Below are 72,089 nucleotides of genomic sequence, written 5' to 3' on the forward strand. Positions count from 1 at the left end.
AACAATGGACTGGTTCCAAATTGGAAAGGAGTATACCAAGGCTGTATATTGTCACCCTGCTTATTTAACTTGTATGCAGAGTACATCATACAAAATGCTGGGCTGGATGAAGCACAAGCTAGAATTAAGATTGCCAGGAGAAATATTAATAACCTCAGATATGCAGATGACACCACTCTTATGGCAGGAAGCAAAGAGGAACTAAAGAGCCTCTTGATGAGAGTGAAAGAGGAGAATGAAAAAGCTGGCTTAAAATTCAACATTCAAAAATAAAGATCATGGTATCCGGTTCCATAACTTCATGGTAAATAGATGGGGAAACAATGGAAACAGTGACAGACTTAATTTTCCTGGGCTCCAAAATCACTGCAGATGGTAACTGCAGCCATGAAATTAAGACTTGAAAGAAATTATGCTCCTTGAAAGAAAAGGAGCGTATTACCAACCTAGATCATATTACCATATGACCAACCTAGACAGCGTATTAAAAAGCAGGGACATTTCTTTGCCAACAAAGGTCCATCTAGTCAAAGCTACGGTTTTTCCAGCAGTCATGTATGGATCTGAGAGTTGGACCATAACGAACGCTGAGCGCCGAAGAACTGATGCTTTTGAACTGTGGTGTTGGAGAATATTCTTGAGAGTCCCTTGGACTGCAAGGAGATCAAATCAGTCAATCCTAAATGAAATCAACTCTGAATATTCATTGGAAGGACTGATTCTGAAGCTGAAGTTACAATACTTTGGCCACCTGATGGGAATAACTGACTCACTGGAGAAGAGTCAACTCACTTGATGCTGGGAAAGATTTAAGGCAGGAGGAGAAGGGGACGACAGGGGATGAAATGGTTGAATGGAATCACCAACTCAATGCACATGAGTCTGAGCAATCTCTGGGTGTCAGTGATGGACAAGGAAGCCTGGCTTGCTGCAGTCTATGGGGTTGCAAAGAGACACAACTGAGCTATTAAACTGATATACCATATTAACAAACTGAAGAATAAAAATCATGATAATTTCAACGGATGCAGAGTAAAACAGCATTTTATGATAAAAATCTCTCCAGAAAGTTGGCACAGAGGGAGCCAACTTCAGCATAATAAAAGTCATATATGACAAACCCACAGCAAACATCATTCTCAAGGGTGAAAAAGTGAAAGCATTTCCTCTGAGATCAAGAACAAGACAAGGATGTCCACTCCTGGTACTTTTATTCAACATAGTTTTGGAAGTCCTAGCCATGGCAATCAGAGAAGAAAAAGAAAAAGAATCCACATTGAAAAGAAGTAAAACTGTCATTGTTTGCAGTGGATGAGATGGTTGGATGGCATCACTGACTTGAAGATGAACTTGAGCAAGCTCCAGATTTGGTGATGGACTGGGAGGCCTGGCGTGCTGCAGTCCATGGGGTCGCAGAGTCAGACAGGACTGAGTGACTGAACTGAGTGATTAGCAAGGTCACAAGTAAGAATTTAAGAACTTTCATGAGGTATTGCCCAGTATATCCCATGACGTCTGACTTAGTCCATTAAATGACTATAGCCTGGTGTTAATCTCCTGGTTGTAGATCATGGAGCATCTGATATTTATCCAAAGATTGATTATGAAGTTAGGCTTCAGAAACAAACTTAGAATATCCTTTTAATACTTTTGTAATGCTATGACATAATGACAAGGAATTATCTGGCAAGGGAGTCTTAGTAGACGTAGACATTAATTGACAAAATTAGAATTTGATATTTAGTGAAATGTAATTTTTTTCTAAAGTTACCTCCACTTTTTAAAAAAATACAGCCAAGACTAATTTGTTTTGAGAATAAGTTTAGACCATTAACTACATAGGCTTTTACATTGACTGGTGTATTTCCTTAGAAGAAGTCTTGGATTGAATTCCCAAAGGCATCTCAAGGCCAAGAAAGTCACGCCAAAGACCTGCCGTCATATTTTGCCCAGATGGATTTTTCTTCTAGAGGTCCTCAAAATATTTGGAGACTCTTGTATATGTCAGGAGACAGTTTATTTACCTATTAAGGCTGTTCAGAACTAAAATGTCTCACATTTCTGGAGGGACAAGGCAGAGAGAAAAGAAAAATGTTTTAATTTTATCTACTTGCTTAAATTACCAAGTTGATTTAAACCATAAATAGTTTGGGAAGAGTTTCTTTACATCTCAAAACAAAGATTAGAAACCAGTAATATGTCAGATAAAAAGTCATGAAAATTATAATCATGTTAGCAGTTTATTTAATTCAATGTAATTAATCTTCGTTCTGTCTGACCTTGTCCAATAATTGAGGATGATAGTGACAGTGATAGTTTTAAGATGTTTGATAAGTTTTGGTTAAGGCTTGTATGATTTATCCAGTGAGGTGGGTGCCTTGATCACTGGAGATTGAAGAAAGTATACCCCAGGTGGGAAACACATTTTTAACTATTTTTTTCCCACTGTGAGGACATTTACCCTGAAACTAGAGAAGGCTTTATTCCATCAAATAAAAATGAGGTTTTTTTCAGGGAGCCAGGAAAAGCCAAGTGGCCATCTTGGATTTCCCATAGCCCTGTTTGATTTATAGTCATTGCTTATCTACTTTAAATCCCTGATTTAGAAGTAGATAAGGGGTTAATTTTTGTACAAGCAGAACGAGCTTTATCTGTGTGTGCCATAAATTTCATAGATCGTTGTGAAATAATGCTTAGTCATCTTATCAACGTAACAAATGATTTTAAAAATTAAATCACTTAAAGGCAAAGAAATTCATACAGTCTATTATCAAAAGCAACATTTCAAGAAAATTTTTTTCTGTTACTAGAGAGAGGAAGTCAAATTCCAGTGTGGTACCTGTTTATATTTGTTGTGAAACAATAGTTAATCACTAGCTAAAGTAAAAGTAAAAGACTTCAAAAGCAACTCAATGTCTTAAGAAAACTTGCCTTATATATAAAACTCTTCTCTCGGGGTTCATTTTCCACAAACCTTTTTTTCCCCCAAATCTTTCTGTATTCATGACTCTATTTGTCCATTCAGAGAACAGTCAACTGTAAGTCAGACTTATTTCCTTTGCCCTTCAGTTCAGTTCATTTCAGTTGCTCAGTCGTATCAGACTCTTTGTGACCCTATGAACTGCAGCATGGCAGGCCTCCCTGTTCATCATCAACTCCCGGAGTCCACCCAAACCCGTGTCCATTGAGTCAGTGATGCCATGCAACCATCTCATCCTCTGCCGTTCTCTTCTCCTCCTGCCCTCAATCTTTCCCAGCATCAGGGTCTTTTCCAATGAGTCAGCTCTTCGCATCAGGTGGCCAAAGTATTGGATTTTCAGCTTCAACATCAGTCCTTCCAATGAACACCCAGGACTGATCTCCTTTAGGATGGACTGGTTGGATCTCCTTGCAGTCCAAGGGACTCTCAAGAGTCTTCTCCAACACCACAGTTCAAAAGCATCAATTCTTCGGCGCTCAGCCTTCTTCACAGTCCAACTCTCACATCCATACATGACCACAGGAAAAACCATAGCCTTGACTAGACGGACCTTAGTCACCAAAGTAATGTCTCTGCTTTTGAATATGCTATCTAGGTTGGTCATAACTTTTCTTCCAAGGAGTAAGCGTCTTTTAATTTCATGGCTGCGGTCACCATCTGCAGTGATTTTGGAGCCCCCCAAAATAAAGTCTGATACTGTTTCCACTGTTTCCCCATCTATTTCCCATGAAGTGATGGGACCGGATGCCATGATCTTCGTTTTCTGAATGTTGAGCTTTAAGCCAACATTTTCGCTCTCCTCTTTCACTTTCATCAAGAGGCTTTTTAGCTCCTCTTCACTTTCTGCCATAAGGGTGGTGTCATCTGCATATCTGAGGTTATTGATATTTCTCCCAGCAATCTTGATTCTAGCTTGTGCTTCACCCAGCCCAGCGTTTCTCATGATGTACTCTGCATATACGTGAAATAAGCAGGGTGACAATATACAGCTTTAATGTACTTTCCCCTTAATAAAATGTAATTCCATCCCTCATACTTTCTTATTAAAAACACATATCCTACTTTCCTTAAGCAACCATGAACTGTCTTTTATATCAGCACTCTGTAGACTGGTAAACATAAATCACTTAAAAGTCTTACTTCATTTGCATTTCTTTCCTTAAAAGTTTCTTCACATTGCTGTTAGATTTGCAATAGATATAATAATATCTTATTAAACCTAGGCACAGTAATAGTATTACACTTAATGTTGATGGACCTTTAAACATATCTATATTAGTTAGATTAACAAATAAACATTAATACCAGGTATTAATTTAATATTGAATATTTCCCAATTCATGTAAACCTGAAATTCATTTAATTTCTCTTGCATTTAGAATTGTTTGATTTCTAAGCACTTACTTTTATTCAGGCCAATTAAATAAGAGCTTGTTTACAAAGTAACTCCAGCAATATTATCCAAATACAAAGACACACATTAAGACACACATAAAGCCAGACAGACAAAGATCTTATAGTTTTCCACTTGAGATTTAAAATGTCTCTTTGCCCCCTTTTCATCCTTGGCTTGAAGTTCTGTTAATCTGCCCAAGACTGAAGTCTCCAGCAGAGTGGGAGATTTCCAGGACGTGGTAAGAATTAACTTCAGGGTTTTTCGTAGGCCTGTTTCTGTTTTCTCAGGGTTGGTGCTCCAAAAAAAAGTAGTGTAAGAAGCCAGCTTTTTCTAATGGTACATGCAAAAAAAGCTTGTTTCATAATTTCAAAAAGATTTCATTTTAATCAATTTTCTCTGGAGTCTAAAGAATATCATGGCCATCCAGTGTCAAAAATGTCATCTCTCTTCTATGTGGTCATAGTTTCGTGCTAAAATATAGACCAAATAGTGCCCAAATTGGCTCTGATGACAGGGGCTGATAAGATTGTCCTAGCGAGGATTGTTCCTCTGGAGACATAGGGTCTTAGTTTGATCAGAAGAACTTGAAGGAGTAGGAGAACTTTGCAGGAGTTGGGGAAGCTTCATTTTCTTCCCTCCATCCCTCTACCCCTTCCAGCCCCCCATACTGAGAGATAGGAGGAATTACAAGGGGATTCTTTAGAATGTTAGGAGAGTTTTTTTTTTTTCTTCAGGATTTTGATTATAGGAGAAAGTTCTGGGCTAGGAGATTTGATGGAGAGGGAGACAAGGGGGATGGGGGGACAGTGGAAACAGAAAGATATATGTGGTATGAGTCCCTTAGATCTGGATTTTGACTGACTGTCATAAAGATTTGAGCATAAGAAACTGCAAAATAGCTCAACTTGGAGGATTGCATTATAATTTAGTGTGCCATTAACAGGCCCTTTTTCTTGGTTCCCTAATTTGTACCAGCTCCAAGTTTTGTTGCAAAAGAATCTCAGTCTCTTCTTTTTAAGATTTTCAGGGTCAAATTTTTTTCCAGTTCTTGAGAATAGAGCCTAGAGGTAAGTCTGAGGGAGCATCTTGAGATGGACCCAAGCCCATTCTTAGGCAAAAGGCCATAGAATGGAGGTCCTGAGACTTCACCAGCCCCAGAAGGCGTTCCAGCCACCCCGGTGAACTTTCTGAGTGCAGCTGAAGCACTGTGTGGCTGATGGCACGAATGTCCAACTGTCCTAACAATCACATCTGACAGAGGTGATCCCTGCTGTGTGACAGAGAGTGTCATAAACTGTGCAACTTGGCACAAACCATGTGAAAATGTACCTGGCAGCTAGGGCAGGAAAGAGGTTCTGAGAAGACGCTCTCAGAACCAGCCGAGTGACTCACCTTTTGAGATTCTCTGCAATGTGGAAGGCATAATTTGGGATGACTCAGAGGTGGCTTCTGTAAATTAATCTGGATTGAGGAAGGAAAAGAAATGCAAAAAGGCAAAATGGTTGTCTGAGGAGGCCTTACAAATAGCTGAGAAAAGAAAAGACATGAAAGGCAAAGGAGAAACGGAAAGATATACCCATTTGAATGCAGAGTTCCAAAAAATAGCAAGGAGAGATAAGAAAGCCTTCCTCAGTAATCAATGCAAAGAAATAAAGGAAAACAATAGAATGGGAAAGACTAGAGATCTCTTCAAGAAAATTAGAGATACTAAGGGAACATTTCATGTAAAGATGGGCACAATAAAGGACAGAAATAGTATGGACCTAACAGAAGCAGATGATATTAAGAAGAGGTGGCAAGAATACACAGAAGAACTGTACAAAAAAGATCTTCACGACTCAGATAACCACAATGGTGTGATCACTCACCGAGAGCCAGACATCTTGGAGTTCTAAGTCAAGTGGGCCTTAGGAAGCATCACTATGAACAAAGCTAATGGAGGTGATGGAATTTCAGCTAAGCTATTTCAACCTAAAAGATGATGCTGTGAAACTGCTGCACTCAATATGCCAGCAAATCTGGAAAACACAGCAGTGGCCACAGGACTGGAAAAGGTCAGTTTTCATTCCAGCCCCAAAGAAAGGCAATGCCAAATAATGCTCAAACTACTACACAATCGGACTCATCTCACATGCTAGCAAAGTAATGCTCAAAATTCTCCAAGTGAGGCTTTAGTAATACATGAACCATGAACTTCAAGATATTCAAACTGGATTTAGAAAAGGCAGAGGGACCAGAGATCAAATTGCCAATATCTGTTGGATCATCAAAAAAGCAAGAGAGTTCCAGAAAAACATGTGCTTCATTAACTACGCCAAAGCCTTGGCCTGTGTGGATCACAGCAAACTGTGAAAAATTCTTAAAGAGATGGGAATACCAGACCACTTTACCTGCCTCCTGAGAAATCTGTATGCAGGTCAAAAAGCAACAGATAGAACTGGACATGGAACACAGACTGGTTCCAAATCAGGAAAGGAGTATGTCAAGGCTGTATATTGTCACCCTGCTTATTTAACTTATATGCAGAATACATCATGAGAAATGCTGGGCTGGATGAAGCACAAGCTGGAATCAAGATTGTTAGGAGAAATATCAGTAACCTCAAATATGCAGATGATACCACTCTTCTGGCATAAAGCAAAGAGGAACTAAAGAGCCTCTTGATGAAAGTGAAAGAGGAGACTGAAAAAGTTGGCTTAAAACTCAACATTCAGAAAACTAAGATCATGGCATCTGGTTCCATCACTTCATGGCAAATAGATGGGGAAACAATGGAAACAGTAAGAAACTTTTTTGGGCTCCAAAATCACTGCAGATGGTGACTGCAGCCATGAAATTAAAAGACACTTGCTTCTTGGAAGAAAAACTATGACCAATCTAGTCAGCATATTAAAAAGCAGAGACATTACTTTGCCAACAAAGGTCCATCTAGTCAAAGCTATGGTTTTTCCAGTAATCATGTATGGATGTGAGAGTTGGACCATAAAGAAAGCTGACCACTGAAGAACTGATGCCTTTGAACTGTGGTGTTGAGAGTCCCTTGGACTGCAAGGAGATCCAACCAGTCCATCCTAAAGGAAATCAGTCCTGAATATTCATTGGAAGGACTGATGTTGAAGCTGAAACTCCAGTACTTTGGCCACCTGATGTGAAGAACTGACTCATTGGAAAAGACCCTGATGCTGGGAAAGATTTCAGGTAGGAGGAAAAGGGGACGACAGAGGATGAGATGGTTGGATGGCATCACCAACTCAATGGACATGAGTTTGAGTAAACTCTGGGAGTTGGTGATGGACAGGCAACCCTGGTATGCTGCATTCTATGGGATTACAAAGAGTCGGACACGACTGAGTGACTAAACTGACTGACTAGCTTCTGTTCTGACACCAAATTAATTTTCCAAGACAGTTCTGGGTGAAGTAGAAAAGAATAGCTTTATTGTTTTGCCTGGCAAAGGGGGCCACAGTGGGCTTATGCCCTCAAAACTGTGTCTCTCTACTGGGAGGGGATTGTGAGGAGTTTTATAGGAATGGTCCAAAGAGGATGTGTTCAGTGTGTGGACATTCTTCTGACTGGTTGATGGTGAGGCAAGTGGGAGTCAGCATCAGATCCCATCTGGGACCTACTTGTGGGCACTATGCGGTTACCTTCAGCCTGGTGAGGGTTTCAGTATCTTCAGAACAGCATAGAGATGGTTGTGTCACTTGAGGAGAAAACAAAACCTTGCCCTAAAGTTGCACTATTGTTTCTTTTGACTGTTCCTCCCTTGTCTCCCCATCCCCTCCCTTCCCTGATTAGCAATTGTTTCAGCCTACTCGTTTGAACTCAGGGAAAGTCATGAAGGCTGAATGAAGCCAAGAAGTGGGGGACACAGAAAAGCCTTCGTGCCCGTGAGCCCTGCAGGTCCTGCTCCATATCAGTCCCTGGGAAGGCCTCGTGTTTGAGGCAAGGCCGTTTCAAAGAGAACTGCACATTGCTTCCTTCAGTTTGGACTAACACAGCCTGTTGACTGGTAGGGAGAATCCAGAGCTACCGCAGATGCTGTCGGCTGCCAGCCTGACATCCACCCCCAGCGTCTCCCACACATTCTTCTGGGGTTCCCAAATATGTACCTCCTAATGTTCATACATTCTGGGTTTCAGAGGAGGCTAGCCCACTTGTCCCCAGGGGTGGGTTTGAATGATATAATTAGAAAACTCCTTTTTCCTTGAAGGTAATAGGATTAGGCAAAGGTAGAGTGACACAGTGAAGGTGAGAAATTGGAGGCTGGAGTCTTTCTTAAAAGTTCCTTCTTTCTTTCTTTTGTATAGAAGTATAGTTGACTTACAATGTTGTGTTAATTTCTGCTGTACAACAAAGTGACTCAGTTATACAATATATATATACACATTCTTTTTTATATTCTTTTCCATTATGATTTATCGTAGAACACTGAGTATAGTTCTCTGTGCTATACAGTAGGACCTTGTTGTTTATCCATTCTTTCTCTCTCTCTATAGCTTACATATGCTAACCCCAACTTCCTATTTTCCAATCCCCAACCCCCTTCCCCTTGGCAACCAGTCTATGTCCGTGGTTCTCTTACTGCCAAAATCTTGGCTTTCTCTGCACACTGGAGCCAAATAAAAAAATATGGAGATAGAGTTTGGAGGAGATAGAAAGATAACTTTAATCCTCAGACAGCTGAGGGAGGAACACAGCAGACTAGTGCCCCAAGGACTGTGCCCTCCTCTTGCATGGGGAACTGATGGGGTTCACAGTCTGGGGTATGTAATAAGGAAAAAGAACCTTGCATTCTTCTATTTCTTGCAATGTTTCAAAACAGTCATATCTGGGGTCAGGTGATCCGGTGATTGGGTCTTAAACAGTCTGATAGTCCAGTAAATGGGTCCGTTTGTCTCTGGTTTATTGCACTGCGGCCTTCTTCCTGAAATGTGGAAAGCTACAGGAGTGGTCTGTAAAGGGAGTGTGGTGAAGGTAAGCACCATGTACAGGATGTAATTAGCACAGAGTTAAAGTGTAATAGCAGGATAGAGCTCATGCAGAGTAAGGGAGCGATAGGTACAGGATGTAAATTACATATTGTCAGGTTTGTTTTGGGAAAAGAAAATTTATGGACTATAGGAACAGTTAAAGTAAAACTAATAGAGATTAGCTCTTTCGGACCCATTTATGTCTCTTCTCTGGCCTATTCACTGTTCTGTTTTTTTTGTTGTTGTTGTTTCAGGAAAGGGAAAAAAAGAGAAACATTCCTCTTTTTTCCTTTTCACTGCAACAGTTCTGTTTCACAGATTGGTTCATTTGTCATATTTTAGATTCCACATCGAAGTGATTATATGGTATTTATCTATCTCTTTCTGACTTACTTCACTTATTATGATCATCTCTAGTTGCATCCAGATTGCTGCAAATGGTATTATTTCATTCTTTTTTATGACTAAGTAATGTTATATATCTGGATCACATCTTCTTTATCCGTTCATCACTTGATGGACATTTAGGTTGTTTCCTTGTCTTGGCTGTTGTGAATGGTGAAAGACTCATTCTTCAGTTATGAGAAAGAGGCAAAACCTCTTCTGACTCTGGCTGTTTACCAGCTTGTGATCCCTGGAATGGTGATAGCAACTGCAGGATGAGAATTAGCGTTAAACTGAATGAGATGGAGTCATCAAAAGGGCAGACCATGATCCCATCATTTTGAACCTATCCAGGAGCTCCCCTTCCCATTTAAATTTGTTTATGTGAAATAATTTTCTCGTAGTTGCAGCCAAAGTTAGTTTTCTGTTACCCATAGCTTAGGTATTCTACTTGGGAGTATGGGTGAAGGTGAATCTCTGGTCTTTTGGAAGGGCTTTGGGGCAACCTCAAAGTTTTAAAATGCCTAGTCCAATTGAAAAACACTCCTGGACAAAACTGATGCATTTCCATAGCTGATGGCTCCTCCTTTATTTCACAGCTGATTTCCAAGTGGCCTTGGGACCTCGCAGATCAGTTCAGTGGTGCTATTTTTTTTTTTGTTTGTTTGTTTCTAAAAGTGCTTTCAATTCTGAGAGAACACTATCTTCCAACCACTATTTATTGGTAGTTTGTGTTTTCTGATTGCACAAGTTTTAGGTGTTAATGGTAGAAAACAACAAAAAGGATGTAAACAAAAATCCCTGTAATCTTAGCTTTTAACTATTTGGCCTATGTGTTGGGTATGTGTGTGTGTGTTTCTGATTCATTTTTTTCCCCCTTTCAAAAATGTGCTCATTATATTATGTATATAGTTTTACATCTCAACTCGAAACTGTTCATGAGATTATTTTTCATACATCATTAAATGTATTTTAGACCTTACACATTAATTTATTGCATGAATATGTAATAAATTATAAACTGGCTATACTTTACATGAAGGATGCATTCATGACAGTCTTACATAATTTAAACTCTGCATAATTCAGGACTCTTTTTCATAAATAGGAATACTCAAGCAGTTTCTCTATGTATTAATAACAAACACCACTGACATTTAGCTTTGGACCATGATTCCTGAAGCACTTAACATCTGAAGGTCATTTACGTTATTTCTGAAGACATCAACAAATGTTGGAACACTTATTGTGATCTGGCCACCTGTTTAGGCTTTGGGGTTGGATAGGAGTTGACATTATAGTGGGAGACAAAAAAGAAATATCATCAGATTTATCTATTTATCATGTTTATTACATTAAAAGGTATGGTAATAGGCAAGGGGAAAAAGAAAAAACTTGTACAGGACAGGCAAGATCAAAATTGCCAGAGTCTAAGCAGTGATGTGGTCATGAGTCACTGGCTTTACAGACCATTGAGAACCTACTTAGTCTTTCCTATCAGCAAAATGCTTTTCTTTATGACTGATGAAGCCATTGACTTGTGAGGATTAACTTATCGTAGTGGTTGGTCAAAGAGTCGGGCAGGAGATACTCAAATGATGTCTCCTTAGCTGGGATCAGTGCTGCCTGTCCCAGGAAATACTGTGCTTCGTCACTCCCAACACACCAAATCTCACCACATGAGTAAATGAGGAAACGGTTTCATTGTCTGACCTTCTCCCATCTAGCACTTTGCTAAAGAAGAGGTATACTAGTGCTCTCATCAAAACTTTCCACTCCCTCCCCACCACCGCCTTTTTTCCCCCAGTGAGTTAACTGAAGTATGAAGAAATGCAATGATTTTCTGAAGTCATTGGATATCCTTCCTGGTCTTTGTGGGCTCTTCCTTCTACACACAGTCTATAAACAACTGCAGTCTAGGGCTCAGCCCTTAAGATGGGTCCTCTTCTGGCCTCTCATCTGCTCTCTTTCCTGGATTTCAATGCAATCAATTGCAGACTGTTCCCAGTACCTCTACCTTTGACTTCTTCTCTCAAGCTGTGTCCTCAAATCTCTAATCACCCACTCAACAGCAGGCAGAACCCCTTCTGCCTTAGTCTCCTGTAGTCTTTCCAATTTCAGCAAATGGCTCCACTCTCCACCCACATCCTATATCCAAAAATCAGTTGTCCCCTACAATCCATTTATTAAGAAGTGGAATATTTTTAAAAAGATTTAAAAGGCACACAGATTGGAAATGAAATAAAATTGTCCTGGTTTGCAGATGAAACGCTTTACTATGTTTAAAAAATAATCTCAAGGTGTAGGTGATTTCAGCAAGGCTTCATGGTACAAGAGAAATATACAAAAATCAATTACAATTTTATTTACTGACCACAAATACGTGCCAGCTAAAATTTAAAACATTTATAATCACTCCAAAGAAAATGAAATACCTCGGTGTTAGTCTGACAAAACACACAGCATCTGTATGCTGAAAATTATAAAATGCTGATGCAAGGAATCAGAAGATGTAAATAAATGGAGACATACTGTGTTTTTGGATTAAAAGACTCAACATAATAAAGATATCAGTTCTGCCCAAATTGACCAACAGTTTTAGTGCGATTCCAATCAAAATCCCAGGAAGGTTTTCTTGTTAATATTTGTAGTCATACATCGTGTAGTCGTGGTATTGTGTGTGCCTAGTCATGTCCGACTCTCTGTGACCCTTTGCACTGCAGCCCGAGGCTCCTCTGTCTATGGGAATTTTCAGGCAAGAATATTGGTGTGGATTGTCATTTCCTCCTCCAGGGGAGGTTGCCAACACAGGGATCGAACCCACATCCCCTTTGTCTCCTACACTGCGGGTGGATTCTTTACCAGTGAGCCATCAGGGAAGCCTGTAGTCATGCATTTGTTGTTCAGTTGCTCAGTCATGTCTGACTGTGAACCCATGGACTGCAGCACACCAGGCCTCCCTGTCCTTCACCATCTCCTGGAGCTTGCTCAAACTCATGTCCATTGAGTCAGTGATGCCATCCAACCATCTCGTCCTCTATCATCCTCTTCTCCTCCTGCCTTCAATCTTTCCTACAATCAGGGTCTTTTCTAATAAGTAACCTCTTTGCATTAGGTGACCAAAGTATTGGAGCTTCAGTCTTCCAACGAATATTCAGGATTGATTTCCTTCAGAATTGACTAGTTTGACCTCCTTGCAGTCCAAGGGACTCCCAAGAGTCTTCTCCAACACCACAGTTCAAAAGCATCAATTCTTCAGCACTCAGCCTTCTTTAGGATCCAACTCTCACATCCATACATGACTACTGGAAAAACCATAGCCTTGACTAGATGGACCTTTGTTGGCAAAGTAATGTCTCTAAATTTTTAATATGCTGTCTAAATTTGTCATAGTTTTTCTTCCAAGGAGCAGGCATCTTTTAATTTCATGGCTGCAGTCACCATCTGCAGTGATTTTGGAGCCTAAGAAAATTAACTCTGTCACTGTTTCCATTGTTTCCCCATCTGTTTGCCGTGAAGTGATGGAACCAGATGCCATGATCTTAGCTTTTTGAATGTTGAGTTTTAAGCCAGCTTTTTCACTCTCCTCTTTGACTTTCATCAAGAGGCTCTTTAGTTCCTCTTTGCTTTCTGCCATAAGGGTGGTATTATTTGCATATCTGAGGTTATTGATATTTCTCCCAACAATCTTGATTCCAGCTTGTGCTTCATCCAGCCCAGCATTTTGCATGATGTACTCTGCATATATAAGTAGGGTGACAATATACAGCCTCGACGTCCAGTTTTTTGTTTCATGTCCTATTCTAATTGTTGCTTCTTGACCTGCATACAAGTTTCTCAGGTGAGGTGATCTGGCATTCCCATCTCTTGAAGAATTTTCCACAGTTTGTTGTGATCCACACAGTCCAAGGCTTTAGCATAGTCAATGAAGCAGAAGTAGATGTTTTTGTGGAATTCTCCTGCTTTTCCTATGATCCAATGTATGTTGGCAATTGGATCTCTGGTTCTTCTGCCTTTTCTAAATCCAGCTTGAACATCTGGAAGTTCTTGGTTCACGTACTGTTGAAGCCTCACTTGAAGAATTTTGAGTGTTACTTTTCTAGCATGTGAAATGAGTGCAGTTGTGTGGTAGCTTCAACATTCTTTGGCATTGCCTCTCTTTGGAACTGGAATAAACTTTTCCAGTCCTGTGGCCACTGCAGTGTTTTCCAAATTTGTTGGCATACTGAGTAGAGCACTTTCACAGCATCATCTTTTAGGATTTGAAGTAGCTCAGCTGGAATTCCATCACCTCCACTAGGTTTGTTTGTAGTAATGCTTCCTAATATCATGCAAGTGTATGTTCCTCGGTTCTTTGTCTCGTCACAACAAAGATTTGGAGTGACGGACATTAAAGCCCCCTTGGTGTGTCACAGCTCTCAGGTCTTGGATAGACCGTGCTATAGCTCTCAGGTCTCAAATGGACCATGTTATAGCTCTTAGACAAATCAGTGTTACAGCTCATTGTTACAGCTCTATCTTATTTAGAAGATAGCAGGAAAATCCATCTTCAAAGTGTGAGGGCACGTCGATCCAAAGACACGAGGAGAAGAGCGCCCCAGCGCTCAGGACAGCGAGAGAGAGAGCTAGCTTTGGCTCCTCTGTTTATATGTTTCTCTCTCCCTGGGCCTGTCCTATGTAAATTGGGCCAGCCAGGAGCGTTGTTTGTTTTACCTGAGGTCCCCACTCCAGTCTTCAGACCTTCTTTTGTTCTATTTTCGCGGGCTTTTCCCTTCCTTGTCTTTTAGCCACTGCCATTTTGGACTCCTTTTCCCTATTCTACCTACCTAACTCCAGTACTCTTGCCTGGAAAATCCCATGGACGGAGGAGCCTGGTAGGCTGCAGTCCATGGGGTCGCTGAGAGTTGGACACGACTCAGTGACTTCACCTTCACTTTTCACTTTCATGCATTGGAGAAGGAAATGGCAACCCACTCTGGTGTTCTTGCCTGGAGAATCCCAGGGACGGGGGAGCCTGATGGGCTGCCGTCTATGGGGTTGCACGAAGTTGGACACGACTGAAGTGACTTAGCAGCAGCAGCAGCAGGAACACTAAGGCCTACTTGACTTCACACTCTAGGATGTCTGGCTCTAGATGAGTGATCACACCATCATGGAAATCCGGGTCATTTGGACCTTTTTTATATAGTTCTGTGTATTCTTGCCACCTCCTCTTAATATCTTCTGCTTCTGTTAGGTCCTTATCATTTCTGTTCTTCATCTTTGCATGAAATATCCCCTTGGTATGTTAATTTTCTTGAAGAGATCTCTAGTCTTTCCCACTCTGTTGTTTTCTTCTATTTCTTTGCATTATTCTCTTAAGAAGTCTTTCTTATCTCTCCTTGCTATTCTTTAGATCTCTGCATTCAGTTGGGCATATCTTTCGTTTTTTTCCTTTGCCTTCCACTTCTCTTCTCTTCTCAGCTATTTGTAAGGCCTCCTTAAACAACCATTTTGCCTTTTTGCTTTTCTTTTCTTTTTCTTGGGGATGGTTTCAATCACCACCTCCTGTGCAATGTTACAAACCTCCGTCCATAGTTCTTCACATACTCTATCAGATCTAATCCTGTGAATCTATTTGTCGCTTTCACTGTAGTCATGTACACATGAGCTTATTCTAAAAATTTACATGGAAAGATGAAGGAACTAAGATAGCTAAAACAGTTATGAAAAAGAAGAGTAACTATATTTGAATAAATTTATTATTAAAAAAAAGAAAAAGAAGAGAAAAGGGGGAAGAATCAGACTGAAGACTTAAAGACTTATTATATAACTATAGTAATTATATAATATAGTATATTGCAGAGTGATGGACAGACAGATCAATGGAACAGAATATTGAACACAGAAAGAGACCCACAGAATTATGCCTAACTGATTTTTGACAAAGGTGCAAAAGCAACTTAGTGCAGGGGTGGAGTGAGCACCAACAGATGGTGCTGGAACAAATGGACCTCTTAAAGCAAAAAGAAAAAAAGAAAAAAAATCCTCAAACCCTAAATCAACCTTGATTTGTCAGCTTACTTGAAAAATTATTCAAAATGTATCACAAACATAAATGTAAAACATAAAATTAGAAAACTTTTAGAAAAAAATAGAACATCTTTTAGAAAAAAATAGACCACCAAGGGCTAAAGAATTGATTTCACACCAGAAACCCAACTTACGAAACATTGATAAATCAGATCTCATAAAAATTAAAACCTTTTGCTCTGTGAAAGACTTTAAGAGGGTGAAAATACAAACCACAGAGTAGAAGAAAACATTTTCAAAGCATAAAGGTAATGAAATGTTTGTTGATGGAATATGTAAAGCACTTTCAAAAGTTGCATAAGAAAACAATCCAAGGACTTTCCTGGTGTTAAGACTTCGCTTTCCAATGCAGGGGGTGTGGGTTAGATCTCTGGTCAAGGAGCTAAGATAGCTAAGATAGCACATCTTGTGGCTAAAAAACCAAAACTGAAAAAAGAAACAATATTGTAACAAATTCAATTAAGACTTTGAAAATGGTCCACATTAAAAAAAAATCTTAAAAAAAGGAAATAATCCAATTAGAGAATGGGCTTTAATGACAGGAACAAGCTGATAAGCCCATGAGAGGTGTTCATCATTAGCCCTTCAGTTCGGTTCAGTCGCTCAGTCATGTCTGACTCTTTGTGAATCCATGGACTGCAGGACGCCAGGCTTCCCTGTCCATCACTGACTCCCAGAGCTTGCTCAAACTCATGTCCATGGAGTTGGTGATGCCATCCAACCATCTCATCCTCTGTTGTCCCCTTCTCTTCGTACCTTAAATCTTTCCCAGCATCAGGGTCTTTTCCGATGAGTCAGTTCTTCACAATGGGTGGCCAAAGTATTGGAGCTTCAGCTTCAGCATCAGTCCTTCCAATGAATATTCAGGACTGATTTCCTTTAGGATTGACTGGTTGGATCTCCTTGCAGTCCTAGAGACTCTCAAGAGTCTTCTCCAACACCACAGTTCAAATTCATCAATTCTTTGGTGCTCAGTTTTCTTTATGGTCCAACTCACAGCCATACATGACTACTGGAAAAACCATAGCCTTGACTAGACAGACCTTTGTTGGCAAAGTAATGTCTCTGCTTTTTAATATGCTGTCTAGGTAGCCCTTTAGGGAAATGCAAATTAAATCCACAATGATCCACCTACGAGAATAACTAAAATAAAAATTGTCATAATACTAAATGCTGGCAAAGATATGGAGACACTGGATCCATTTATACATTGCTGGTGGGAATATAAAATGGTACAGCGACTCTGGGAAACAGTTTGTTATAAAACTACTTCTGAAATGAAACAAATGGCTACATTACAGCCCAGCAGTTGCACTTTTGATTGTTTATCCCAGAGAAATGAAGACTTATATTCACATACTAACTTGTTTGCAAATGTTCATAGTAGCTTTATTTGTAAGAACTAAAAACTAGGAATGACCCAGATGTCATTAAATAAGTGAATGGTTAATCAAATTGTACCATGGGATACTATTTGGCAATAAAAGGGGGCATACTATTGATAGCAGCAACAACTTGGATGGTTTTTAATGGTGTTATGCTCAGTGAAAAAAGTCAGTCTCAAAAGTTGCTTACTGTATGTTTCCATTTATATAATGTTCTTTTAAAAAAATTTATTTTATTCAAGTATAATTGATTTACAATGTGTTAATTTCTGCTCTACAGCATAATAATTCAGTAATACATATATATGCATTCTTTTTCATATTCTTTCCCATAATGGTTTATCTTAGAAAACTGAATTGTGCTATACAATAGAACTTGTTGCTTATCCATCCTATATATACTAGTTTGCATTTTGCATCTGCTAATCTCAAACTCCCAATCCATCCTTCCCTCCCCTTCCCTCTTGGCAACTACAGGTCTGTTCTCTATGTCTGTGAGTCTTTTTCTGTTTCACAGATAGGTTCATTTGCGTCATATTTTAGATTCCACATAGACATGATATCATATGCTATTTGTCCTTTTTCTGACTCACTTCACTCAGTGTGATAATCTCTGGGTCCATCCATGTTGCTGCAGATGGCATTGTTTCATTCTGTTTTATGGCTGAGTAGTATTCCATTGTATATATGTACCACCTCTTTATGCATTCATCTATCGATGGACATTTAGGCTGTTTCCCTTTCTTGGCTATTGTACATAGTGCTGCAAGGAACATAGGGGTGCATGTGTCTTTTTGAATTGTAGTTTTGACTGGATATATACCCAGGAGTGGGACTGCTAGATCATATGGCAACTCTATTTTTAGTTTTTTGAGGAACCTCCATACTGTTCTCCATAGTAGCTGCACCTGTTAATATTCCCACCAACTTTGTAGGAGGGTTCCCTTTCTTAGATATCCTCTCCAGCATTTGTTATTTGTAGATTTTTAAAATGATGGCTATTCTGACCAGTGGGAGGTGGTACCTCATTGTTTATATAACATTTTTTAAATAATAATAATATAAAGATGGAAAAGAGATTGATTATAGGTTGCCAGAGGTTAGGTGGGAAAGGAAGATATAGTTATATGTAGTTATAAGGAGACCCACTCCAGTCTTTTTGCCTGGAGAATCTCAGGGATGGGGGAGCCTGGTGGGCTGCTGTCTATGGGGTCGCACAGAGTCGGACACGACTGAAGCGACTTGGCAGCAGCAGTTATAAGGAGAGTATCATGGAGCCCTGTGTCAACGGAGCAGTTTTGTCTGTTGATTGTGGTTGTGGTTACATGAATTTGTCCATGTGGCAAAAACATAAAATGGTACATACACAAAAATAAGTACACATGTACTTAAACTGGTGAAATCTGAATAAATTCTGTAGTTTGTACTAATATCAGTATCCTAGTTTTCAAATTGCGCTACAGTTAGGTCATATTTTTCCACTGGAAGAAACTGGTTGAAGGGTACTTGGGACTTCTGGTATGTTTTTCTGCAATTTTCTAGGAATCTGTAATTGTTTCTAAATAAAAAGGTAAACAGTAACGTGAAATATTATAGATGGCCATGGCATGCTTTTGTTTATAACTCCTAGTGTTTGTACATTAGTCCCAAGAAAAATTTCTCACCTGTGACTTGTAATGCCTTTGTAATCTAGCCCAGGACTACCCCCTCCCTGTTGCTTGCCGTTCTCTTGTCATACAAGTCATTTGTCAAATCCTAGACCATGCCAACCACTTTTTCCAGGCACACGACCTTGTTTCTTCTGTCCGCTTTGCCTATATCCTTCACATGGTTTTCTCTTTTTGTAGATTGCAACTTAAATATTATCTTCTCAGAGACCCCTTCCCTGACCATTATGTTTCTTACCACACCATGTTAATTTTATTCCAAAGAATTTGGATTATCTATCTTTTATTGACTTTTTATTGGCTTTCTAATTAGACTGCAAGTTCCCCAAGACCTTGAAACTTCTTTGTCTTATTCTCTGTTACATTTCAGTGTGACACTCTGCCCCACACATAGTTCCAGCTGAATGAATAAGCAGTCCATGAATTAACTGCAGAGTTGGCACAAACACTCTGGTCTGCTCTCTTTTACTACAACATATCTTCTGCAGTCCCCTCTACCTGACTCTTCCCCAGTTAGAATCATCGGCAGCAATTCCCCTAAACTTAGTGACTTAGAACAACACAAATTTATTATTTTATGGTTGTTGAGGTCAGCAGTCCCAAGTGAATGTCACTGGACTAAAACCAAGGTATCAGCATGGCTGTGTTCCTTCCTCAAGGCTCTAGGGGAGAATCCATGTTATCATCTTTTTCAGCTTCTAGAGGCTGCCTGCATTACTTGCTCATGGCCTCTGGTATCCTCCAAGTCAGCAATGACTGGTCAAGTCTTTCTCACTTCAATCATGTGGATACTCATTCTTTTGCCTCACTCTTCCACATTTAGGAACCCTTGTGATTACATTGGTCCAGGATAAATTCCCTATTTTAAGGTCATCCTTCCGCTCCCTTAATTCCTCTCTGCCACCTAACATATTCACAGGTTCTGTGGATGAGGATGTAGACACAGGGGGAGGCCATTATTTCTGTCTATCAAACCTTAAGACTTCAACTTCCATAAAGAACGTGACTCCTCTGTTCATAATTGGATCTCCAGGGTCCGGTGTCTGGTATCACCCAATGAATTGTTGAAACACACTTAACTAAAATAGCCCAAAGGTAGCATCAGTATGTAGCATAAGGCAGACACTCTTACCTATTAAAGGCCTTTCTTCCCAGCTCAATTCCACCCAACTAAGTCGGCACATTCTTCAAGGAGTTGCACAAAGCCACTTCTTAACATGAAGCTTCCACTAAGTGTGAAGCAAAGTCTTCCTCATTTTGGGGCACAATTACGGATCAACATAATTTTTTTCATAATTAATTTTTTTGTTGAAGGATAATTGCTTTACAGAATTTTATTGTTTTCTGTCAAACCTCAACATGAATCAGCTTTAGGTATGCATATATCCCCTCCATTTTGAACCTCCCTCCCATCTCACTCCCCATCCCACCCCTCTAGGTTGATGCAGAGCCCCTGTTTGAGTTTCCTGAGCCATACAGCAAATTCCCCTGGGCTACCTATTTTGCATATGGTAATTTAAGTTTCCATGTTACTCTTTCCATGTATCTCACCCTTTCCTCCCTTCTTCCCATGTCAGTAAGTCTATTCTCTATGTCTGTTTCTCCATTGCTGCCCTGTAAATAAATTCTTCAGTACCATTTTTCTAGATTCCATATATATGCATTAGAATACGATATTTATCTTTCTTTTCTGACTTACTTCACTCTGTATAATAAGTTCTAGGTTCATCTACCTCATTAGAACTGACTCAAATGCATTCCTTTTTATGACTGAGTAATATTCCATTGTGTATATATACCACAACTTCTTTACCCATTCATCTGTTGATGGACATCTAGGTTGCTTCCATGTCCTAGTTATTCTAAATAGTGCTGCAGTGAACAATGGGATACATGTGTCTTTTTCAATTTTGGTTTCCTCAGGGTATATGCCTAGGAGTGGGATTGCTAGGTCATATGGTGGTTTTATTCCTAGTTTTTTTAAGGAATCATATTGTCTTCCATAGTGGCTGTATCAATTTATGTTCCCACTAATAGTGCAAGAGCATGCCCTTTTCTCCACACCCTCTCCAGCATTTATTGTTTTTCGGTTTTTGATGATGGCCATTCTGACCCATGTGAGGTGATATCTCATTGTAGTTTTGATTTGCATTTCTCTAATAATGAACGATGTTGAGCATCTTTTCTTGTGTTTGCTAGTCATGTGTATGTCTTCTTTGGAGAAATGTCTGTTTAGGTCTTTTCCTCACATTTTGATTGGGTGTTTGTTTTTCTGGTATTGAGTTGTGTATGTTGCTTGTATATTTTGGAAATTAATCCTTTGTCAGTTGTTTCATTTGCTATTATTTTCTCCCATTCTGAGGGTTGTCTTTTCACCTTGCTTATAGTTTCCTTTGCTGTGCAAAAGCTTTTAAGTTTAACCAGGCCCACTTGTTTACTTTTGTTTTTATTTCTGTTACTCTAGGAGGTGGGTCATAGCGGACCTTGCTTTAATTTATGTCATCTAGTGTTCTGCTTATGTTTTCCTCTAAGAGTTTTATAGTTTCTGGTCTTACATTTATGTCTTTAATCCATTTTGAGTTTATCTTTGTGTATGGTGTTAGGAAGTGTTCTAATTTCATTCTTTTACATGTAGCTCTCCAGTTTTCCCAGCACCATTTATTGAAGAGGCCGTCTTTGCCCCATTGTATTCTTGCCTCCTTCATCAAAAATAAGGTACCCATAGGTGCATGGGTTTATTTCTGGGCTTTCTATCTTGTTCCATTGGTCTATGTTTCTACTTTTGTGCCACTACCATACTGTCTTGATGACTGTACCTTAGTAGTGGAATCTGAGGTCAGGAAGGTTGATTCCTCCAGCTCCATTCTTGTTTCTCAAGACTGCTGTGGCTATTTGGTTTTTTTTGTGTTTCCATATGAATTGTGAACTTTTTGTTTCAGTTCTGTGAAAATACCATTGGTAATTTGATAGGGATCACATTGAACCTATAGATTGCATTTGGAAGGAGAGTCATTTTCACAATATTGATTCTTCCAACCTAGGAACATGGAATATCTCTCCATCTGTTTATGTCATCTTTGATTTCTTTCATTAGTGTCTTATAATTTTCTGTGTACAGTTCTTCTGTCTCCTTAGGTAAGTTTATTCCTATATATTTAATTCTTTTTGTTGTGAATGGGATTGCTCTTTCTGAATTTTCATTGTTAGTATATAGAAACGCAAGTGATTTCTGTGTATTGATTTTGTATCCTGCAACTTTGCTAAATTCACTGATTAGCTCTAACAATTTTCTGATACTATCTTTAGGATTTTCTATGTACAGTATCATGTCATCTGCAAACAGCGAGAACTTTACTTCTTTTTCAATCTGGATTCCTTTTATTTCTTTTTCTTCTCCGATTGCTGTATCTAGGACTTCCAGAACTATGTTGAATAATAGTGGTAAAAGTGGACACCCTTGTCTTGTTCCTGATCTTAGGGGAATGCTTTCAGTTTTTTACCGTTGAAGATAATGTTTGCTGTAGGCTTATCATTTATAGCCTTTACTATGTTGAGGTAGGTTTCATCTATGCCCATTTTTTGAAGAGTTTTAATCATAACTGGGTGCTGAATTTTGTCAAAGGCTTTTTCCGCATCTACTGAGACTATCATATGGTTTTTATCTTTCAACTTGTTAATATGGTGTATCACATTGATCGATTTGTGTAAATTGTAGAATCTTTGCATCCCTGGAATAAACCCAACTTGATCATGATGGATATGCTTTTTGATGTGTTGCTGATGGTGACTGCAGCCATGAAATTAAAAGACGCTTACTCCTTGGAAGAAAAGTTATGACCAACCTAGTAGCATATTCAAAAGCAGAGACGTTATTTTGCTGACTAAGGTCCGTCTAGTCAAGGCTATGGTTTTTCCAGTAGTCATGTATGGATGTGAGAGTTGGACTGTGAAGAAAGCTGAGTGCTGAAGAATTGATGCTTTTGAACTGTGGTGTTGGAGAAGACTCTTGAGAGTCCCTTGGACTGCAAGGAGATCCACCAGTCCATTTTGAAGGAGATCAGCCCTGGGATTTCTTTGGAAGGACTGATGCTAAAGCTGAAACTCCAGTACTTTGGCTACCTCATGGAAGAGTTGACTCATTGGAAAAGACTCTGATGCTGGGAGGGATTGGGGGCAGGAGGAGAAGGGGACGACAGAGGATGAGATGGCTGGGTGGCATCACTGACTCGATGGATGTGAGTCTGAGTGAACTCCAGGAGTTGGTGATGGACAGGGAGGCCTGGTGTGCTGCGATTCATGGGGTCGCAAAGAGTCAGACACGACTGAGTAACTGAACTGAACTGAACTGAATTCTGTTTGCTAAAATTTTGCTGAGAATTTTCGCATCTGTGTTTATCAGTGATATTGACCTGTAGTTTTCTTTTTTTGTGTTGTCTTTGTCTGGTTTTGGTATCAGGGTGATGGTGGCCTCGTAGAATGAGTTTGGAAGTATTCCTTCCTCTGCAATTTTTGAAAGCGTTTTAGAAGGATAGGCATTAGCTCTTCTCTAAATGTCTGATAGAATTCTCCTGTGAAGCTATCTGGTCCTGGGCTTTTGTCTTTTGGGAGATTTTTGACCACAGCTTCAATTTCAGTGCTTATAATTGGGTTGTTCATAATTTCTATTTCTTACTGGTTCAATCTTGGAAGATTGAACTTTTCTAAGAATCTGTCCATTTCTTCCAGTTTATCATTTTATTGCCATATAGTTGTTCATAACAGTCTCTTATAATCCTTTGTGTTTCTGCACTGTCTATTGTAACCTCTCCTTTTTCATTTCTAATTTTGTTGATTTGAGTCTTCTCTCTTTTTTCCTTGATGAGTCTGGCTAAAGGATTGTCAATTTTGTTTATCTTCTCAAAGAACCAGCTTTTAGTTTTATTAATCTTTACTATTGTTTCTCTCATTTCTTTATTTATCTCTGCTCGAATATTTATGATTTCTTTCCTTCTTCCAACTTTGGGTTTTTTTCTTCTTTTTCCAGTTGTTTTAGGTGTAAAGTTAGGTTGTCTATTCGATGTTTTCTTGTTTCTCGAGGTAGGATTGTATTGCTATAAACTTCCCTCTTAGAACTGCTTTTGCTGCCTCCCATAGGTTTTTGAGTTGTTGTGTTCTCATTGTCATTTGTTTCTAGAATTTTTTTGATTTTCCTTTTGATTTCTTCAGTAACCTGTTGGTTATGTATAAGCATGTTGTTTAATCTCCATGTGTTTGTGTTTCTTACAGTTTTTCCCTTGTAATTGATATCTAGTCTCATAGTATTGTGGTCAGAGAAGATGGTTGATATGATTTCAATTTTCTTAAATTTACTGAACTTTGGATTTGTGACCCAAGAGGTGGTCTATCCTGGAGAATGTTCCACATGCACTTGAGAAGGTATATTTTGCATTTGTATGGAATGCCCTGAAGATATCAATGAGATCCATCTCAGCTAATGTATCATTTAAGACTTGTGTTTTCTTATTAATTTTCTGTTTTAATGATCTGTCCATTGGTGTCGGTGGGGTGTTAAAGTCTCCTATTATTATTGTGTTACCGTCAATTTCTCCTTTTATGTCTGTTAGTGTTTGTCTTATGCATTGAGGTGCTCCTATGTTGGGTGCATAGATATTTAAAATAGTTATGTCTTCCTCTTGAGTTGATCCCTTGATCATTATGTAGTGTCCTTCCTTATCTCTTGTAATCTTTATTTTAAGGTCTGTTTTGTCTGATATGAGGATTGCTACTCCAGCTTTCTTTTGCTTCCCATTTGCATGGGAAATATTTTTCCATCCTCTCACTTTCAATCTATATGTGTCTTTAGGTCTGAGGTGGGTTTCTTGTAGAGAGCATATACATGGATCTTGTTTTTGTATCCATTCAGCCAGTCTGTATCTTTTAGTTGGAGCATTTAGTCCATTTACATTTAAAGTAATTATTGATATGTATGTTACTATTGCTATTTTCTTAATTATTTGGGGTTGATTTTGTAGATCTTTTTTCTTCTCTTGTATTTCTTGACTATGTAAGTCCCTTTAACATTTGTTGTAAAGCTGGTTTGGTGGTGGTACTGAATTCTCTTAACTTTTGCTATCTGAGAAGCTTTTTTTTCCTCTGTCAATTTTGAATGAGCTCCTTGCTGGGTACAGTAATCTTGGTTGTAGATTTTTCCCTTTCAGTACTTTAAAGATATCTTTCCATTCCCTTCTGGCCTGTAGAGTTTCTGTTAAAAAATCAGCTATTAAGCATATGGGGTTTTCCTTATATGTTACTTGCTTCTCCCTTGTGGTTTTTAATATTCTTTCTTTGTGTTTAGTCTTTGTTAGTTTGATTAGTATGTGTCTTGGCATGTTTCTCCTTGGGTTTATCCTGTATGGGACTCTTTGTGCCTCTTGGACTTGATTGACTATTTCCTTTTCCATATTGGGGAAATTTTCAACTAAAATCTCTTCAAAAATTTTCTCATACCCTTTCTTTTTCTCTTCTTCTTCTGGGACCCGTATAATTCAAATGTTGGTGTATTTGATATTGTCCCAGAGGTCTCTGAGACTATCATCAGTTCTTTTCATTCTTTTTACTTTATTCTGCTCTTCAGAAGTTATTTCCACCATTTTATCTTCCAGCTCTCTGATTTGTTCTTCTGCTTCAGATATTTTGCTATTGATTCCTTCTACAGTATTATTAATTTCAGTAATTGTGTTGTTTGTCCCTGTGTGTTTATTCTTTAATTCTTCTAGGTCTTTGTTAATTGATTCTTGCATTTTCTCCATTCTGTTTTCAAGGTTTTTGATCATCTTTACTATCATTATTCTGAATTCTTTTCCAGGTAATTTCCCTATCTCTTCTTCATTTATTTGGACTTTTGTGTTTCTAGTTTGTTCCTTCATTTGTGTAGTATTTCTCTGCCTTTTCTTTTTTTTTTTTTTAACTTATGTGTTTGAGGTCTCCTTTTTCCAGGCTTCAAAGTTGAATTCTTTCTTCCTTTTGGTTTTTGCCCTCCTAAGATTGGTCCAGTGATCTGTGTAAGCTTCATATAGGGTGAGATTTGTGCTGAGTTTTTTTTTTGTTGTTGTCGTTGTCTGTTTGTTTTTCCTTTGATGGGCAAGGCTGAGTGAGGTGGTAATCCTGTCTGCTGATGATAGGTTTTGTATTTTTGTTTTGTTTGTTGTTTAGATGAGGTGTCCTGCACAGGGTGCTACTGGTGGTTTAGTGATGCTGGATCTTGGATTCAGGTGGTTTCCTTTGTGTAGGTTCTCACTATTTGATACTCCCTAGGGTTAGTTCTCTGAAAGTCTAGGGTCTTGGAGTCAGTGCTCCCACTCTCAAGGCTCAGGGCTTGATCCCTGGTCAGGAACGAAGATTCTACAAGTGGTTTGTTATGGCATTAAGTGAGATTAAAACAAATACTCAAAAATGAGAAACCAAAGAGGAACCCCAGACAAATGGCATTTACAAAATCAGGCAAATAGTAATTAAAATAATGGAATATACACACATGAGCAAAGTCAAAACAGTCCAACAAAAATAAAGTACAATAGATTGACTTGGTGAACAAAGGAAATCAAAAATTATATTTAGCGCTTAAGAACAAAACTAAAGCACAAGCTGGAAGACAAAACTAAAGCAAGGTGTCAAGTGGGGAATAAAGCAATGAAAACAAAACTAGCACTTATGTTGAGAGGAAAAGAAAGAATAGACATGCAAAGTTAAACAGAGGTAGATGACGAAGATTTATATACATTAAAGATTAACTGAAAGGGGAAAAGAACAGTAGGAAAGGCAAATAAGGGAATAAATGTAGGGAAAAAATAATGTTTAAAAAATTAAAAATATAAAAAAGGGGGAAAAAAAGGAAGAAGAAAGAAAAAAGGAAAACTCCATAGAACTACAAGAGCCCAATATAGAGGCAGAGGTTTATAATAAAAATAAAAAGTATGACTGAATATACACATATACACCCTTGCTGCTGCTGCTGCTAAGTCGCTTCAGTCATGTCTGACTCTGTGCAACCCCATAGATGGCAGCCCACCAGGCTCCTCCATCCCTGGGATTCTCCAAGCAAGAATACTGGAGTGAGTTGCCATTTCCTTCTCCAATGCATGAAAGTGAAGAGTGAAAGTGAAGTCGTTCAGTCGTATACACCCTTAAGCAAAATTAAAACAGTCCAACAAAAATAAAGTACAATAGATTGACCCAGTAAACAAAGGAAACTAAAATTATATCTACCAGTTAAGAACAAAACTATTTAAAGCACAAACTGGAAAACAAAACTAAGGTAAGGTGCCAATCAGGAAATAGAGCAATGAAAACAAAACTAACACATATGTTGAGAGGAAAGAAAAGAAAGATTGCATAGATATGCAAAGTTAAGTAGAGGTATAGAAAGAAGATTTATGCACATTGAAGATTAACTGCAAGGGGAAAAAGGCAGTAGGAAAAGCAAACAAAGGAATAAATGTATAAAAAAAAAACATAGGCTTAAAAGTTGAAAATTAAAATTAAAGAGAATTTTTTTTAAAAAAAAAGGACAACTCCATGGAACTGTAGAAGCCCAAGGCAGAGGTTTATAACAACAATAAAAAATGTGACTGAGGAGAAAAAAAAAAAGCTCAAAAGTTTAATTAGATTTCATAGTGCCAATAAAATTGACAACTACAACAGAGGGGGAAAGAAAAAAGAAAAAAAAGAAAAAATCCAAAAGAATCTACAGAACAAGTCAAACCATAAGAACAATAAATGTTTTTCTTGAGTCGCTGCTGTCAGAGTCCTTTCCCTCTCTAGGAGTCGCAGTCCGCTTCACCTCCCTAGGGTGCCCTCCAACACTGTGCTGATCTCTGGACCTGCTCTGGGTTCTGCTCCTGGTTCTACTCCTGTGTGTTCTTGTCCACAGCTATCAGGACTAGTATGTTTTTTGTGGGAGCTCTCAATGTCCTTTAATATATTCCATAGACATAGAGTCTGCCTAGTTGATCATGTGGATTTAATCTGCAGCTTATATAGCTGGTGGGAAGGTTTGGGGTCTTCTTCCTTAGTCACACTGCCCTTGGGTTTCAATTGCAGTTTTATTTCCACCTCTGCATGTGGGTCGTCTACTGGGGTTTGCTCCTGAGGCTTCCCTGGAGGGCTTGGGTTTGCCCCTGTGAGGGCCAGGTGTGGAGGTGGTGCAGCTGCTTGGGTGGCAGGGGTTCTGGCAGCACCAGGTACTCAGGGGAGTTGGCGGCTAGGGCAGCAGGAAATATAGTGCTCTAGAAGGGTATGGAAACCAGTATTGGCCAGTACCCTCCAGTATTCTTGCCTGGAGAACCCCCCTGACAGAGAAGCCTGGCAGGCCATAGTCTACAGGGTCACAAAGAGTTGGACTTGACTGAAGCAACCCTGCATGCATAGATGCAAGATTTTTGTGGGAGCTCTCAGTGTCCTTTTATATATTCCATAGACACAGAGTCTGCATAGGTGATTGTGTGGGTTTAATCTGCAGCTTGTATAGCTGGTGGGAAGGTTGTGGCAGCTCTGACCCAGTGACAGTTGAGCGTGAAGGTGGCGCAGCTGCTTGGCTTGTGGGACCCTTGGTAGCACCAAGCGTGTAGGGACATGGACTGCCTCCGCTGCAGGAGTTATGGCCCTATCAGAGTCTTTTTTTGAGCCTCTTGTAGCTGGCGATCTGAGGGCCTCTTTGGCCACTTTTTCTCCGTAGCTCTGCCCATTCAGGCACTGAAAGGGCTCCCTTGCCCAGGGTCCTTCTGTGTTGTTTGGTGTGTCAGGCACATAGAGGGGCCCCCTTGGCTGGGGTCCTACTCTGTAGGTTGGTGCATCAGGCATTTAAAGGGGCACCCTGGGTGGGGTCCCACTCTGAGTCATGCATTTGATGGGCCAGCCTCTCTACTGTCCAGCTGCCGATGCTGGTGTGTGGGGAGAAATAGGCTATGGTGATGGCTTTACCCGCTACACGTGACTCCGCAGTATCGCCGTGCTTCCTCGGCTGCCTGGCTTTCCTACACAGGCATTTCCCACCACAGTTTCCTTCATCACATCCCCTTGGTCTGTCTCTCCGCAGTCAACAGCAGCCCTCACCCTGGGATTGCTCCACAATCCCTGAAGTCCACCTCCTAGCCGCTGTGTCTTCCAGGGGACCTGCATCCCTGTTGGGGTATGTATGGTTGCGGCAAGGACTGTCTGATTCTCATTCCATTTAGGCTGCCACAGATCAGCTGTTTCACTCTCAGCCTTGAAATGTTTCTCCTCTGACTCAGATAATTGCCCCAATGTGGGGATCAGACCCCTGCTTCCACTCTCTCCCCCCGCCACCGCCGAGGGCAGGTCCAGTCCTACTAACACTCGTGTTTTACCCCCTAGTTCCTTTGTCCTACTGAATTCTCCATGGTTCTATATATTCTTTTCCACTAGTCAGGTACTCCTGTCCACTCTCAGCTGGTGTTCTGTGTGCACTTCTGTGTCTGAAGGTGTCTTCCTGATGTATTCATGCAGAGAGATGTACTCCACATCCACCTAATCCTCCACCATCTTGTTCCTCCCAACATATGTTTTATTAGCCCATTTCCTTGACTAGGTTCTGGATTGCTTGAATAGTTATGGTCTCATTCCTTCCTGAGCTCTTCACAGTTCCTAGCATTTGGGGAGCCCTTAACTCATTCAGAACAAGGGGAGAGACCCCAGGTAATGATCAGAGGAAGACAGCAGTTGGGGAGTGTAAGAGCCAAGGAGAAACCTCTCTCAGAGTCTTCCATTTCCTCTCACTAAAGAAGACTCTTCATCACAAGGTAGCTAGAGTGCTGGTATGGGTGAGCACACTTGTATTAAGATGTAGTGGGATTCTTCCTCCATCATTCCCTTCTGGGAACATTTAGCTCCCACAGATGTCATCCATTCCAGAACCTGCAGCCCATCTGACATCTATTTCTTTGCTGATGGTGAATGCTGACCTTTTTAGATTTGATCCCATGATGATACCTCTGCCTCCTGATCTGTTCATTGACTTTGTGATCTCTCCAGTGTTTGGGCCATCTGAGGTTCTCTCTTGCTGCCCTGTTACCTCTACCATCGACTTGGTATATGGAGGGCTGCCCCTCGCCTATTTTGAAGGTCATGCCTATCTGTCAGCATACACTGGTTGAATAGCTTTTCCTTTCCAGAAAGTGCAGAAGGTGACTTCCGTGCAGTTTTAAAAAGTGGGTGTGCTTTTCTTTTTTCTTCAAAGACACTTTAAACTCTTTGGTCAACATTTTTCATCCTTTTCCTTTCAGACACCCAAGGTCAAGTACTATTTTTAGCCATTGTTCTCCCCAATGGGGTTCTCCTCAGAGCATCCTGGCTACTGGGGCTATACTTTTATAAGCTTCTTCAAGCGATAACACATAGGTAGCCACATCTCATTTCTTCCCCTTTTAAGTAGGTTAAATTTTCCACAGATCATTTGCTTGTTGCCTGTCTAGTTATTCTCAAGTAAGAAGAATTGGAAAAGAATAACTGATTGGAAGGATAAGAAGAGAAACACAAAATTATGGTTGCTTTGAAAGAACCCATGATTTGCCAAATGTTCTTCTGCAGAAAGCCCTGGATGTGTTTGAAAGAATTGCTTTTTAAAGTCATTGGGAAACAGGTGAGACCCTGAGGGGCCTGGGTGAGGATAGAATAGTCTGTGAAAGAAAAAGGATTTGTGAGTTGATTTGGGTTTGGAAGAAGTGGAGATGAATAGTAGAGAGTGAGAAAGAGGGAATAGCTAGCAGGGTGGCTGAAGGCCATGTGTTCCAAGATGTGACCCTGTCACACCATCTTTCAAATCCTTGGTGAAGTGCAGCTAAATCCCCAAATATTTGACATGAGTAGATTTATTGTGTGAACCAGTGAAGCCAGGTTGATGTACTTGCAAACTTGGAACAATGTATGCTGCCGGGTTGAAAACTTTCAGAAAGGTGAGGATGTAAACCACAGGAGTTTAGGGAAATTGTGGAGAGGGTGAAATTAAAATCAGAAGCAGAACTCCCCCACTTGGCTTTAAGTCCATGACTGTGTGCTCAGTTGCTCAGTGGTGTCCAATTCTTTGTGACCCAATGGTCTGTAGCCCGCCAGGCTCCTCGGTAATCCTCCCATAATCCATGGGATTATGCTGGCAGGAACATGGGAATGAGTCACCACTCCCTCCTCTAGGGGATCTTTCTGACCCAGGGACTGAGCTTGTGTCCTGCAGCCCCTACCCTGGCAGGCAGATTCTTTACCCCTGAGACACCTGGGAAGCCCTATAAGTCTATGAGAGAGAAATCTTATTCAAGGGTGCTTTGTTGATGCTCAGTTGAGTTGTGTAGCAGTAGTTGACTGATACAACCCTTTTTCTGAGGTTTTACTTGAAGACCCAGCTCAGCCCATACCTTCTATAAAAAGCTTCTCTCCTACAACTCATGTTCTCTGGAGTGTCCCTCTCATCTAAATTCCTGCTGCCTGTATCACCTTTGTTACATACGTTAGTGCCCAACTATCTTGTATTAGTTAAAAGAAATTTAAAAACGCAAAGCCTCAGTGGCCTGGTGGGAGTTTTATAGCAAAGGGACACTATCAATGGGTCAGAAGGATACAAACAAGTAGCAATAGCAGAGAATTTGAAACCAACTGGTATCATTTCAGGGGGTCTCTGAAGAGTTCCAGGACTATAGTTCTTTATGTCTCAGTGCCAATAAGAATTCAGTGACAGCAAAGTGGTAGGTAAGAAGTGATTCATTAGGATAAGATGCTTATGAGGCTACAGGAAGGTAGGTAAGAAATACTGTGCCCTGAGAACTTAGTGGGCCACAGTTTTTTAGTGGGCAAAGTGGGTAGGGGGAGGAGACCTTCTTTGTCTTTCTTGAGTAGATGTCATGTTTTCATCATCAGCTCCTCCTCTAGGTTGAGCAGGGGAGTTTTCTTGTCCCTGCATGGTCAAGCTAGGTCCACAAATTACTGTTTTCCATGTGTGCAGAGAGTATGTCCTAGGGATCACTAACTTACTGAGCTCACTGGGCAGGATGTGAGTCTCACCCTACCATTGCTTTGTTGTTTGGGGGCATGTCTTGTACTTTTGTTACATGGTTTTGTGGTTAAGTAAACCTGCTTTCTTGAGTAATCATTAACTTACAGAGGGTCTCCCATATTTTTTTGCTTACAATGCCCTCGTGAGATTACTTAACCACCTATTTCCCTTCATTCTGTCCCTATCAAATTGTCCTTGATGATTGTGGCAGAGGAAAAAAGATCAGGTTTCTGGGAGTATTAATGAAAACAATATGATTGGTAATGATTAAGACCAGCGTACAACAGTGCTAGGAGCCAGTCATCACTGGCTTGAATTTAGTCATTGTTCTGTACTCCACACCCTCTTAGGCTGGTTTCTCGTCCTCCTTGGCATTTTTTAAAGCCACTAAACATCCCTTTAAAAATGTGTTTTCTGATTAAATCAGTCAGATTTAAGTTAAAACAACGAGGTTCTGTTGTATGCAAAGATCAACAGAGTATATAACTATTGTAAGCACTGCTGTGACGAAAATCCTTGAGTATACTTTCTCAGCGTATATCTTTCATTATCTCCCTAGGATAACTTCCTAAACCTGGTTTGTAGTTTCTGAGTAAGATGGACTAAGCATTCAACCCATCACTGATCTTAAGTGGCCTTTGCCTGCAGCAGCTTGAAGCAATGTTTCAGTTCTCGGCTAGAGATTGAAGTAAGGTTATGGCAGCTGAATTCTAGCTACTAGACCAGTGGCCAGTGACAAGGCCCTGGCCCTTTGACTTTGCAGAGAAAAAATTCCCACAAAGATAAAAGTAGTGATGCAAATGAAGTGTTTATTAGGAGGAAAGGTGTATAGTACGTATGTACAGACACATGGGCAGATTCCGTGAGACTTATGCCCTGGTGATAGTTTTAAATCACTTATATGAGGCATTTCTTCTGGGGTTTTCATTTTGATTTGCCTCATTCTGAGTCTGTATTTAATATATCTCAAGATCCTCCCCAGTGTGCACACACCCTCTTGGCCAAGATGCATTCCACCAAAGAGGACTACGGGTGGCTTAGCATCACTCCCCTTTTGACCTCTGGGGAGCTTTCTAGTCTGGAAGGTCTCTTTGACATCAATAAATAAGGAAAATGTGGTCTCTTATCTGGGCAGGGCCCAGTCTCCTCTCTCAATTGTCCTGATATTGATATTTTGGAATTACTGTGTGCAGGTAACCAACTCAAATTGCTTACCCTGGTTGGGGGCGGGGGTGGTGCCCATCTATCTCCTGCCTCACATTCCTCCTGAGATGTGTAGACTCTACAAAATCTTTATTGGGAAGATGAAGTGCGATAGTATGTCTCTGGTAGCTTCTTCAGGTTAGCAAGGGGCTCATAGACTCTATCTTGTTGGGGTCACAGAACTCTCGTCCTGTCTCATTAAAGGGCCCCTGGGTGACTTCTCTTGTTATTTCTGCAGGATCTACTGTGGAGGGTGGCAGGAGCGCCTGCATCACCACTATCCTATGATGCCCTGGAGAAAACAAACTAACTAATTAGATTAGAGAAGTGGGGACTAAAGACTAGTAAAAGACTATTTTAATCAGAGACTTAAACAAGGGTAGAAAGCTGGTTATACAAGGTCAGCACTTTTTTGTTAATCTCAGGCTTCAAATTTAGTATATTTCTCTTTTCCTAAAATGGAGTTTGAACCAGTTGGTCCCAGGCCTCCTCCTTGGACTGAAAGGTCTTAGATTTACAACCGTATAGAAGACCTCAAAGCATTAGGTGAAATATAACATAAATCAGTATGGCTGAAATGAAGATGGTTGTAAGAAAATGGAAACCTCCTGTCAGAAAGTTTTTAATACCTTGTGGGATCCAGGAGAATAAGTTAGAGAACCGGTTTTCAGTTTCCCTGCCCATACTGAATATCAAGGATTGGTGGCTAATTGTCTGCTGATGCAAGGTGGCTTGTTGTCAAGTTTTCTCACTGCCTACCTGGCAAGAGGTGGTAATGTACATGCAACAAGGTGGGACTTCCCTGGTGGTCCAGTGGTTAAGACTCTGTGCTCGCAATGCATGGGGCCTGGGTTTGATCCCTGGTCAGGGAACTAGATCCCACATGTCGCAACTAAAGATACCGCATGCCGCAACTAAGACCCAGAGCAGTCAACAAAGATCTTGAATGCTGCAACTAAGACCCAGCGCAACTAAAAAAAAAAAAAAAAAAAAAAGTATTGGTGACTGCACATACCCCTCTTTGTTTTACCAACAGATAATCCAGGGCCAGTTGGTTGTCACATACCCAACTTGGCCAGTGAATCTAGAGACCTCGGAAAATTAGTAAGAGAGTTGGCAGTACTGGTGGCATCCCAGACAAGTTTCATAGACATATTGGTGGGCAGTTACTTCCCACCATGGTAACAAGGCGTACCCAAAGAAACAGGCATCTCTGTCTGGGATGCCACCAAGTAAATCTTGAGTTAATTGAGTGTACAGTTTTAATGAACTTGTTCAGTGCTTGGATTCATTTAAGGAGTGGATTGAGAAAGGAGTGTCTGGGTTCCCAGCATGCACTGTGTGGGCATGAGTTTTTGGGTAGGCAATTAGTGGCTCATGGTTTTTTATCTACCTGTAACCTGACAGGGCACAACTGACTAACTTGCCCAAGGTTTTAAAGCCTAGCCAACCAGTTTTGTTGTTATGGAAATATTCTCCAGCTACAAGCTCAAGTCCTTCCATTCGCTTCCATCCTGGTATCTGCTGCTTCTACACGGATCCTTCTTCCATCAGGTAGTGAGCCCGAGTTTGAGCACAAATAGGTAATTGGAGTTCTGGCTTGCAGGATGGGGGACGTGCCACTATAAAGTGCTGGGGTACGTTAATGCCAGTTCTTCATCCTCCCAGTTTGACTTAATATTCTGCTGCTGCTAAGGGGAGGGTTAGGCAAGAGACACTAGAATTTTCTTCAGTAGGAAAATAATAAAATCTAACTCTGTATATTACCATTCTGAACCTTGAGTCTCTGGTAGAAGACCATTTTCCCTCAGGAACTTGGCTAAAATTCCTTACAGAATGGACAAGTGGGTCACTATGGTCTATGATGGATCCAGCATTCTGAGTAGAGGACACAGGAGGACTTTGGGCAATGCGAACCAGGGAGTTGTCTATCCATCCTGTGGATAAGGGAAAGAAGTGTAGAAAAGCTAAGGCAATTAGTAACTTCAGAGTAGGGTCATATTTGAATCACTCAGCATGGGCAGAGAAGTTTAGTAAATTCTGAAAGCAAAGGTGAGAGCAAAGAAAACAATAGTTATCTAAATTTGCCAGAGCATATCAGTTATTCTGTAAGTGGATTGGAGTACTGGGAGGCAGAAAGGAAGACAAGTGGCTATGGGTACTTAGCCTAGGGTCTAAGAAGCCTTTTTGCTCTTTCTGAGGAAGAGCTTCAGTTCAGGGCGAGGCTCACTCATCCACCTGGAATTTTCAGGCTGTCCTGTGTCCTCTAGATCCCAGGGAGACTTGGAGGGAGGGGCAAATTCACAGGGATGGTTAGAAAGTGGGTCTTCAGGTTCCTGTCACGTATCAGTGGAGACAGGTTTAATCCTGGACAGATGAACCCAGCTGGTGATTCCCTGGAGTTCAATTGCTGTAAGGGTGCTCAGCACAACTTGGTAAGGACTCTTCATTTTGGGAGTAGCTGGTCGCCAGGTGACTCATTTTTCCAGGTCTTTAAAAGTGAGTCACTCACCTTACACCAGAGTGACTGGGACTGTCATCTGGAGAGGACTGTACTCTGTTGCCATACTCTTATGTAGCCCTCTGGACCTGGCCTAGGTTTATAATGTATTTAAGATGAGCCTGGGGTTCTGCATCAGTTAGCATGTCCAGAGTAAGGAATGGTCTTCTATATGTCATTTCGAAAGGGCTTAACTTAGTGGTTCTTTTACAGGCTGCCCTGACCCTTAAAAGGACAATTGGCAGCAGGTAATACCACAACTCTGATGTTTCCTGACAGAGTCTGCCCAAGGTTTTCTTTAGAGTATCATTAGTCCATTCCACTTTTCCTGAGGTCTTCAGAATGAATGGAGATTGAAGGATAATTGCCTTACAGAATTTTGTTGTTTTCTGTCAAACAACATGACTCAGCCATAGGTATACATGTGTCCCCTCCCTCTCAAAGCTCCCTCCCACTGGAGATGGTTTTTAGTTCCTAAAGCCTGAGAAAACTGGGTCATCTTTGCTACAAATGAAGGTCTATTATCATTCTGAAGGTGATGAAGCAATCGGAATCTAGGAATAATTTCCTTTAGAAGCACCTTAGCCATTTCAGTTGCCTTTTCAGTTCTAATGAGGAAGGCTTCTGTCTGTCCAATAAAAGTACTTAAAGCCTAGAAAATATTGGGCTGGCCAAAAAGTTCATTTAGGTTCTTCTATAACAACTTAGGAAAAAATCTGAACAAATTTTTTTGCCAGTTGAATATTTGAAGCCCTGGAAGAAGGGCATCTGGGTGAAATCTATTTGCCAGTCATCTTCCTTATCCTCACGGAATAGGTCTCCCATGTCACTGTACTGGGCTAACAAGAAGGGGAGTCTTGGGGTTGCCTCCTGGGTTATGGGTGGTGCAAAGGCACATGCTTGAGTTACTCCCTTAATTGCCTCTGGGAGCCCTTTCCCTGTAAAAAGTCAGAAAACAATTGTAGACATTGCTTCTCTCCCAATATGGAGAGAATCATGTAGCCCTTTAATAATTTCTCATTGGTCAGAGGGAGGTGTGAGCATTTTCTGATCTATACGGCCCAGCCATCTGTCTGTCCCCTTAGTTCCCCCTCTGTCTCGAGCCCAGGTGTCTTCAGAAGTCGAGTACCTGGGTATAATGCTAGAAGGGATAAGGGATGGGATTAAAGCCATTACAGTTAGGGACATCAGGGCTGCTCTCTCTGTTTCCTGATCTGCCTTGTTTTTTGGGGACATTAGAGAAGTTCCCTTTTGGTGCCCACGGCAGTGGATGACTGCTGTCTGTTTTGGTTTTTGAACCACTTCTATGATATATAAACTGTTAGCCGCATATTTTATAGGGAAATTTCTTGCATTTAGAAATCCTCTCTTTCTCCAGACAGATGCGTGGGCATGTAAGACAAGTAAGGCATATTTTTGAGTCTGTGTATATATTTACAATCTTTCCTTCCCCTGGGGTTGAGGCTTGGGTTAGAGCTATCGATTCAGCCTTTGGGCTGAAAAGTTAGGTGACAAGGTTTTTCTTCTGTGATGCTGTGAGTGATCACAGTAGCATACCCTGCCCTCCTGACTCCATCTTTAACGAAACTACTGCCATCAGTAAACACTTCTTCCTTGGGGTTTTCTATGCCCTAGACTATTAAGTCAAGTCTTGCCTGGTGGCTCAGTGGTGAAGAATCTGCCTGCCAGTGCAGGAGATATGGGTTCAATCCCTGGGTCAGGAAGATCTCCTGGAGAAGGAAATGGCTACCCACTATAGTATTCTTGCCTCAAGAATCCCACAGACAGAGGAGCCTGGTGGGCTACAGTCCATGGGGTCACAAAGAGTTGGACATGACTTAGCAACTAAACAACAAGTCTGTTAGGTCAGACTTACAGGCATAGATCTCATCAAGGGTTTCAAGAAGGTGTTAGCAATGGGCTTTTGGTGGGCATTAATCTAGCAGGATTAACAGTGTGGCAAGTTTTGAGGGTTAGCTCTGGGGAGTCGAGGAGCAGAGCCTGGTACTTAATGAGGCAGCCTCCAGTTAGCCAGTGGTGATCACCTTTTTTTTTTTTTGGTAAATTTAATGACAACGTTTTAAAAAGTATTTTTTTATTTTTGGCTGCACTGGGTCTTCATTGCTATGCATGGGCTTTCTCTAGTTGCAGACAGCATGGGGATGGCAACTCTCTAGTTGCAGCAGGCCGGCTTCTGTTTGCTGTGGCTTCCCTGGTGGCTCAGACGGTAAAGCATCTGCCTGCAATGTGGGAGACCCGGGTTCGATTCCTGGGTCAGGAAGATCCCCTGGAGAAGGAAATGGCAATCCACTCCAGCACTCTTGCCTGGAAAATCCCAAAGATGGAGGAGCCTGATAGGCTACAGTCCATGGGGTCGCAAGAGTTGGACACGACTGAGCGACTTCACTTCACTTCTCTTGCTGCTCATGGGCTTAGTTGCTCTGAGGCATGTAAGATCTTCCTGGACTAGGGATCAAACCTGTGTCCCCTGCTTTGGCAGCCAGATTCTTAACCATTGGACTACCAAGGAAGTTTAATGGTGGCCTTTTATCTCTAGAATCCCTTGTACTTGATGAAAGGTCTGCACTTCCTGTGGCTGTCCAAAGGTGAGCTTGTAAGCTTCTTCCACTAATAAAGTGGTGACAGCTCCTGCCTGGAGGCAGCCAAGCCAACCTAGGGCCACTGAGTCTAGTTGCTTGGGAAAGTAGCCTTCCCTGAGCTTCTGTATAAGGACCCCAAAAGCTGTCTTCTGCTTTTCAGCCACAGACAAGATGAATGATTTTTGCCTTTTCCTATTACCTGTTCCAAAGTGGTGGTTCTGTATCTGAAGCTTTAGTGGCTTTATATAGGGGCTTAGTCATTAACCCAAATCCTGGAATCCAAATTCTACAAAATCCTGCCGTGTTCCAAAAGACGTGGATGTGTTTCTTTGTATTTGGAATGCTTAGGCCTAATATAGCTTGTTTTTCTATCTTGAGTTAACTGTCTACTTTGGAGGTTTATAATATATCCCAGATATTTAACTTGTTGCTTTGAGGTTTGTACCTTTGTCTTAGAGACTGAGATGCTAACCATGGGCCTCAAGGAAATAAGGACTTCAGTGGTATTTTGATCTGAGGCCTCCGTAGAGGGACTGCATGTGACTATATTGTCTACATACAGCAGAAGGGCACCCTCTTTTAGGTGTATTTCCTTTAGTTCCTTTCCTGCTGCTGCTAAGTTGCTTCAGTGTCCGACTCTGTGCGACCCCATAGATGGCAGCCCACCAGGCTCCCCCGTCCCTGGGATTCTCCAGGCAAGAACACTGGAGTGGGTTGCCATTTCCCTCTCTAATGCATGAAAGTGAAAAGTGAAAGGGAAGTCACTGAGTCATGTCTGACTCTTTGCAACCCCATGGACTGCAGCCTACCAGGCTCCTCCACTGATGGGATTTTCCAGGCAAGAGTACTGGAGTGGGGTGCCATTGCCTTCTTCGAGTTCCTTTCCTAGGGCCTGGGTAAACAAGTGTGGGCTGACCTAAAACCCCTGAGGCAATACAGTTGAGGTGTATTATTGCATTTGGCTTGAGTCAGGGGTTAGTCCACTCAAAGGCAAACAGATACTGTGATGAGGGATGAACTGGATGCAAAAGAAAGCATCCTTGAGGTTGAGCACAGTAAACCATTTAGTGTTCTCAGAAATTTTGATTAATATTGTTATAAGGATTGTCCACGAGGGGATATACTGTCATTTACAGCTCTAAGGCCTTGTACCATACTGTATCCCCCATTTGGCTTAATAATTGGCAGAATAGGAGCGCTTCATGGAGACTGGTAGGGTACCGAGAGGCGTGTCTTAAGAATTTACCTATGAGGGGTTGGAAGCCCTTTTTTGCTTCCAGCTTTATGGGGTATTATCTCTTGTTAGGGTAAGCAGCTTCTGGTCTAAGGCTAATTGTTATAGAGATTCCTTTGTCGCATAGTGAAGAGTCCCTGCCTGTAGAATATGGCTGGGAACAGGACCTTAGTATTCCAGCTGGTCTTAGAGTCAAGATAAGGGGCTACTTGGGGCCTCCAAACTGGAGTATGGCCCCGAGGGAGCTCAGAAAGTGGTGGGGTGGGACACTCAGGTACAACTAAAAAGGCATGTGAAGTCAACTGCTGGTCAAATTGGCAAGTGAGAACCCCAGTAAAGAAATGGGTGCGAGGCTTTCCATTAACACCGGTCACAGTACAGCTTTTGGAGGAGAGAGGCCCAGCATGAGAGATCCGGACAGGATAAGTGGCTCCCCTATCAATTAAAAAACGTATTTTCTTACCTGTCATGTCAAGGACCACCCAGAGCTCCTTAATAGAGATAGACTTCTCATTGGAGGGAATTACCAGGGCCCCCCACTGCCTCTGTCATCCATGATGGCATCTTGGGAGTGGGAGCCCCCCTTTCCTTTGGGACAGTCCCTCTTTCAATGTTTGTTTGCAGGCTGGGCATGGCCGTGGGGCCTCTTTCTGGCAATCTTGGTCCCAGTGGCCTGCTGACTTGCATTTGTAGCATTCCTCCTTGTTGGCCTTACCTCCAGACAGAAAGTTGGACTTTCTTGGCCCTCTTGGGTTGTCTTGAGGTCGAAAAGCAAGGCTGACAGCAATGGTTATCAGTTTTATGTGAGCCCTGGCCTGTCTTTTCTCATGTTGGTTTCTTTCTTCCTCCTCAGCTTGATTGCCATTATTAAATAGTCCAAAGTGTATCCTATTTCATTTTACTCAGTTGTGTCTGACTCTTCGTGACCAAATGACTATAGCCCACCAGGCTCTTCTGTCCGTGGAGTTTTCCAAGCAAGAATTCTGGAGTGGAGTGGGTTGCCATTTCCTCCTCCAGGGGATCTTCCCAATACAGGGATCAAACCTACGCCTTTTATGTCTCTTGCATTGGCAGGTGAATTTCTTTACCACTGTGTCACCTGGGAAGCCCACATACCCCAAAGGCCATGTCCAGCTCAGAGGAGTTGAGGCATGGGGGTTTGTGGGCCTAATTGTAACTTTTTAAGTTTCTTCCTAATATCAGGGGTAGAGAGACTGATAAAGTGCTGTCCTGACAGTGACTGACCTTCCCAAGTGGAGGGATCTATGTTGGTATACATCCTAAAACCCTCTACATCCTGCCTGTGGAAGAAGGCTGCATTTTCTTTTTCTTCTTGGGTCACTCCTTTAACCTTTCATAGTTAACTGATTTTTTGATATACTTTCTCATCCCTTCTAATACATATTGGATCATGGGTTTCCTGACTTCTGTTCCCACCCAGAAATTAATATGCTAAGAGGGTTTCTGATTTGGGACTGTGTCTCCACTCATAGCATAATGTTCGGGCTGGTCTCTAGCAAGCTGGTCAGCGTGCCTCCGATGTGCTGTTGAAGTTCTCTATTTTTCTCAAAAGTACAAAAAGGTAGCACTACTTGGACATCCTTCCAGTTAAATCATAGACCAGAGTGAGGGCATGAAACTCTTCAACAAACTTACTAGGGTTTTTGGAAAATTGGCCCAGTGTCTGTTTACATTGCACTAAGTCAGTTAAAGGGAAGGGCATTATGTCCTCTGATTGTTCCCTTCCCCTTTGCCACTTCCCTGAGAAGGCCTAATTTTGCTGATCCTGGGTTATAGGAAGCTCCACTGTGAGTTACCCTAGAGGGACTAGTCTCTCTTCGGATAATGGAGAGTATGGAAGGACATAGGGAGGTGGAGTTTGGGACAGATCAGTGGGACTGGAAGAAGTAGGGATACTGTCAGGAGTAGGGGGGGCTAGGTTTCCCCCTGAGAGATGGGAAAGCTTAGAAGGGGATCATCTAAAATGTTGGGAGAGTTTTCTGGTTCCCTAGGTTTTGAATTACAAGAGCCACATAGGGTGAGATTTGGGTAAATGACCATGAAAACCTGAATAGAGGGACCTTCAGTCCACTTTCTCATCCCATGGCAATAATGATCCAACTGCAGAATGGTATTATAATTTAAAGACCATTTTCAGGCCATTTTTCTCCATTCCCCAACCAAACACAACAGCACTCAAGTTTTTCCTTTCTTAGCGCTTCTATTTAAAATATTTGCATTTCTTAAGCATACACTCCGGAGGTGTTTCTTCTGGCTTGGAGGGGTACCCTCCCAAGTTGAGTAACCTGCAATCAAGAATCAGGCAGTTCTATTAGAAATGGAATCTGACATCCCAGAAACACTTACCAGGAGGCTTTAACCTGAAGGGGTTCAGGGCGTTCCCCAGTTTTCCTTTGAACCTGATAGGGTTTCAAGCATCCTCCACTTTCCATTGATTCCTGACCAGGTGTCTCTGGTCTTTCTTGGCACCTTGTACAGGTGTCTCCCCATGTGCCCAAGAGGGGATATTTAAACCAGTGGCAGACCAGTTGGTTGCCAGGACTTTCCTTAGGAGGGATCCCTTGTCTATCAGTTCAGTTCAGTCGCTCAGTTGTGTCCAACTCTTTGCGACCCCATGAATCGCAGCACGCCAGGCCTCCCTGTCCATCACTATCTCCCGGAGTTCACTCAGACTTACGTCCATCGAGTCTGTGATGCCATCCAGCCATCTCATCCTCGGTCGTCCCCTTCTCCTCCTGCCCCCAATCCCTCCCAGCATCAGAGTCTTTTCCAATGAGTCAACTCTTCACATGAGGTGGCCAAAGTACTGGAGTTTCAGCTTTAGCATCGCTCCTTCCAAAGAAATCCCAGGGCTGATCTCCTTCAGAATGGATTGATTGGATCTCCTTGCAGTCCAAGGGACTCTCAAGAGTCTTCTCCAACACCACAGTTCAAAAGCATCAATTCTTCGATGCTCAGCCTTCTTCACAGTCCAACTCTCACATCCATACATGACCACAGGAAAAACCATAGCCTTGACTAGACGGACCTTAGTCACCAAAGTAATGTCTCTGCTTTTGAATATGCTATCTAGGTTGGTCATAACTTTTCTTCCAAGGAGTAAGCGTCTTTTAATTTCATGGCTGCAATCACCATCTGCAGTGATTTTGGAGCCCCCCAAAATAAAGTCTGACACTATTTCCACTGTTTGCTCATCTATTTCCCATGAAGTGATGGGACCGGATGCCATGATCTTCGTTTTCTGAATGTTGAGCTTTAAGCCAACTTTTTCACTCTCCTCTTTCACTTTCATCAAGAGGCTTTTGCGTTCCTCTTCACTTTCTGCCATAAGGGTGGTGTCATCTGCATATCTGAGGTTATTGATATTTCTGCAATTTTGATTCCAGCTTGTGTTTCTTCCAGTCCAGCGTTTCTCATGATGTACTCTGCATAGAAGTTAAATAAGCAGGGTGACAATATACAGCCTTGACGTACTCCTTTTCCTATTTGGAACCAGTCTGTTGTTCCATGTCCAGTTCTAACTGTTGCTTCCTGACCTGCATACAGATTTCTCAAGAGACAGGTCAGGTGGTCTGGTATTCCCATCTCTTTCAGAATTTTTCCGTAGTTTATTGTGATCCACACAGTCAAAGGCCTCTACATAGTCAATAAAACAGAAATAGGTGTTTTTCTGGAATTCTCTTGCTTTTTCCATGATCCAGCGGATGTTGGCAATTTGATCTCTGGTTCCTCTGCCTTTTCTAAATCCAGCCTGAACATCAGGGAGTTCACAGTTCACGTATTGCTGAAGCCTGGCTTGGAGAATTTTGAGCATTACTTTACTAGCATGTGAGATGAGTGCAATTGTGCAGTAGTTTGAGCATTCTTTGGCATTGCCTTTCTTTGGGATTGGAATGAAAACTGACCTTTTCCAGTCCTGTGGCCACTGCTGAGTTTTCCAAATTTGCTGGCATATTGAGTGCAGCACTTTCACAGAATCATCTTTCAGGATTTGAAATAGCTCAACTGGAATTCCATCACCTCCACTAGCTTTGTTTGTAGTGATGCTTTCTAAGGTCCACTTGGCTTCACATTCCAAGATGTCTGGCTCTAGATTAGTGATCACATCATGATTATCTGGGTCATGAAGATCTTTTCTGTACAGTTCTTCTGTGTATTTTTGCCACCTCTTCTTAATATCTTCTGCTTCTGTTAGGTCCATACCATTTCTGTCCTTTGTCAAGCCCATCTTTGCATGAAATGTTTCCTTGGTGTCTCTAATTTTCTTGAAGAGATCTCTAGTCTTTCCTATTCTGTTGTTTTCCTCTATTTGTTTGCATTGATCGCTGAAGAAGGCTTTCTTATCTCTTCTTGCTATTCTTTGGAACTCTGCATTCAGATGCTTATATCTTTCCTTTTCTTCTTTGCTTTTTGCCTCTCTTCTTTTCACAGCTATTTGTAAGGCTTATGTATTATGATAAGCCTTCCTCAGTTCAATTCAGTCACTCAGTTGTGCCTACTCTTTATGACTCCATGGATTGCAGCACGCCAGGCTTCCCTGTCCATCACCAACTCCCAGAGCTTGCTCAAACTCATGTCTATTGAGTTGGTGATGCCATCCAACCATCTCATTCTCTGTCGTCCCCTTCTCCTCCTGCCTTCAGTCTTTCCCAGCATCAGGGTCTTTTCCAATGAGTCAGTTCTTTGCATGAGGTAGCCAAATATTGGAGTTTCAGCGTCAGCATCAGTCCTTCCAATGAATATTCAGAACTGATTTCCTCTAGGATTGACTGGTTTGATCTCCTTGCAGTCCAAGGGACTCTCAAGAGTCTTCTCCAACACCACATTTCAAAAACGTCAGTTCTTTGGCCCTCAGCTTTCCTTATAGTCCAACTCTCACATCCATGTATGACTACTGGAAAAACCATAGCTCTGACTAGACAGACCTTTGTTGGCAAAGTAATCTCTCTGGTTTTTAATATGCGGTCTAGGTTGGTCATAGCTTTTCTTCCAAGGAGCAAGCATCTTTTAATTTCTACTCTCTTGGGTATATTTATCATGACTGAGCATCTATAAAGTTTATAATTTGAGTTTCTGGGTTGTGGCTAGCTCAGTAGGCTGTCTATACTAGTGTGTAGGCTGCCAAGGCTTGGAATGGAGGGAGTTCAACAGATGCAAAGAGGAACCCTTGGAACCTAAATTGGCGTTGCTGCTGCTTGCTGCTGCTAAGTTGCTTCAGTCATGTCTGACTCTCTGCGACCCCATAGACGGCAGCCCACCAGGCTCCCCTGTCCCTGGAATTCTCCAGGTAAGAACACTGGAGTGGGTTGCCAATTCCTTATCCAATGCATGAAAGTGAAATGTGAAAATGAAGTCGCTCAGTCATGTCTGACTCTTAGTGACCCCATGGACTGCAGCCTACCAGGCTCCTCCGTCCATGGGATTTTCCAGGCAAGAGTACTATAGTGGGATGCCATTGCCTTCTCTGAAATTGGTGTTGGGCACTATGAAAGACAGTGAGGGATAAGGCTTGAGGACCAGCAGGCAGAGAAATTCTCATGATAGATTTCTAGGCAGTGAGGGAAGTGAGAGACTAGAGAGCAGAAGAACACTAAAGCTTTTGCCCTGTCTGTCTGGCAATTAAGAATTGGGAATCGTTTGATGATTTTGTCTGACACAGGCAACAGAGAGTTTGACAGTGGTAGAGACACAGTTTGGGAAACATGTCCAGGAAATCCTTCCCTAAAAGGGCACAGAGATAGGAAGTGAGAAAGAGGCCTTGTTGTGCAAGTAAGGTGAGAAAGAAAAGCATAGTGGAGGGTTCTATATGGGACAGTGAGAGAGACCCTGTGGGCTCCTTCACAGCTGGAAATCACATTTCCACCAGGTCCCAAAGGACCATGTCAGTTGTCACCCAAACCTTATTTGAATCTGCACAACCTAGGGGGATGCCCTGGCACCCCCAATGTTAGGGGGAGCCATAAGGTTGTGGACAGACAGAGGTTATGCCCTGTGGGTCCTGAAAAGAAAGTAAAGCAGAAAGCAAGAGAAAGAAAGCAAAAGTGAAAGTCAGAGGCCTCAAGCTGCAGCTGGGCAAAGTCCATGGTTCACCTTGACCTCCCAGGTTTCAGCACCGAATGTGATCTCAGGTGGCCTCTGCCTGCAGCAGCTTGAAGCAGGGTTTAAGTTCCTGGCCAGAGATTGAAGTTGGGTTACAGTGGTGAGAGTGCTGAGTCCTAGCCACTAGACCACTGGCCAATAACAAGGCCCTGGCCCTTTGGCTTTGCAGAAGAGAATTCCCACAAAGATGAAAATTAGTGAAACAAGTAAAGTGTTTATTAGGAGGAAAAAAAGAGTACAGTTCATGTGGATAGCCACCTGGGCAGACTCAGAGAGTTGTACCCTCATGGTAGTCTAAATCACTTATGTGGGCATTTCTTCTGGGTTTTCTTTAGCCAATCATTTTGAATTGCCTGATTCTTAGTCCATATTTGGTACATCACAGGATCCTCCCATGTGTGCTTATGAATCTCTGAAAGTGAAATTGAAAGTGAAGTCGCTCAGTCATGTCCGACTCTTTGTGACCCCATGGACTGTAGCCTACCAGGCTCCTCCCTCCATGGGATTCTCCAGGCAAGGGTACTGGAGTGGGTTGCCATTTCCTTCTCCAGGGTATCTTCCCGACCCAGGGATTGAACCCGGGTCTCCTGCATTCCAGGCCACCAGATCGCATCTCTAAGCCAAGAAGAATTCCAGTGCAAAAGCCTGTGGGTATGCTTTTTTGACCTCCAAGGAGCTTTCTAGTTAGGAAGGTCTCCCTGACTTAGAGAATGAGGAATATGTGGTCTCTTATCTGGGCAGGGCCTTGCCTCTCTCTCGATTGTCTTTCTATTGATATTTTGGAGTTTCCATAGGGAATGAACTCCAATTATTCACCCAGTGGGGATGGGCACATCTACCTCCTGCCTCAATCTGACATTGGAAACATGCCTCCAGGTTGAAGCTTTTTCACTCTGAACCCCACTAGGCCCATTGCCTGCTAAAACAAAGATATCGACATTCTCTGTGGATTTGAACAAGATCCACAATCTTGTAACATAATTTTTAAAATATCATGATACAACCAAAATTATTCTGCACGTGAAGGACCACAAATGTTTCAACTAGCACAGGAAAGGATGATCAATAAATGCCCAAATAGAGAGAACACATATGACAGAATTATCCTACAGAGATTTTAAGCCAATCGTTATACAAACGCTCAAACAATCAAGAACACTCTTAAATGCTAAAAACAGTCTCTTAAGAAATAGACAACATGAAGAAGTAAATGCAGACTTGAGAACTGAAAATCACAATGACCAAAATGAGAAGCTCACTGGCTGGACTCAGTGGCAGACAGAGCAAAGTCAGTGAACTTTGACTTCTGTTGTTCTTGTGACCCCGTGGACTGTAGCCCACCAGACTCCTCTCTCCATGGAATTTTCCAGGCAAAAATACTGAAGTGGGTTGCCATTTCTTTCTCCAGGGGATCTTCCTGACCCAGGGATCAAACCCACATTCTCCTGTAAGTCTCCTGCATTGCAGGAGGATTCTCTACTGCTGAGCCACTGCCGGAAGCACAAATTTTTACTTACTTCAATAAAATTTATCCAATCAGAAAACTCAGAAAAAAGGTTGGAATAAAGTGAACAGGATCCCAGGAACTTGTGAGATAACAACAGAAAGCCCAATAGAAAGGTCAGAAATTAATAAAATGGATACAGAAAAACTGTAGATAAAATCAATGAAACCAAAGACTGATATTTTGAAGAGATCAATAAAAGCAAACCTCTAGGAGGACTGAGATAGTACAGAGGAGATAAGACACAAATTACCAATATTAGGAATAAGTGAAAAAGAGGATATTACTACAGACTTCACAGGCTTTTGTTAAGCCTACACTACAAACTACACATAACTTGGATGAAATGGACTAATTTCTCAAAATCCAAGAGCTATCAAACCTCCACGAAAACAGAAAACCTGTATTGACCTGTAAGTATTAAAGAAATTGAATTTTTTAGTTAAAATCCTTCCAAAAAAGAAATCTTCAGGTCCAGATGGTTTCATGGGCAAGTTATACCAAATATCAATTCTGAACACACTCTTCCAGAGAATAAAGCGAAGGAAATATTTCCCAACTCATTTTAAGAGTCTGACATTGCCCTGATACCAAAATCAGACAAAATTAGCATACACAAAAAGTACATATCACTATTGTTCAAGAATATAAATATGAAAACGATCAAGCAAATATTAGCAAATTATAGGAAAAAATATATAAAAAGCACAATACACTGTGACCAAAAGCAGTTTATTTAGCTTGGGAATGCAACTGATTCAATATTCAGAAATCAACCTATGTAACTCATTATATAGTAATAGTCTAAAGAAAAAAAACAACCCCACATGATTATATCAATAGATGCAGGAAAAGAATTTGACAAATTTCAACATCTATCCCTGATAAAAATTCTCAAGAAACCAAGAATAGAAGGTATGAAATGGTGAATTACAATAAAAAAAATATGTATTCATTTCATTCTCTTTCCTGGCACAAAGCTAAAACCCTTGGAATTTCCTGTGATGAGAGCTATGAAGGTTTCTTTTGTTATGTTAATGAGATGACTTGTGGAAAGCACCTAGGGAAGGGAAAGGGGCTGGTTGCCAGGAGAACCAACCATGTGATTAGAAGGTTGGAACTTTCAATGCCACCCCCAGATTTCTGGGAAGGTGAGAAGGGCCTCCAGGTTGGCTTCAGTTGTTGATGGCCAGTGATTTAATTAATCATGCTTGTGTAATGAAGTTTTCATAAAAACCCGAAAGGACAGAGTTCAGAGAGTTTCCTGCTTGGTGAGCACGTGGATATTCAGGGAGAGGGTACAGCCCTGTCTACATACTTTGCCCTATGCAATCTTGCTTTTGGCTGGTCCTGAGTTACAGCTTTTTATATATAAATTGGTAATCTAGTAAGTAAAATGTTTCTTTGAATTCCATGAGCTGCTCCAACAAATTAATCAAACCAAGGAGGAGGATGTCGGAACCTCAAACCTGTAGCTAGTCAATCAGAAGCAAAGGTGACAATCTTGTAATTGACATCTGAAATGGGTGGATGGGAGGGCAGTCCTGTTAGGCTGAGCAACCTGTGGCATCTGACAGTATTCAGGTAAATCACTTGAGTTGACTCATAGGACACCCAGCTAGAGTCAGAACTACTTGGTGGTATAGAAGAAAACACACACGTTGAAATTGGGTGTAGAATAGTAGAAGGAAATCTCTTCAACTTTATCTGGACATCTACAAAAAAAAAAGAAAAAAGAAAACCTAGAGCTGACATCATACTTACTGTAAAAAGACTGATTGATTTCCCTCTAACAACAGGAACAAGGCAAGGATGCGCATACTTGTCACCACTATTCAGCATAACACTGGAAGTCTTAGCTAGTGCAATCAGGAAAAAAGTAAAAATAAGAAACTGTAGATTGCAAAGAATCTCCTTTCACAGATAACACGATTTTCTATGTTGAAAATCCCATGGAATCACTAAAAAAAAGTCTCTAGAACTAATAAAGATAAGCAACTTTGCAGGATGCAGGATCAAGACACAAAAGTCAGTCATATTTCTGTATACTAACCATGTACAGTTGAGAAGAATTAAAAAAAAAATACAAGCCAGTCCAGTGGTTAGAACTTGGCCCTTTTACTGCTAAGCACACAGGTCAGTCCTTGGTCAGAGAACTAAGATGCAGCAAGATGTGTGGTGCGGCCAGAAAAAAATTTATTTTTTAGATAGCCCCTTTCAGGTTTGATCCCTGGGTCAGGAAGATCCCCTGGAAAAGGGAACAGCAACCCATTCTTTTGCCTGGAGAATTCCATGGATAGAGAAGCCTGGCAGGCTACAGTCCATGGGGTCGCAAAGAGTACTCCTTTCACGCAAATGGCACAACTGAATGACTAACGCTTTCACTTTTTCAAAAAGTACTCATGTATAAACCTGAAAAAATTATGTACAGAGTCTGTGTGTTGGAAAACTATAAAAAATTGATGAAGGAAGTCAAAGAAGAGCCAGTGAATAGAGAGAGAGACTGTTTTTATGGGTTGGAAGAGTCGAAAAAGTAAATATGTCAATTTTGCTCAAGTTAACGTGGAGGTTTAATGTATTATCAATCAAAATCCCCAAAAAGTTTTAGTAGATACAGACCAAGCTATTCTAAATTTGATGGAAAACAGATGAATTGAAATAGGTAAAATAATTTTAAAAAAGAATAGAGTTGGGAGGATTGTACTACTTGATTTTAAGACTTTCAGTTATTAAAAGATAGACACATAGATCAGTGAAGCATTGATTAGAGAGTACAGAAATAGATCCACATAAATATGCACAACTGATTTTATTTTTTTATTTATATTATAGTTGATTTACAATGTGTTAGTTTTAGATGTACAGCAAAACAATTCAGTTATACATATATCCATTCTTTTTCAGATTCCTTTCCTATATAGGTTATTACAGAGTACTGAGTAGAGTTCCCTGTTCTGTAGTGTAGGTCCTTGTTGATAATCTATTTTATATGTATTATGTTATATATGTGTATATATGTTAATCTCAAACTCCTAATTTATCCCTCTCTCTACCTTTTCCCTTTGGTAACCATAAGTTAGTTTTCTAAGTCTATGAGTCTGTTTGTGTTTGTAAATTAGTTCATTTGTGTCAATTTTCAGATTCCACTTGTAAGTAATACATGTCTTTCTCTGTCTGACCTACTTAGTACAACAATCTCTAGGTCCATCCATGTTGCTGCAAATGGTATTATTTTATTCTTTTTCACGACTGAGTAATATTCCATTGTGTATACTATATCACATCTTCTTTATCCTTCTGTTTGTCTGTGAACATTTTTGTTGCTTCCCTGTCTTGGCTATTGTAAACAGTGCTGCAGTGAACATTGGAATGCATGTGTCTTTTCGAATTATGGTTTTCGGTAAGTTTTCCACATACAGGAGTGGGACTGCCGGATTATATGGCAGTTTTACTTTTAGCTTTTTCAAGCACCTCCATACCTTTTTCCATAGTGGCTATGTCAATCTACCTTGCCACCAACAGTGTAGGAAGGTTCACTTTTCTCCACACCTTCTCCTGAATTTATTGATTGTAGACTTTTTAATGGAGAAGGCAATGGCAACCCACTCCAGTACTCTTGCCTGGGAAATGCCATGGATGGAGGAGCCTGGTAGGCTGTGGTCCATGGGGTCGCTAAGAGTCGGACACGACTGAACGACTTCCCTTTCACTTTTCACTTTCATGCATTGGAGAAGGAAATGGCAACCCAGTCCAGCGCTCTTGCCTGGAGAATCCCAGGGACGGGGGAGCCTGGTGCGCTGCCGTCTATGGGGTCGCACAGAGTCGGACATGACTGAAGCGACTTAGCAGCAGACTTTTTAATGATGGTCATTCTGAGTGGTATGAGATCATATCTCGTGGTAGTTTTGATTTGCATTTCTCTAATAATTATTGATGTTGAGCATCTTTTAATGTGCTTTTTGGTCATCAGTATGTATTCTTTGGAGAAGTGTCAATTTAGATCTTCTGCACAGTTTTTGGTTGAGTTGTTTGTAAAAATTGAGCTACATGAGCTGTTTGTATATTCTGTAGATTAATTCCTTGTCAGTTGCTTCATTTGCAAATATTTTCTCTCATTTTGTGAGTTGTCTTTTCATTTTGTTTATGCTTTCCTTTGCTGTGCAGAAGCTTTCAAGTTTAGGTTCCATTTAAAAATTTTTTGTTACTCTAGGAAGTGAATACAACAAGATGTTGCTGTGATTTATGTCAAAGGGTATCCTGCCTATGTTTTCCGATAAGAGTTTTATAGTATCAGGTCTTAACATTTAGGTTTTTAATCCATTTTGATAAAGAATATTCTAGTTTCATTCTTTTACATATAGGTGTCCAGTTTTCCTGGAACCACTTATTGAGACTTTTTTCCATTGTATATTTTTGCCTCCTTTGTCATAGATTAGGTGACCATAGGTGTGTCAGTTTATCTCTGGAGTCTCTATCTTGTTCCATTGTTATAGATTTCTGGTTTTGTGCCAGTACTGTACTGTTTTGATGACTGTAGCTTTGTAGTATACACTGAAGTCTGGGAGCCTGAATGCTCCAGCTATGTTTTTCATTCTTAGGATTGCTCTGGCTATTTGGGGTCTTTTGTGTTTCCATACAAATTTTAAAAAATGTTTGTTCTAGATCTGTGAAAAATGCCATTGGTAATTTCACAGAGATTGAGTTGAATCTGTAAATTGCCTTGGGTAGTACAGTCCTTTTTTAAATGTTTTTGTTGTTGTTAGAGCCAAAAATATAAAACAACTATTTTAACTACATGACTGCAGCCATGAAATTAAAAGACGCTTACTCCTTGGAAGAAAAGTTATGACCAACCTAGATAGCATATTGAAAAGCAGAGATATTACTTTGTGGACTAAGGTCCGTCTAGTCAAGGCTATGGTTTTTCCTGTGGTCATGTATGGATGTGAGAGTTGGACTGTGAAGAAGGCTGAGCGCTGAAGAATTGATGCTTTTGAACTGTGGTGTTGGAGAAGACTCTTGAGAGTCCCTTGGACTGCAAGGAGATCCAACCAGTCCATTCTGAAGGCGATCAGCCCTGGGATTTCTTTGGAAGGAATGATGCTAAAGCTGAAACTCCAGTACTTTGGCCATCTCATGTGAAGAGTTGACTCATTGGAAAAGACTCTGATGCTGGGAGGGATTGAGGGCAGGAGGAGAAGGGGACAACCCAGGATGAGATGGCTGGATAGCATCACTGACTCAATGGACGTGAGTCTGAGTGAACTCCAGGTGTTGGTGTTGGACAGGGAGGCCTGGCGTGCTGCAATTCATGGGGTCGCAGAGAGTTGGACACGACTGAGCGACTGCACTGAACTGAACTGAACTGAATGTATATTGGGTAAATTATGGTTAACTTAATATATGTCCTGGAGACAGATGGTGCCTTCGTTTTTCCTTCCCTGTGCTATACTGGAGGTTCTCATTAGCTGTCTAGGTTTTACCTAGTAGTGTATATATGTCAATCCCAATCTCCCAATTTATTCCACCCCAGCTTCCCCACTTGGTGTCCATACATTTTTTTCTCTATGCCTGTGTCTGTATTCTGTACTATTTTCTAGATTGTACATATATTCATTAATATATACTACATTTGTTTTTCTCTTTCTGACTAACTTCATTCTGTATGACATCCACATCTCTGAAAATAGCACAAGTTCATTCCTTTTGATGGCTGAGTAACATTCCATTGTCTATATATACTACGTCTTATTTATCCACTCGTCTGTTGATGGACATTCGGGTTGCTTCCATTTCTCTGGCTGTTGTGAATAGTACCGCAATGAACACTGGGGTTCAGTGTCTTTTTAAATTATGGTTTTATTTGGGTATATGCCCAGGAGTGGGATTACTGGGTCATATGGTAGTTCTCTTTTTAGTTTTTTTTCGGGAACCTCCATAGTATTCTCCATAATGGCTGTGTCAATTTACAATACCACCAACAGTCCAAGAGGGTTCCCTTTTCTTCACACCCTTTCCAGCATTTGTTACTTGTAGATTTTTTGATGATGACCATTCTGAGTGGTGTGAGGTGTTGCCTCATTCATTTCTATAATAATTATTGATGTTGAGCATTTTTTCATATGCCTCTTGACCATCTGTATGTCTTCTTTAGACAAATGTCTATTTAGGTCTTCCACCCATTTTTTATTGAGTTGTTTTTCTTGGTATGAAGCCACATGAGCTATTTATATATTTTGGAGATGAATTTCTTGTCATTTGCTTCATTTGCAAATAATTTCTTCCATTCTGAGAACTGTCTTTTTGTCTTGTTTATGATTTCCTTTGCTGTGAAAAAGGTTTCAATTTAAGTAGGTATCATTTGTTTATTTTTGTTTTGATTTTCATTATTGTAGGAAGTGGGTCAAAAAAGATATTGCTCTGATTTATGTCAAAAGAGTGTTCTATGTTTCCTCTAAGCATTCTATAGTGTCTGGCCTTACATCTAGGTCTTTAGTCCATTTGAGTTTATTATTGTGTATAGTATTCGGGAGTGTTCTAATTTCATTTTTTTATATGTAGCTGTCTAATTTTCTAAGAACAAATTATTGAAAAGATTGTCTTTTCTCCATTGCTTCCTTTGTCATAAATTAGGTAATCATAGATGCCTGGGTTTATTTCTGGGCTTTCTCCCTGTTCCACTGATCTATTTGTCTGTTTTTGTGCCAGTATCATACTGTCTTGATTACTGTGGCTCTGTAGTACAGTCTGAAGTCAAGGGAGCCCGATTCCTCCAGCTTTGTTTTTCTTTCTCCAGATTGCTTTGGCTATTCAAGATCTTTTATATTTTCATACAAACTGTAAAAATTTTTGACCTAGTTCTGTAGAAAATGCCAATGGTAATTTGAGAGATGGGAATACCAGACCACCTGACCTGCCTCTTGAGAAATCTGTATGCAGGCCAGGAAGCAACAGTTAGAACTGGACTTGGAACAACAGACTGGTTCCAAATAGGAAAAGGAGTACGTCAAGGCTGTATATTGTCAGCCTGCTTATTTAACTTATATGCAGAGTACATCATGAGAAATGCTGGGCTGGAAGAAACACAAGCTGGAATCAAGATTGTCGGGAGAAATATCAATAACCTCAGATATGCAGATGACACCACCCTTATAGCAGAAAGTGAAAAGGAACTCAAAAGCCTCTTGATGAAACTGAAAGAGGAGAGTGAAAAAGTTGGCTTAAAGCTCAACATTCAGAAAACGAAGATCATGGCATCTGGTCCCATCAGTTCATGGGAAATAGATGGGGAAACAGTGGAAATGGTGTCAGACTTTATTTTGGGGGGCTCCAAAATCACTGCAGATGGTGACTGCAGCCATGAAATGAAAAGACGCTTACTCCTTGGAAGAAAAGTTATGACCAACCTAGATAGCATATTCAAAAGCAGAGATATTACTTTGCTGACTAAGGTCCGTCTAGTCAAGGCTATGGTTTTTCCTGTGGTCATGTATGGATGTGAGAGTTGGACTGTGAAGAAAGCTGAGCGCTGAAGAATTGATGCTTTTGAACTGTGGTGTTGGAGAAGACTCTTGCGAGTCCCTTGGACTGCAAGGAGATCCAACCAGTCCATTCTGAAGGAGATCAGCCCTGGGATTTCTTTGGAAGGAATGATGCTAAAGCTGAAACTCCAGTACTTTGGCGATCTCATGCGAAGAGCTGACTCATTGGAAAAGACTTGGATGCTGGGAGGGATTGGGGGCAGGAGGAGAAGGGGATGACCGAGGATGAGATGGCTGGATGGCATCACTGACTCGATGGCTGTGAATCTGAGTGAACTCCGGGAGTTGGTGATGGACAGGGAGGCCTGGTGTGCTGCGATTCATGGGGTCGCAAAGAGTCGGACATGACTGAGCAACTGAACTGAACTGAATTTGGGATTGTACTGAATCTATAGATTGCTTTCAGTAGTAGGGTCATTTTCACAATATTGATTCTTCCAATCCAAGAACATGTATATGTCTCCATCTGTCTGTGCCATCTTTGATTTCTTTTATCAGTATCTTATAGTTTTCTGAGCTTCCCTGGTGGCTCAGATGGTAAAGAACCCACCTGCAGTGCAGGAGACTGGGGTTTGATCCCTGGGTGGGGAAGATCCCCTGGAGGAGGGCATGGCAACCTACACCAGTATTCTTTCCTGGAGAATCCCCATGGACAGAGGAGTCTGGTAGGCTACAGTCCATGTGGTTACAAAGAGTCAGACATGACTGAGCGACTAAGCCCACACATAGATTTCTGAGTACAGGTCTTTTGTCTCATTAGGTAGGTTTATCCCTAGGCATCTTATTCTTTTTTGTTGCAGTGGTAAATGGGATTGCTTCTTTAATTTCTCTTTCTGAATTTTTATTGCTAGTGTATAGGAATGCAAGAGATTTCTGTGCATTAATTTTGTATCCTGCAATTTTACCAGATTCAATGATAAGCACTAGTAGTTTTCTGGTGGCATCTTTAGAATTTTTCTAAGTATAATATCATATCATCTGCAAACAATTTTTTACTCCTTTCCAATTTGGATTCTTTTTATTTCTTTTTCTTCTCTGATTGCCATGGCTAGGACTTCCAAAACTGTGTTGAATAATAGTGAAAAGGGTAGAATCTTTGTCTTGTTCCTGACCTTAGAGGAAATGCTCTGTTTTTCATCACTGAGAGTGATCTTTTCTTTGGGCTTGTCATATATGGCCTTTACTATGTTGAAGTAGGTTCCCTGTATGTTCCCTCTAGTTTTTGTCATTGATGTTTGTTGAATTATTTCAAAAGCCTTTTCTGCATCTGTTGAGATGATCATATGGTTTTTATTCTTCACTTTGTTAATATGTTGTATGACATGATTGATTTGCATATATTGAAGAATACTCACATTCCTGGGAAAAAGCATACTTGATGTGGTGTATGATCCATTTAAGATATTGTTGGATTCAACTTTTAGTTTCACTGACCTTTTTTTGTTTGTTTCCTCCATCTCTATCTCATTCATTTCTGCTCTTATCTTTATGGTTTCTTTCCTGTAGTTGATTTCTAGTCTCACAGCACTTAAGACCCACTGGCCTTTAAAGCCAATTGCTCTGGGGATTCCTCTCCCAAGTGCCAGACTCCCAGGTTGGGGTACCTGATATGGGGCTCAGAACTCTCACCTCTGTGGGAGAACCTCTATGATATAATTATCTTTCCGTTTGTGGGTCACCCACCTGGTAGGTATGGGATTTGATTGTATTGCAAGAGCACCCCTTCTACCATCTAGCTGTGGCCTCTTCTTTGGGTATAGACTGACTTTTTGGTAGGTTTGATACTTTTTGTCAATGGTTGTTGAACAGCTAGTTGTGATTTTGGTGTTTTTGCAACAGGAAGTGAACTCAATCCTTCTATTTCTTGGAGATCCTAGAGAGAGTCACCAAATGCCAGGCAGGGTCACAGGGCAAAATACGAGGTGGTCAGGTGGTCAGAAGGCAGAAGACAAAAATCCCAAATGATTTTTGACAAGATCTCAAAGTAATTCATGGGTGAAATATTTTTTTCCAACAAATGATGTTGGGACAATTGGATATCCTTAGGCAAAAAAATAAGCTTGGACCTAAATTCATACCTTATAGAAAAATTAACTGAAAAAATAAATCTAAATAGAAATATTGTTGTATAAAAATTTTAGAATAAACCATAGAATAGACTCTCCATGACTAAAGAACTTTTAGACATGACACCAAAAGCACAGTCCATAAAAGGACACATGATAAATTGGACTCCACTAAAATTTAAAACTCGTAGCCTGCAAATAACACCATCAAAATGAATGAAAACACAGGCTACAGACTGGTAGAAAATATTTACAAATCACAAATCTTACAAAGGGCTTTTATCCAAAATATATAAAATGTTCTTAAAACCAAAAATTAAAAAAAAGGTATGGGCATTTTATTAATAGTGATTTATAGTTGGCAGATAAGCACATGAAAAGATGTCTTGTTCAATATCATTATCCATTAGATAAGTGGTATGTCAGCATGGTTTTAATTTGAACTTATCTATCTGAAGGAAAAAATTAATAATACAATTCTGAGTGTTGACGAAGACGTTGAGCAACTGGAGCTCTTTACACTGCTGGTGGGAATGCAAATATTGAAAATAGTTTGGGTGTTTGTTAAAATACATTTTCTTATAAAGTTAAACTTGTATGTATCATATGGCCTAGAAGTCCCACTGCTGGTTATTTACCATAGAGGAATGAATATTTATGTTTGCATGAAATCTTTACATGAATGTTTGTAGCAGCTCTGTTCATAAATGCCCCAAAATGTAAACAACCCAAGTGTCATTCATCTAGCAAATGGATAAAGAAACTGTGGCTCATCTATATAATGGAATTGTTGTTCTTGTTGTTCCATTGCTCAGTAGTGTCTGACTCTTGGCGACCCCATGGACTGCAGCATGCCAGGTTTCCCTGTCCTTCATTATGTCCTGGAGCTTGCTCAAACTCATGTCCATTGAGTTGGTGATGCCATCCAACCATCTCATTCTCTGTCGCCCTCATCTCCTCCTGCTCTCAGTCTTTCCCAGCAGAGGGTCTTTTCCAGTGAGTCAGCTCTTCGCATCAGGTGGCCAAAGTATTGGAGCTTCAGCTTCAGCATCATTTCTTCCAATGAATATTTAAGGTTGATTTCCTTTAGGATTGACTGATTTGATCTCCTTGCTGTCCAGGGGACTCAAGAGTCTTCTCCAACACCATAGTTCAAAGGCATTAATTCTTCAGTGCTCAGCTTTCTTTATGGTCCAACTCTTACATTCATACATGACTACTGGAAAAACAATAGCTTTGACTATACAGACCTGTGCTGAAAAAGTGATGCCTCTGCTTTTTAATATACTGTCTAGGTTTGTCATTGCTTTCTTTCCAAGGAGCAAATGTCTTTTAATTTCATGGCTGCAGTCACTGTCTACAGTGATTTTAGAGTCTAAGAAAATACAGTCTCTCACTGTTTCCACTGTTTCTCCATCTATTTCCCATGAAGTGATGGGACCAGATGCCATGATCTTCATTTTTTGAATGTTGAGTTTTAAGTCAGCTTTTTCACTCCCCTCTTTCACTTTCATCCAGAGGCTTTTTAGTTCTTCACTTTCTGCCATAAGGTGGTGTCATCTGGATATCTGAGGTTACTGATATTTCTCCCGGCAATCTTGATTCTAGCTTGTGCTTCTTACAGCCCAGCGTTTCTCATAATGTACTCTGTGTATAAGTTAAATAAGCAGGGTGACAATATACAGCCTTGATGTATTCTTTTCCTATTTGGAACCAGTCTGTTGTTTCATGTCTGGTTTTAACTATTGCTTCTTGATCTGCATACAAGTTTCTTAGGAGGAGGTAAGGTGGTCTGATATTCTCATCTCTTTAAGAATTTTCTGATTTGTTGTGATCTATACAGTTAAAGCTTTAGCGTAGTCAATGAAGCAGAAGTGGATGTTTTTCTGGAATTGTTTTGCTTTTTCTGTGATCTGTGTTCGCAGTTTGATCTCTGGTTCCTCTACCTTTTCTAAATCCAGCTTGAACATCTGGAAATTCACGGTTCACATACTGTTGAAGCCTGGCTTGGAGAATTTTGAGCATTACTTTACTAGTGTGTGAAATGAGTGCAATTGTGTGATAGTTTGAGTATTCTTTGGCATTGCCTTTCTTTGGGATTGGAATGAAAACTGACGTATTCCAGTTCTGTGACCACTGCTGAGTTTTCCAAATTTGCTGGCATATTGAGTAGAGCACTCTTACAGCAACATCTTTTAGGATTTGAAATAGCTCAGCTGGAATTCCATCACCTCCACTAGGTTTGTTTGTAGTAATGCTTCCTAAGGCCCACTTGACTTCACACTCTAGGATATCTGGCTCTAGATGAGTGATCACACCATCATGGAAATCCGGTCATTTGGACCTTTTTTGTATAGTTCTTCTGTGTATTCTTGCCACCTCTTCTTAATATCTTCTGCTTCTGTTAGGTCCATACCATTTCTGTCCTTTATCGAGCCCATCTTTGCATGAAATGTTCCCTTGGTATCTCTATTTTTCTTGAAGAGATCTCTAGTCTTTCCCATTCTATTGTTTTCTTCTATTTCTTTGCATTATTCACTTAAGAAGGCTTTCTTATTTCTCCTTGCTATTCTTTGGAACTCTGCATTCAGTTGGATGTATCTTTCATTTTCTCCTTTGCCATTCACTTCTCTTCTTTTCTCAGCTCTCTGTAAGGCCGCCTCAGACAACCATTTTGCCTTCTTGCATTTCTTTTTCTTTGGGATGGTTTTGGTCACTGCCTCCTGTACAATGTTACGAACCTCCATCCTTAGTTCTTCAGGCACTCTATCTATCAGATCTAATCCCTTGAATCTATTTGTCACTTCCACTGTATAATCGTAAGGGTTTTGATTTAGGTCATACCTGAATGGTCTAGTGGTTTTTCATGCTTTCTTCAATTTAAGTCTGCCTTTTGCAATAAGGAGCTGATGATCTGAGCTGCAAGCAGATCCAGGTCTTGTTTTTGCTGACTGCATAGTGCTTCTCCATATTCAACTACAAAGAATATAATCAATTTGATTTTTGTATTGACCATCTGGTGATGTCCATGTGTAGAGTTATCGCTTGTGTTGTTGGAAGAGGATGTTTGCTATGACCAGTGCGTTCTCTTGGCAAAACTCTGTTAACCTTTGCCCTGCTTCATTTTGTACTCCCAGGCCAAACTTGCCTGCTACTCCACATATCTCTTGACTTCCTACTTTTACATTAGACTCTCCTGTGATTAAAGGACATCTTTTTTGGGTGTTAGTTCTAGAAAGTCTTGTAGGTCTTCACAGAACTGTTCAACTTCAGCTTCTTCAGCAATAGTGATTAGGGGATGAACTTGGAATACTGTGACATTGAATGGCTTGTCTTGGAAATGAACTGAGATCATTCTGTCATTTTTGAGATTGCAGCCAAGTACTGCATTTCGTATTCTCTTTTTGACTGTGATGGCTACTCCATTTCTTCTAAGGGATTCTTGCCCACAGTAGGAGATATAATGGTCATCTGAATTAAATTCACGCATTCCCATCCATTTTAGTTTACTGATTACTAAAATGTCAATGTTCACTCTTGCCATCTCCTGTTAGACCACTTCCAATTTACCTTGATTCTTGGACCTAACTTTCCAGGTTCCTATGTAATATTGTTCTTTACAGCATCAAACTCTACTTTCACCACCAGACACATCCACAAGTAGGTGTTGTTTCTGCTTTGGCCCAGCCTCTTCTTTCTGCAGTTATTTCTCTGCTCCTCCCCAGCAGCATATTGGACACCTGCTGACCTAGGGGGCTCATCTTTCAGTGTCCTATCTTTTTGTCTTTTCATAATGTTCGTGGGGTTCTCAAGGCAAGAATGCTGAAGTGGTTTGCTATTCCCTTCTCCAGTGAACCTCGTTTTGTCAGAACTCTCCACCATGACCTGTCCGTCTTGGGTGGCCCTGCATGGCATGGCTCAGAGTTTCCCTGAATCACACATGTGATCATTTAGTTTTCTGTGACTGTGGTTTTCATTCTGTCTGCCCTCAGATGGATGAGGATAAGAGGCTAGTGCAAGCTTCTTGATGGGAGGGACTAGCTTTGGAGAAAACTGGGTCTTGCTCTAGTGGGCAGGGCCATGCTCAGTAAATCTTTAATCCAATTTTCTGCTGATGAGTGGGGCTGTGCTTCCACCCTGTAGTCCGCAGTCTCTATGGTAGGACTCATGCTGACTGCCTCCAAGAGGATTTGTGCCAGCATGCCCTGTGGCTCCCAGCCTTGTTGTATTCAGTGCCCCTGACCCTGCAGCGGGCCACTGTCAACCCATGACTCCACCTGAGACTGCTGGACACTCAGGCAAGTCTGGTTCCATCTTTTGTGGGGTCACTGCTCCTTTCTCCGGGTCCTAGTGTGCACAAGGTTTTGTTAATGCCCTCCAAGAGTTTGTTTCCCCCAGTCCTGTGGAAGTTCTGTAATCAAAACCTGCTCGTCTTCAAAGTCAGATTCCCTGGGGATTCTCAGTCCCTTTGCTGGTTCCCCAGGTTGGGAAGTCTGTTGTGGGGCCTATAATCTTCGCAGTAGTGGCAGAACTTCTTTGGTATAATTGGTCTCCAGTCTGTGGATCGCCCACTGGGCAGCTCTATGGTAGGGCTAATGGCCCCCTCCTTCAAGAGAACTCAGGCCACACGCCACGCCTCCCAGGCGGCTGCTGCCAGTGCCCCTGTCCCCACGGCAGGCCACTGCTGACCCACGCCTCCACCAGAGACCCTGAAACACTCACAGGCAGGTCTGGCAATGGAATCATCTCAGCAATAAGAAGAAAGAAGTTGCTGATAAACACAGCTTAGATAAGTTTTAAACACTGTGCTGGGAAAGAAGGTTATGTACTGTTTTATTCCATTTATATGACATTATTAAAAAAAAAAACTTTAAAAAATTTAATTTACTTCTTGCCTCTGCTGGGTCTTTGTTGTTCCACACAGATTTTCTCTAGTTGTGGCGAGTGGGGTTTACTGTTAGTTGTGGTGCACGGGCTTCTCATTGCTGTGGCTTCTCGTTGCAGAGCACAGACTCTAGGGCATGCGCCTGTGGCTTCCCCAGCTGTGATGTGGGGCTTCTTGAAAAGATGAACTATGGGGATTGAAGGAAAAAAATCAATGGTGGTTAGGGGCTATAAGGGACAGAGAGTGACTACAAAGAAATAAAACAAAGGAGTTTTTGAGTACCCTTACTGTATCGGGCTTCCCTGATAGCTCAGTTGGTAAAGAATCCGCTTGGAATGCAGGAGGTCCTGGTTCCATTCCTGGGTCAGGAAGATCTGCTGGAGAAAGGAAAGGCTACCCACTCCAGTATTCTGGCCTGGAGAATTCTATGGACTGTATAGTCTATGGGGTCTCAAAGAGTGGGACATGACTGAGTGACTTGCACTTCACTCACGTATTGGTAGTTACTTGAGTCTATATATGTATTAAACTTCACTGAACTGTACATCCCCATGGATTTTTCTTGGAGAGTCAAAGAGTATGCATTTAAGTTTCTAGAATGTATTCCTGTATAGGCCTTGTGAAGGATTGTAATGTTTTACATGCCAGTCGGAAGCACCTGAGACTACCTGTCTTCCCCATCGCTGATACTTACTTTCTTTATAACCTTCTCTAGTTAGATAGGTATAAGTCTTAGATGGGACTTTAAAAAGGTATATGTGTGTGTGTGTCTAGCAAGCAGTCTTCAGCTCTAGCTTGTTTGGAGTTGCATGTCCATCTCAGGTCACATTGTTAAGTGCCTTTTAATATTATAAATTGTCTTTGCTTGTTCCTATGTAGGTATAGAGTAAATTTGCCATCAGTGTCATTTCTGGACTAAGCATGATGATTTCTGTTGCTGGGTTGTTGGAGCTTGAGTGGAGAATAAAGAGCCCTATCAGAGAGTCCTATAAACTTGTTACTCTTTCTCTTAGGACTCAAAGAGACCTCTGAAATAAGACCTTGTCTGTTATTGTGGCTGCCACAGAATGCCATTGTAGATCCTTGAAATATAAAGATATAACCAAGAGAAATGTCCAGGTGAGGGTGAGAGTTGTTTCCTATGCAAAGGGTCACATGACTAAGTGCGAGTTCCTGGCAAAAATTTACAAGAAGACCTCTGTAAGCAGGTCTTGTCTGCACTCCACCCATGTCCTCTTAGATTCAGATACCATTTTTTGGCATTTGACTTCTCAGTGTATTCTCTGCCAAAGGCCAGCCCCTGTGCCTGCATGTTAGAGGGCTTCCTGCTGGCTGCTGAACATATTCTTCTTATGTGCCTGGGCATCTGGAAGTACCAGGGAATTTAAGCTCTTCTGGAAGCATCTCTCGACTGGTGAGTGTGGGTTGTGTAAATTCTGCAGTTCTCTTACCCATAACTTGTGACCTATACTGTCCCAGAACTCTCCTGGAGGACTGTGGGGCTTTATCTGATATCACACCCTTGCTGGCCATCATCTTTTCTTCTTACCCCCAGCTTCGTTACCAGTCTTTCCTGGGAATATTTTCTAATAATTTGTAAGTCACTTTGACACAAATCCTCATCTCAGGATCTTTTGTGGGAAATTCAACCTTAAGAGAGACTTTTCTCTTTATCTGTGACAGTTTGAAATGTATAATCCTACTGCACTCTAAGGTATGTATTCTTTGGAATACTGATTTGATTGCTCTAACAGGAGCCCCAGGTGACTTTCAGTACATGAATGAGTTCAGTCAGTTCAGTCACTCAGTCATGTCCGACTCTTTGTGACCCCACGAATTGCAGCACGCCAGGCCTCCCTGTTGTCCATCACCAACTCCCTGAGTTCACTCAGACACACATCCATCGAGTCCGTGATGCCATCCAGCCATCTCATCCTCTGTCGTCCCCTTCTTCTCCTGCCCCCAATCCCTCCCAGCATCAGAATCTTTTCCAATGAGTCAACTCTTCACATGAGGTGGCCAAAGTACTGGAGTTTCAGCTTTAGCATCATTCCTTCCAATCTGCTCATGAAACAATATGGGCAAGACCATGATATTGAGGATCAGTATCCTATATTTTTCCTACATTCCTCAGGTATGGCCTCCATCTCATGGTTCCCACTACATCCAGGTAGGGTGACAGGGAAGAGAAGGCATGTCTTAGAAGTTGTGCCCATCATTTATGTTCTCATCCCATTGGCTGGAACCTAAGGGCCAGAGCTTATTTAACTGGAATGGAGGCTGGCTGGGGAGCTGTATGTTCAGTTTGTAACTGCACATGCTGTGCTCCCTGATTGTAAGGGAGAAGGGAGACCATGCCTTGGGATAGCTAGGCCCCTCTGCCATGGATATGCTTATGTGTTATCCATAGGTCTGTAGAGAGAAAAGGAACACCTGACCAGGTCATGTTCTCTGTTCTGTTCTAGCTTATTCTCTTTTGCCCTCATTTCCATGGCAAATGATGAGTCCCCAGAGTGGCAAATGATGAGTTCAGCTGTGGAATAGTTGATTGTCATGTAAGTAGGCCCTTTCCAGAAATCTAGATGATTCACTTGAGGTTATTCACAATGTACTTATTTATTTGGCTGCCCCAGGTCTTAGGTTCGATGCAGGAGACCTGGGTTCAGTCCTTGGGTTGGGAAGAGCCCCTGGAGAAGGGCATGGCAACCCACTTCAGTATTCTTGCCTGGAGAACTCCATGGACAGAGGAGCCTGGTGGGCTACAGTTCATAGAGTTGCAAGAGTCGGACATGACTGAGTGACTAACACTGTACTGCTAGGTCTTAGCTGTGGTACACAGGATCTTTCACTGTGAGATGCAGATTCTTCATTGCGGCATGTGGAATCTAGTTCCCTGACTAGGGATTGAACCCGGGCCCCCTGCATTGGGAGCATGGTGTCTTAGTCACTGGACCACCAGGGAATTCTCTGTTACTCACTTTAAAGTATAACATGTACTATCTATGCTGAAATCTCAGAGCTTTGGGTACCATGGTCATAGGTGGGATAACCCAGAAGCAGTGACTTTATTTTAAAGAGTGAGCTCCCAGGAGAGGTCAAAGAAGCAGATCAGAAAGGGGCAAGTTCAGGCGGAGTCACAGCCTTGACCTGATCCCTCTGGAGGAGGGTCTCTGGAGCCTCAATTCTGCTGGAGGTGAGACAGCTGAGCCCCTGTATTCTTACCTTAGTTCCTTATGGACTGATGGTTGCTTCAGTGGACAAACTGCCAGTGCCTGTAAACAAAATTGCCCTCATAGCCCCAGCACAGTCTTTCCAAGAGAGCTATGGGTTCAGGCATTGAGAAGCTCTGAGAGAGGGAGAGCTACACCAGTCTGCTACAGATGAGGTTGACTAGTGAGCCAACTAGTTGGTAGGAAGTCCTACAGAAACTGCTCTTATGGGACCACCTCCCTGGGAGAGTGGCCTTCTAGCTCCGTAAGGATGGGGCTCAAGCTTGGTGGCAGCTCCTCGATAGTTAACTCCAGATCAGGGTCTTCCCTCTGGACTCCCCTTGCTTATTTGGGAGGCAGGAGTAAGTTGGCATGGATACTTGAAAACCAGAGCCCTGCACATTATAGGGAATGGCTGACTTCCTTCTCTACCCATAGGGATGAGGCAAATGTCATGACATTGGGGCTTGCAACCCAGGCAGATCCCATCAAATGGAGCGGGTGGTTGATACAGCCTAAGTGATTCTCCCATGTGGCTGTTTCTAGGTACATCTTTTAAAATAAGTTGTGCTTAAATTAGCAACACTTTACTTTTAATATTTCTCCTCGAAGTAGCAAGCATAGTTTCAATCAGGAGCCTGATTAATATGCAAAAAGTGATTTGTTTTGATTTCAGTCTAGTGGGCTTTTTTTTTTTCCTTCACCAGGCAACTTCTTTATCAAATTCCTCTGCTTTTAAAGGATGAGAAGAAATGTATGTCCTTAAAGTCAGAGGGCATGGTTTCCTTAAAATTGGAAATAGAAGGCTCTCTGGAGGCTGATCTGAAATCTTAACAGCATAATTTTGCCAACGGCAAAACATCTCTTCATAATTTTCAGTGTACCTTCAGGTATCAGCTCCATGATGATGCCATGCAAAACCTTGTTGGATTTTGCAAAAAAACTGCAGCCATTGGAAGTTGCAGTTGACATAGTTGTTCCATCAAAGTGTATTATATTTTGCTGCTTATTGTATGACCTTGGGCAAGTTACTTAAATCTGTTTATTACCCTTAAAGTGAAGATAACACCTACCTGTTGGGATTTTGTGCAATGTACGTTTATAATCCCTTATCCAAAAACTTGAATTTCTGAATTCATAATTTTTTGGATTTTTTAAGGAAGGCAGTTCAGCATGTGGATCATATTACTTAACACTCCCAGTGGAGCCTTGGGAAGCACCCCGTCATTAAACACATTAATATTTCTGCAGCCAAACCCATGAATATTCATATAGAATAGCATAAAGACTAAAAATAGCCTCTCATTAGTCCAGGGCAAGGTTTGTAACCAAGTGAGTTATAAACAGATCTCTCTCTTTCCAGAGCCCTTGGGGCTGGGGGATTGGCAATGGGAGGCTGTGGTCCTGTGATGAGAGAGTCTCTGTGTCTATCCACTCATTTCAGCTGGCTCCAGTAACGACTCAGTGTGGGGCAGCAATGCTCGTGGAAAGGTCTGTTCCCAGGGTGGTTCGGCTTCCCTCCCAGCTTGTGATGTGAGTGGGCTCTTGTGAATTTTCCTTTCTTCTTTGACATTTTAAATCCTAATTTGCTTCTCCCAGGGGTCTGATTTCAGGCACAACTGTTTTGACACAAACAGGCTTGACCAAAGGTTCTAGAGTGGGAAAAACGATAATGTCATTACTTAATTGGTACCTCATTAAGAAAGTGAATTGTCTAAAAGTTGGTAGGAAGTCCGAAGAAATTCCCCAGGTGGGAAGTTTCAGGATGTTCAGAAGGAAACACACAGCAAGAATTTGTCAGTGTACACAAAGGCTGAAAGCCCATGGCAGATCCTCAAAATGCCATGGTACTGTCTCTGCTCCCCCACCCTCGGCAAGCCCTGCTTAACTGTGCCGTGACTATGTTTAATTTTTACTTACTATGTCAAAGCATATAATATATAATACTTATGATAATAAACATAAGATAAATCTTCTACAGAATTTATTTTCAGGGCTCTTTGGTAGTCCATTGATTGGGCTCCACACTCCCAATGCAAGGTGTAAAGGTTTGATCCCTGATCAGGGAACTGGAATCCCACATATTGCATGGCGTGGTCTAAAAAAAGAATTTAATTTTCACCATATACACTCCTGGAATTTGCTTGTGAAAATTTAAATTGGGATAAAATTTTGCCAAAGGGTATTTAATCAGTGGTATTCACCACTTTGGCAGTGTATTCTTCCTTTACTACTTTTGTATTTGAGGAGAAATATTCAAGTTTGCACTTAATGAGCAGTTATTATATACGCTAGGGGCTGTTACTAGTACCTGTCAATACATTTACAGCTCACAATGTCTTGTCCAAGTCCCTCAGGACCAGGTGCCTTTCTGAGTTTAGAAAGGCAAAATGTGGTAGGTACTCACTCTACCATTATACCCCCAGGGCGGGGTGGGCAGGGTTGGGGAGGGTGGGTTGTGGCACTGTCCACCAGATCACACAGTGATATTTCAATAGGAAAATGTGTGATGATTCCCACTAGCTGCAATGTAAGTTTCCCTCTAAATGATTTTTGTTAAAACTCCAGTTTTCAGAGCATTTGGGATTTTGGAATTGCATACACGGGCTGGTCAACTCGTGTTCTGCCGCTCAGTCCTCACGATGACCCCGTTGAAATAGGAAGTGTTACCTTGTGTAGGGAAGAATCAACCTTTCCCACCAAGCGGTCTGGGCTCTGCCTTGGCTCACAGAAGCTGGTCTCTCAGGCCCTGGAATGTCCTGTCTGCGGGAGTGTCTTTGTTTGCCTGGAGGCTCAGGTTACTAGATAGTCTAACAGTGTGATTTAATCTTTTTGACATGTACGCTCTGCTGTATTTGTTTAGTTCTGGCTTCTCTAAGTCTTCATTGCCGCACGCCGGCTTTCTCTAGATGTGGCGAGCAGGGGCTACTTTGCTAGGTGCTCGGGCTTCTCATTGTGGTGGCTCCCTGTTGCAGAGCACAGGCTCTAGAAGTGTGGGCTTCAGTGGTTGCAACACTGCAGGCTCAGTAGTTGGTGGTCGTGGGTTCTAGAATGTGGGCTCAGTAGTTGGGGCACTTGGGCTTAGCTGCTCCGTGGCATATGGAATCTTCCCAGACCAGAGAGCACATCCATGTCCCCTGCATTGGCAGGCAGATTCTTACCCTCTGTGCCACCAGGAAAGTCCCTAACAGCGTGATTTATGATGAAGGCTTTGGGCTTTGCATTATGAGTTCTGATTTCTAGAGGAACTGGAGACTAAAGGTATTAGACTCTTGAGAGGGCTGGGGACTCGAGATCAGCCACCTGGGCGGTAGTGATCAGCTCCAAATATTTGCCTTGGACACCAAAGGCTTGGGTGACCTTCCCTGGCTGGCAGTATTCCACGTGCATTGTTACATGTTGTGGGTGCAAAGAGGCACCAACATCCCGGAGTCCATGAAGAGAAGATACTCAGAAGCTCCACAATTAGACTCCCTTCTAGGCTCTGCCCTCAGTCTCTTCCTTGGGCTAATTTTAACCTGTATCTTTTCCCTGTAATAAACTGGGAGTATAATAGTTGTCAATGAGTTCTGAGAATTCTCTCAACGAATTATTGAACATGTGGGTGGTTTTATGAAACCTTTCAACTGATATCAGAAGTGAGAAAGGTTTCTTTTTAAGATTTTTTTTTTTAAAATGTGGATCCTTTTTGAAAGGCTTTTATTGAACTTGTTATAGTATTGCTTCTGTTCTGGTTTTTTGGCCATGGGACGTGTGAGACTTCATTCCCCAACCAGGGATGGAACCCACACTGCCCGGGTTGGAAAGGGGAGTCTTAACCATTGGACCACCAGGGAAATCCTGAGGGAGGTCTTGTATGAAGACTTCTTCCCTCAAACTGTACTGCTAGTTAAACACGTTTCATCCCCATTTTCTCTATGAATAAACCAAGGCAAAGAAGATAACTTACTTTTAGGCCACAAGACTTGTAAATGGAGGAGCTAATTCAAACCCACTTTTGACAGAATTTGTAATCCTTGTCCAGCGTTTGTTCTGGACTCAGTTCACGCATACTCAGGACCCACTGGGCCCTGCCCCGCGCTTCCACACTGGCCACGGTAGCTGTCCTTGTACAAGTGTCCCACTGCGGTTAAGCTTTGGCTGTGGAGCTAGATAACCTTCCCTACGAAAGGGGGTTTAGGTTTGCTAGTGCAAAAGTAACTCTGATTCTGAAACCAAATTATAATTCTTTATGGTTGCATCAAGATTTGTATTTTTGTAAGATGTTTCGCATTTATAGTTTCATTTCTTCTTCACACCACTCTAAAACAGGCAGACAGCAAAGCAGAGATAGTATGAATACTGGAGCCTGATATATATAAAGCCATTCGCCAGATGAGTAAGGCAGTGTGTTGCTCAGCCTCTCTGAGCCTCAGTTTCCTAGGCTATAAAGTGGGGGTATTGATGGTGTGTCTCTTAGAGGGATGGGTATGAACTTAGGGATGTGTGCAAATCCCCTGACACATCACAGATAACCATTAAGTGACGAGGTGTTTACAGATGAGGAGAGTAAGGTAGGTAGCTTCCCAAGGTCACACACCTCTATGAGGCAGGACCTAGGCTTTGATTCAAGCCCCATAGACTTACAAAAAGGAGTACAAAAGGGCCTTAAAGATCCTCGAAGTGTGAGATTTTCAAACTTTTATTTTTAAGCTTCAGAGAAAATCCTGGAAAACCGTCGAAGGGGAATCAGATAATGGTTGGATTACTCTTAATTCAGCTGGGCTGGTTTCTTCTTCTCTCCCTAATTGCTAGTAACCCCCGATGGGGTGGTGGTACCTTAGGGTTCCTCGGAACACTGCTTGAAAATCTCTGGTCTGGTCCCACCTGTGCTTTACATATGAGGTTGCTGAGGCTCAGAGAGGTCAGCTTACTTGCCCAAGGTCACAGGGTTGTTCTCTGGCAGGGGTGGGACTTCAGCCTTGTTGACAGAACCAAGCTTAGTGTCCTTCCCCTCTACCTTGTCACCTGTGGGAGGGAGAGACATCTGACACCAGTGAGAGCGTGCCTTCTGATGATGCCAACCGGTGTGTTGCTCTCCAGCCCAGGAGGTGTTCTGTGTGTCCTCGGCCCCACCGACCTTCTCCAGTGCTCTCTTCCCAGTCTGGACTGTGAAGGGTGAACGGGTGGAGCTGCATTTTTAGTTAATCTTGACAATTGGGTTCCTGTTCGTCTTTCCTGATGCAAACGTTTGCAGGAGGCTAGACAGCAGGAAGCATAGAAACCACTCTGCTCCTGGTTCTGGAGCTGTGAATGGCTGAGGGTGGCTTGGCAGATTTTAGCAGCATTCGTGTTTCTAGGAGCAGCACCCTTGAAAACTACCTGTTTGTATAGTCTGATGAGAGGGTCCTCATTTCCCCCTGTGGCACTTAAAAGATTGTGCTTTACTAAAAAATGTGGCATAAGTCACATAATATAAAACATACTATTTTCACCATATTTAACCGTGTATTTTGGCACTAAGTACATTCATCAGCTTCCCAGGTGGCTAAAGAATCTGCCTGCCATGGCAGGAGAGGCAGATTCGATCCCTGGGTCAGGCAGATCCCCTGGAGGAGGACATGGTACCCCACTCCAGCATTCTTGCCTGGAAAATCCCATGGACAGAGGAGCCTGGCAGGCTACAGTCCATGGGGTCGCAAAGAGTCGGACACGACTGAGCGACTAAGCACAACTCTCACCATCATCTATCTCCCAAATTTTTCACCTTCCTAAACTGGAACTCTGTCCCTATTAAACACCAAACCCCTATTCCTCGTCTCCACTCCATCCATCAGCCACCAGCATCTACCAGTGTTCCTTCTGACTATGAATTGACTATTCAGGTACCTCATATAAGTGGAATCAAACAGTATTTGTCTACACCTACTCTTGCCTGGAAAATCCCATGGACGGAGGAGCCTGGTGGGCTGCAGTCCATGGGGTTGCTAAGAGTCGGACACAACTGAAGCGACTTAGCAGCAGCAGTGTATATTGGAATGCATTTTAAAGGTTGAGTTTCTATATGTCCTACACACAGGTTGTACCTTCTTCCCCCTCTGCCCCGTGCTTTACAATAGATTCTCATTAGCTATCTGTTTAATACATAGTAGTGTGTATATGTAAATCCCAGTCTCCCAGCTCATCCTCCATCTCTCCTCTTTGGTGTCCATACATTTGTTCTCTATGTGTCTGTCTCTATTTCTGTTTTGCAAATAGGTTCATCTGTACAGTGTTTCTAGATTGCACAGATATGTGTTAATATACGATACTTGTTTTCTCTTTCTGACTTACTTCATTTTGTATGACAGTCTCTAGGTCTATCTACGTCTCTGCAAGTGACACAGTTTCATTCTTTTTATGGCTGAGTAATATTCCATCGTCTATATGTACCACTCTTCTTTATCCGTTCCTATGTTGATGAACATTTAGACTGCTTCCTTGTCCTGGCTAGTGTAACTAGTGCTTCAGTGAATATTAGGGTGCATGCGTCATTTTGAATTATGGTTTTCTCAGAGTATATGCCCAGTAGTGGGATTGCTGGGTCATATGATAATTCTATGTTTAGTTTTTTAAGGAACTTCTATAGTGTTCTCCATAGTGGCTTTATCAATTTACATTCCCACTAACAGTGTAAGAAGGTTCCCTTTTCTCCACACCTTCTCCAGCATTTATTGTTTGTAGATTTTTTTGATGACCGCCATTCTGACTGGTGTGAGTTGATATTACATTGTAGTTTTGATTTGCAGTTTTCTAATAATTTGTGATGTTGAGCATCTTTTCATCTGCCTCTTGACTATCTGTATGTTCTCTTTGGAGAAAAGTCTATTTAGGTCTTCTACTCATCTTTTTTATTGGGTTGTTTCTTGTTTTGATATTGAGCTGCATGAGCAGTTTGTTTATTTTGGAAATTAATCCCTTGTCAGTTGCTTCGTTTGCAAATATTTTCTCCCATCTGAGGGTTGTCTTTTTGTCTTGTTTATGGTTTCCTTTGCTATGCAAAAGCTTTTAAGCTTCATTGGGCCTCATCTGTTTATTTTTGTTTTTATTTTCATCACTCTAGGAGACAGGTCAAAAAAGATTGTGCTGTGATTTATGTCAAGGAGTCTTCGGCTTCTGTTTTCCTCTAAGAGTTTTATGGTGTCCAGCCTTTCAGTTAGGTCTTTAAGCCATTTCGAGTTTGTTTTTGTGTGTAGTGTTAGGAAGTGTTCTAATTTCATTCTTTTATATGTAGCTGCCCAGTTTTCTCAGCACCACTTATTGAAGAGGCTGTCTTTTCTCCATTGTGTATTCTTGCCTCTTTGTCATAGATTACT

The 72,089-nt window shown here is 41.4% G+C and overlaps 1 long non-coding RNA gene across 1 annotated transcript; it reads left to right on the forward strand.

The window, feature by feature from the left end:
• Positions 1 to 26,555: 26,555 nt before the first annotated feature.
• LOC120867779 lies at positions 26,556 to 27,335 on the forward strand. Its single transcript, XR_005722007.1, has 2 exons — positions 26,556 to 26,591; positions 27,252 to 27,335. It is a non-coding gene; the product is annotated as an uncharacterized LOC120867779 (long non-coding RNA).
• Positions 27,336 to 72,089: the final 44,754 nt, after the last annotated feature.

The sequence above is a fragment of the Oryx dammah genome, unplaced genomic scaffold (genome assembly GCF_014754425.2).
Source record: "Oryx dammah isolate SB20612 unplaced genomic scaffold, SCBI_Odam_1.1 HiC_scaffold_9, whole genome shotgun sequence".
Classification (NCBI taxonomy): Eukaryota; Metazoa; Chordata; class Mammalia; order Artiodactyla; family Bovidae; genus Oryx; species Oryx dammah.